The 72089-nt window shown below is 45.8% G+C and overlaps 13 non-coding genes across 13 annotated transcripts; 3 read left to right on the top strand and 10 right to left on the bottom strand.

Annotated features, from left to right (window-relative positions):
* Positions 1–13616: 13616 nt before the first annotated feature.
* Positions 13617–13809, top strand: LOC139750480 (U2 spliceosomal RNA). Its single transcript, XR_011713170.1, has one exon. It is a non-coding gene; the product is annotated as a U2 spliceosomal RNA (small nuclear RNA).
* Positions 13810–16702: 2893 nt separating this feature from the next.
* Positions 16703–16895, top strand: LOC139750481 (U2 spliceosomal RNA). The gene has a single exon (XR_011713171.1). It is a non-coding gene; the product is annotated as a U2 spliceosomal RNA (small nuclear RNA).
* A 1884-nt stretch (positions 16896–18779) lies between these two features.
* On the bottom strand, positions 18780–18941 carry LOC139750465 (U1 spliceosomal RNA). Its single transcript, XR_011713156.1, has one exon. It is a non-coding gene; the product is annotated as a U1 spliceosomal RNA (small nuclear RNA).
* Positions 18942–20529: 1588 nt separating this feature from the next.
* LOC139750460 (U1 spliceosomal RNA) lies at positions 20530–20691 on the top strand. Its single transcript, XR_011713151.1, has one exon. It is a non-coding gene; the product is annotated as a U1 spliceosomal RNA (small nuclear RNA).
* Positions 20692–22177: 1486 nt separating this feature from the next.
* On the bottom strand, positions 22178–22370 carry LOC139750482 (U2 spliceosomal RNA). The gene has a single exon (XR_011713172.1). It is a non-coding gene; the product is annotated as a U2 spliceosomal RNA (small nuclear RNA).
* A 2660-nt stretch (positions 22371–25030) lies between these two features.
* Positions 25031–25223, bottom strand: LOC139750483 (U2 spliceosomal RNA). The gene has a single exon (XR_011713173.1). It is a non-coding gene; the product is annotated as a U2 spliceosomal RNA (small nuclear RNA).
* A 1715-nt stretch (positions 25224–26938) lies between these two features.
* On the bottom strand, positions 26939–27131 carry LOC139750489 (U2 spliceosomal RNA). Its single transcript, XR_011713179.1, has one exon. It is a non-coding gene; the product is annotated as a U2 spliceosomal RNA (small nuclear RNA).
* Positions 27132–28485: 1354 nt separating this feature from the next.
* On the bottom strand, positions 28486–28678 carry LOC139750484 (U2 spliceosomal RNA). Its single transcript, XR_011713174.1, has one exon. It is a non-coding gene; the product is annotated as a U2 spliceosomal RNA (small nuclear RNA).
* Positions 28679–35769: 7091 nt separating this feature from the next.
* LOC139750485 (U2 spliceosomal RNA) lies at positions 35770–35962 on the bottom strand. The gene has a single exon (XR_011713175.1). It is a non-coding gene; the product is annotated as a U2 spliceosomal RNA (small nuclear RNA).
* Positions 35963–37648: 1686 nt separating this feature from the next.
* On the bottom strand, positions 37649–37841 carry LOC139750486 (U2 spliceosomal RNA). Its single transcript, XR_011713176.1, has one exon. It is a non-coding gene; the product is annotated as a U2 spliceosomal RNA (small nuclear RNA).
* A 4198-nt stretch (positions 37842–42039) lies between these two features.
* LOC139750498 (U1 spliceosomal RNA) lies at positions 42040–42202 on the bottom strand. Its single transcript, XR_011713187.1, has one exon. It is a non-coding gene; the product is annotated as a U1 spliceosomal RNA (small nuclear RNA).
* A 12140-nt stretch (positions 42203–54342) lies between these two features.
* On the bottom strand, positions 54343–54505 carry LOC139750452 (U1 spliceosomal RNA). Its single transcript, XR_011713143.1, has one exon. It is a non-coding gene; the product is annotated as a U1 spliceosomal RNA (small nuclear RNA).
* A 15995-nt stretch (positions 54506–70500) lies between these two features.
* On the bottom strand, positions 70501–70662 carry LOC139750459 (U1 spliceosomal RNA). The gene has a single exon (XR_011713150.1). It is a non-coding gene; the product is annotated as a U1 spliceosomal RNA (small nuclear RNA).
* Between the last annotated feature and the right edge of the window lie 1427 nt (positions 70663–72089).

Consider the following 72089-nt stretch of genomic DNA (forward strand, 5'->3'; position numbering starts at 1 on the left):
TTAAAGGGAAAATAAACATGTACAATCCTTTGGTGATGGCATTAATATGATGAACAAAATTGATATCTTTGTCTAGGAAACCGAAATAATCAAAGATATAAGACGGTTCGTAGGTTCGACTCTGTGACGGGTCTGACTTAAGGGTGTGGCTGCTTCGGGCTGGTTGTTTAGTGGGCGGATGTATATCCTTATCATGCTGCTGGCCTGGGGCAAGGGATGGTTTTTGTTTGGAGTTTCTGATGTGTCGAGTTGACGGATTGCCGATGTTACTATTTCATAACTTGGGCCTTCACCTTGGCAGGCAGTACATACATGTCTCTAATCTGTCGTATCTTTTCGCAGTCCTCCTGACAGCTACACCAGTGGATGCTGTGCCAACTGGGTGGCGTTTGCTGCCACACGTTGACACAATACCCACTTACCAACTTTTTATAACTATCTATATTTTGTCACCTGTTATCTAGATTATTTTTCCCTATAGGTTTAGATGGTATTTATAGGATCATTATGTATGGACTTTATAGTCAAAAATAAAAAAGGGTTGCAGGCCTAATGACCTTCCTCATAGGTCGCTGGCCGTTAAACCCAACAAGCGTTGTTTTGGGGATAAATATATAACATAAAATTTCAGCATATAACATTCTTGGTTGCATGATGGACAATGTATGTCAGTGACTTTTAAAAGAAACTTCCAACAATATTTGTAACCTAATCTAAGTCTAGTTATTACAGTATCTACTTTAGATGTTGCTGGTCCTTATAGCCCCCTACACAGCCTGGCTGGTCTGGGACACTTTGTATGTGCTTCTGCAGGTCACCCTTAAAACTAACTTTCTGTGCATCCCATGGTCTTTGTGATGGTAATCATCCTCAGAATATTTCCCGACTGCAAGACCTCTTGTGCTATCTGAATTTGCTGGCAGCTTAGAACGCTGATAACCTCTTATAATGCCACATTGTCAGTACTGTTGTTAAATACATGGTAATGTATGATGTTTAGGTTGGTATCTTGTACATATAACCGATGGCAACAGTGAAAGTTGTGTATGCTTATTCTTAAGGTCTTCTACATTTCCACCGATGGATGACGAATGCGTTGGTTTGAAAGTTGTTTAAGCGGCCAGCTTCATGAGCCGCCCCCCCCCCCCCTTTTTTTTTTTTTTGGACTCTAGTGCCTAGGAGAACATGATCGGTCCCTGGAAGTGGCGTCTTCCTTAACGTCCATCGACTTCAAACGATTCCGCTGAAGTGGACTTGCTTGCTTTACTCCTCACCGGAACTTAATTTGATAAGGTTTATTCGAATTTTTCCACTTTGTTGTGTAGAGGATATGGCTATGGAGTAGGACACTGACACTCCTTCAGCTGTAGAGTGGCATTAGACGCCATGTATGTTCAGGCTGCTCCTCTCACCCTTTCGTAAAGGTGAAGGCCTGTTGACACGACCGACCTGCTAATCATGGCCAAGAGGCTGGCTGTCATCTGCTGGTCCCTCACTGCAAGGGGGCGACAGCGCCATCTCCATCTGTTACAGATCCTTGTGCACGTGGATGCCCCAGGCATGGTTCTGAGTGCATTGTTTTGGATGACCGCCAACCCGGTCATCTGCTCGTCTGTAAGACCAATGACAGTTGGTGCGCAGTAACCCACCAGCGATCTGACGACAGCTGTGCAGAAAGAAAGTCCCAAGGGAGTGAGTGTTGGCACCCATACTGGTATTGGTGAGCGACCTCAAAATGTTCAGTCTGCTTTTGGCCCACTGTCGAACGTGCTCGATCTGTGGCTTGAATGTCAACTTCTGGTCGAGCTACACTCCAAGATAGTGAGGAGTGTAGACCCAGGTGACCGGCGAGTTTTGAGTGGATAGCATCAGCCTCATCCTGGGGAGAACATTCAAAACCCAGCTTGAGCTCATGGACGTGCAGTCGTGGTCGACAGTTCGCCGGTGGCTGCACCTGCCTGCCGATGTGCCCAAGACATTCTTCCGTGCTAGCATGGGCGATGGTAGGCTGGGAATTCCGGATCTTGTTTCAACCGTCCTGCTACAAAAACAAAAATTGCTCGGTTCGCCCGACCCAGTGGGTCGAGCGGCAGCCCACGAGCCTGTTAAGGCAAGAACTTCAACGCTGGTCTGGCCCCATACGGATTGGCGGGTGCCAGGTGAGCAATCGGTGCGAGCGTCAACGTGCCTTGGAAGTCTAACTTGGTCAGTACGTGTGATGGCGCGGTACTGAATCCCTTTAGCGTTGTGGCTCAGGCTCGCCGCTGGATCAAGAGTTGAACTTGCGTCATCTCGGATACCACCATTGGGTCCCGTTCCCTAAAGGCTTGCTGGACTCTTACCATCTGAGCGGCCTGGCCTGGTTAGGTAGCCATACAGCTGTTGTTTGTCATTGGTGTAATTGTAACTCCCAAACCACGCACACCCTTCCTACAGACACTTGCCTTTATTATCCTCAATTTTCTTCCATTTCGGGTTCGTTTTCGCCTTCACGTGGTCACTACCTGTGATAGCATTAGTTAAAATCAACTAAAACCGCCGCGGAGGGTATCCGCGAGATTTTTGTCATTGGTTTGCTTCTCTAACACTAAAATAATCCCTTAAAGAAGCACACGTCAATTTTTCAAACACAATGAGGAATACGAACGGAAATGTAAGGACAAATAGTCTGCGTGGCAAAGTGGTCACTCTTCACGGTTGGGTGCACCTACTGAAGGCCCCGGCAAGCCAGAGAGGAGGGTAAAATCCAGCCTTCCTCCCCCTATGTGGGAGGGATCATCATTGTTCAGTGAGGCAACTTCTGGCGTGTCCTGTTCTGTTAGTTAATGTGTCGCCCGTCTTCGTTGATGGGGTTAATAGAGTTTAGGAAGAAATGATGGGCGTTAAAATTCCCTCCTGTTAGGGTGCAGTATTCTTCGGCCGAGACATGCAAAATCGTCACATCTAGTGAAACTCTTGGTGTCTTGTGTATGACAAAGAGACGGTCAACCAGAATAATTCTAATGGCCCGTGTGTCCGTCTTTCATGATCTTGTGCATGGAGTATGACTAGAATCGTGCATCCTATAATTGATGGCTGGTGGAAGAAGACAGAACTGTGCCTCGCCAAGGCAACAAAATATGCCCAAATGAGCCAGCTGCGGAAGAAGACACCAAGCATGGAATCCGGGCTGCACACAGGGTGAACACCACCAAGTTTGCGCACCCTCCAAAGCAGTTGCCACCGTATGTCAGCCGACGTCTCAAAGCATCTTCGTTTGGGACCAGTAAAAGAAGCAGCAATCCCCGGCCCCACGGGATATAAACCGGTTCCCAAAGCTCTCTAAGACCTCTCCCAACGCCTTACAGAAGCCACAGAAGACATTGGCGAAGAAAGAGCAGCTGATCCCTAGTGGCATCATCCACGTGTCGGACCTAAGCAAGGTCCTGACCGCCTTCGGAAGGTCTAGCAGCCCTGCTGGGCCACAGGATCCAAGTGACACTGCTCTCCACTCTGTTGGGAAGCATACTCGCTCAAGTGGCCACCGCCCCCGTTCTAGTCAACGACCCAACACCCGTGCTGGAACAAATAGAAGTCACGGCCGAGGTCCACTCCACCCCCCCCAAGAAAACCCACGAGAGAACAGCAGCTGCTGCCACACCTGCAGAGAAGAAAAGAAAGCCCCGAGGTCCCCCAAAAGGGAAGCTCACCTCCCTGTACTCCTCCGTCGAGAAGACCAGCGAGAAATCTCGACAGGAAATAGGTGATGGACCTCATTGAACTGGTCACTGAACCAGGTCCTCCTACCAAGGAAGTTCAATAAGGTCCAGTTCAGTAATGGAGAGCAGCGCCACCCTGAAGGTTCCGCCATGCATGGAACATTCAAAGAATCAGGATCAAAGCACACCTCCAACATGCAGCACCACTCTTCGAGGGCATCGACATCATATTACCACAAGACACTCCTCCAGGAACACCACAGCTTCCACTTCACTAAATACAACGTGTACAGGAAGCACTTTGGTCAGTCACCGACTAGACCCTGCATGATCCTGGTCGGGTCGCACATCCCCAGCACCTGATGCCTTGTGGCCAGGACATCGAGACGCAAGCCATCAGAGTCGCACAACAAGACCGTGACATCGATATGCACAACACAGGGCCATAGAGGCTCTTTAGATAATACAGAATGATTCACGTTGGCAGCACTAGGTATCATGCTGTCAGGGGTAGATTTTAATGTCCACCATCCCTTCCTCAACTGATCGAGCACCGCAAATGAGGATGGGCTACAGTGCACCACACACTGCTTGACACGCCAGAAATTGCCCTCAACAACCGAGAACAAACATTTTTAAGGAGAGGGAGAGACTCTCTCCCCCTCCTTTCCCACAGTCTACAAGACAGCCCGCTGGCAGCTACACCCCTCTTTCGCCAGTGACCACTTTGCCAGCTCTGTCCGCCTCCACCACTGAGATGGAGTTACAAGACCTGAAAAGCAAACTGGGAGCTCTTCATAAGATAAAGAAAAATATGGCAAGATGAGGGGCAGCAGCAGCGGCCCGCCACATACTCAGACAAGGGTCGCTGACACAAGGAACTGGTTCGAGCCCTTCAAGAAGCGGCAGATCAGGCCATCCTCAACATCAAGCCCTCCGATCTGCATGGACCTTAACGTGGTCGTGGGGTTTGTGTGGAGCAGTGATGGCTTGAGCTGTGGCTATTTTCTCTACTATATTTTTCGTTCTTCCCTTCTTGGTCTATTAACTGATAGTGGCCATTTATTTGAATTAACGGATTCTATGATGGAACATTCTAAACTATTAAGAGCGCTAAATAGACTTGAATGCTCCAGTGCTTGGCTAACATGCCTAAATTTTATAATCCAATCTCAACACTTAAGCCCTCAGCCAGACACCTAGACCATTGGTATTACTGTAGCAGAGTGGAGCTCAACAACAGGGTTAACAGGGCTATAAAAAAAAAAAAAAACTAGACCTCCCACCGATGCAAACATATCTTCTGCAGGACACAATCCGGCACACCAGAGACAAGACAAGAAGAATCAGGAGAGCAAGCTGGCTCAAATGGTGCTCTGAGGTGAACGAGCACCCACCTCCCACGGGAGGATGAGGCCAGATCAAGAGCATCTGGCATGACTTTACCACCGGCTCACCCTAGTCCCAGGGAGGAGGCAGACAGGCTTGCGTGTCTCTTCTCCGATCGAGCACCCACGAACATCCTACCAACACGGCCAGAAGAAACAAAAAAGACTCTTGACAGGGTATGACACAGCGTATTAGAAGCGAACAGCATGCAAGACGCAAGGGACTCGGCCTTCACCAAACAAGAACTTCGCAAAACAATGAAACTAAGTAGGGACACGGCATCAGGGGCCGACAGAAAGTATTCTGTAGGCCCCTGGTGCTGTGTCCCAGCTCAGTGTCATTTTGTGTAGTTCTTGCTTGGTGAAGGCAGAGTCCCTTGTGTCTCGCCTGCTACGCCACGTTGGAGAAGCTGGACCTGAGGCACTGCTGCAAGTCATCAACGCCTCGTGGACAGACACGTACTTCCACTGGATGCAAAAAGGCTGACATCCAGCCCATTTACAAGCCCAGAGAACCAGAAGAACCGATACCCATCTCCCTCCTCAGTTGCATTGCCAAGACGGCAGAGAGGATGGTTCTCGACAGGATTAAGTCGAAAGTCGCCTCCCCCCCCACTCCTCGCACCCCCACATCTTCGCCAACACGGAAAACACCGGCTCGGCAAACAACATAGCGGAGGTACTGAGCTCCATCGACAACAATCCGGCTATAGTGGTCTCCCTGGAAAAAGCCTTCGAGCTAGCCAGTCCGTTGGCGATATTAGACTTTACCTGAAAAAGGTGTTCAGTGATGGCTGATCGGATGGCTCCAGGACTAGCTAACGCACTGACAAAGAGTACGATTCCAAGGAGTCGTCTCGTCTTGCAAGCCCCCACAAGGAGGCATCCTCAGCGTAACACTCTTCAACGTCCTAATGGATAAGTTAGTGAAGCTTCCCTTTAGGCCAACGACTAAGAAGCCCTGCTACGCCTACGATCAGCTGATATTGCAAGGGCCCATGACTTTCGCCAACGCCCAACATGCACTCAAGCTGCTTGAGAAAGAGCGCAGCAGACTGGGTCTCAAGATCGACCATACCAAGATAAGGGCGATGGCCCTGTGCTCCAGAGAGGATGCTGTCGATTGAGGGAACGCCGGAAACCTGGGTCGACAGCCACCAGTGTCTTGGTGTAGTTTGACCGAAACCTCAGCATCAGGACGCAGCTTCAGTATCTCCGCCAGAGCACAAAAATCAGAGGAAACATCATGAGGTCGCTGAACAGCCTTACCGCTGGGGAAGTACTCTAGAGGGTACAACAACACCGATATCAGATCGCTGGTAGACTATTGTACTACAGCACTCATTGCCCTGAAGGATGACAAAGTGACCAACATAGTCATTCAAAATGCACTCAGGACCATGCTGGGAGCTCCCATGTGGACCTGGATCTGCAGATAGAAACTGGGCTGCCACCCCTAGCAGCAAGATTCAAGCACACGAAACCTGCGTCTCTAACCAAGATTTGCAGGTCGGACAAGCCCTCAACCAGGAAGGCCAGAGTCCTTGCCGCCCTTCAGTTAGACCATAGGGTACGAGTCCTGGACACATGAGGCGGCCAGCGCCACACAAGGTTTTCAAGCGGCTGCGTCCATACTAAAGACGGACACGTGTCAGTGTACCACCTCTATGGGACCTCCACCCGCCGCCTTCGCTGTCGCATCTTCGGGAGACGAGAAATCCAGCCTTCAGCAGGAAGACTTAAGAAGACTGGCTTTGAGTACTATGGCCACTGAAACGCCCAAGGTCATACTCTCCTCTGGAGGATGGCAGATGGTTGCTCTACACTATAGAATGAGGAGGTAGCCGTATCCAAAGCCCTTGAACACGCAGCTACCACGGATTCCAAGTCATCGGTGCAAGCGCTGAAACACAGCCTTTTATCACCTCGATCCTCGCTCAACTTCAAGAGCTGCTGCGAAAAGGCCATCGTTGCCATACACTTAATCCCCAGCCACGTGGGGAACGAGAGAGCAGACGAGGAAGCTAAAACAGCCACACGCTTTAGCAATATCCGGGGTTAGTGAGCCTCCAACATTGTCAGCCAAGTGGTACATAGTGGCTACGAAAATAGTCACCATAGAACGACAGATACATAGAAGACGAACCCTAGTCGATCTTCACCGTCTACGATTAGGGGTACCAATGTAGCTGGCAAATAGTTGACGGCGCCATCAGAGACTGCGTCTACTGTCAGAAGCCATCAGCGCGCCCACTGGAACTCCCCATTCTGGACTGCGAAGTGACACGAACTCTTACGGAAGTATTCCCAGACTAGATTGAGAAAAATCATATAACACAAGCGGCCTCACTGATTTCCAAAGCTCAAAAGCTTCAGTTGGAACACCTGCTCCGGACCGTAACTCCATACCCTCCACCCAGATGAAAACAGCGCCCTCAGCACCAGTGTGCGACCCCCCAGTTCACTTGCTACTCTCATAGTACACAGATACTGATTCTCCTCTTCTCTACCTAGGTAGCACGCAGCCCAGCTCGTCTGCGCGCTCTGACCACGTGGTCGACGGAAGAGTGATTCTGGCAGCCAGGATCTATACAGGCCACCCGTCGTCATCTCGGCAGGAGATTACGTCGCCAATGGATTACGAGCATGAGGATCAACCAGAGTGCAAGTTATAGTGTAGCGGATTTTAACAGTGACCAGTGTAGTGTTCAGACTGCGAGTGTGGACTGCAGCAGTGATCGAGTGTAGTGAAGGAGCAAGTGATCGAGACCAAATTTTTGTTTAACTAGAACCCACAGCCCCAGCTGGTCGGGCGCATCACCCGACTGACCGATATGGAGAGCTCACGCTCACCAAACAAGGAACCCCGCCTAGGACGTCAGGAGTATAGAGGGAACCGGGATCCCCGCAACGAGGCTCCGCGGGCGAGCGCCGGCGCCTCCTCTGTGAACGCCGCTGACGCCGCGACCATCGACTCTTGTCTTCGACCACCCCACCGTCACTGATACTGCCGACCAACAGGGATGGATCCCTGTAGTGAACGGAGAACGAGAGATGAAACGCCGCCGTAACTCGGGAAACGACGCTTAACAGGACGCCCCAAGTGCCCCAACCGCCACACCGACGACCAACACCACCGCCTCCACGACGACCAATCCGGAGCTTCCCAGGATCCGGATCGCGACCACAGAAGCCACAACGGACCATTTCCAGCCTGGAAAAGCTGCCTCCAAATGCCAGGTTCTGTCAGGCCCAACCTCAAGGGGGAGATGATTCTCCTCCCAAAGACGCCTCCTCAGCCAACGCCCTGGATGTCCTCCTAAAGGATTCCGCCGCTGCTACCAAATTAGATCCGGCCATGAAGGAAACGAAATCGCTGGTACTCTAGTACCCCAAAGACTTGCCTATGAATCCCTTAGAAAACCACCCGAGGGTTCTGAAGGCGAAGCGCTGCACTCCGCTCACAGACAAGGCCGTAGAGACTTTGCAGGTTATGATAACCCATTATGGCCCAACACCGAGCCACATTGATTTTAAAAATCTGGGGCAGATACGAGTTGCGGCCTTACGTTCCGGAACCCCTTAAATGCTAACGCTGCCAGAGGTTCGGGCACCACCAGTCAAAGTGCTCCAACAAGGACGTATGCGCCATACGTGCAATGAGGCACAACACGGAACTGTGCCTCACCAAGCTGAAGCAGGACGAAAAGGTATCGCCCAAATGCGCCAACTGCCAGGGGAAACACCATACGTGGAACCCGGGTTGCCTCGAGGGAACCTAGAGGGTGAACGCCACCAAGCCTGCGCCCCCTCCACATACCGAACGGACCGCCACCGCATTTAACCCCCACCCCCCAGGCACCCTCGTTTGGGGCCAGCAGCAGCCCACGGAATGCAAAACACTTCCCTGCTCTCTCCAAGTCGTCCCCCCAGTGCCTCACAGGAGAGACTGCCTACGCTACCCAAGACATCGGCGAAGAACGAGCGGCCAATCCCACGGGACATGATCCACGTGTCAAACCTAAGCAAGGTCCTGAGCGACTTCGCGGAAGGTCTGGCAACACTGCTGGGCCACAAGATCCAGGCAACCCAGCTCTCCGCCCTGATGGGGAGCGTACCTAGGCAAGTGGCCACAGTCCCCGCTTCAGTCAACAACCCCACAGCCTCCACTCCAGTCAGCCAACCCAGAGCCCCCTACCAACCAACGACCCCATACCCTCGCCGGAGCAGATACAGGTTACGGCCGAGGTGCACTTCACCCCAAGAGAGAACAACGGCAGCAGCAAGCAAGGGAAAACCCAGAGGCCCACGTAAGTCCACCTGACCACACCCCTCCGCCAAGAGAAGGTGAACGAGAAACCCCGACAAGAAGTCGAGGAGATGGACGTCATAAAGCTGGTCACAGAGCTGGAACCCCCGACCATGAAAACCCAACAAGGTCCAGCTCGCAATTAGACAGCAGCACCTCCCTTAGGATCTTCTCCTGGAACATCCAGGGAATAAGGAATAGAACAGCTCCTCCATGCAGAGCGAAGTGAAGGCCTAGACATCATACTCTGAGACACTCCTCCCAAAACACCACAGCTTCCGCTTCAGAGGGTACAAGGTGTACAGAAAACACTTCGATCAGGTACAGACCAGAGGCTGCATGATCCTAGTCGGGTCACATTCCAAGCATACAGGTCGAGCACCTGATGTCTTATGGCTTGCACTTCAACATCCTGGCCACAAGAGTCACCCCTGCAAGACAATGACATCATCTATAACATCTCCAAGAGCCATAGGGGCTCTCTGGATGTCCCGGAATAATTTGTTGGCAGCCATCTCCAAAGCCCTGGAACACGCAGCCACCTCGCACTCGAAGCCCGTGATAATACACACGGACTCTAAGTCATGAGTGTAAGCGCTACAACACAGCCGCCCAAAGGACATCAAACTCGTCACCTCAATCCTCGCTCAACTCCAAGAGCTTCAGCGACAGGGACGTCCATCACCATACACTGGATCCCAAGTCACGTGGGGATCGAGAGAAACGAGACAGCAGACGAGGCAGCTAAAGCAGCTACACGCTTCAGTAACATCGAAGTGCACGTTCCAGTGAGCCTGCAACAAATGAATCGCCAGCTACAAAAAGTAGCAAGGCTTTGGATCAAAAAGAACTTGGACGCATACAACGCCGGATCCATGTCAGTCAACCAATGAAGACGGGCTGCACCTCTACCCCACAATGCTTGACACGCCAGAGATTACCCTCCTCAGCAACGGCGACCCAACTCTCATAAGGAGAGGGAGACTCTATCTTACCTTCCTCTCCCGCTTCCTGAAAGACTCTGCTCGCTGGCAGCTGCACCCATCACACTCCAGTGACCATTTTGCCACGCTGACCACACTGTCAACAAGCTCCCTCCGCCTCCAACCACCGAGATGGAGGTACAACACTCAAAAAGCCAACTGGGAGCATTTCAGAAACATATCCAAGGCTGGCAAGAGGAGCAACAACAGCAGATGGGCATCACTTTCACGGACGTAAATCGCCTGCACGAGGCACTAGCTTGAGCCCTTTAAGAGGCTGCAGATAGGGCCATCCCCAAGACCAACAAGCCCTCAGCCAGACGACACCAAGACCATTGGTACTATTGCAGCAGAGTGAAGAAGCTCAACGACAGGGTAAACAGAGCTAGAAATAACTACAGAAAACATCCCACCGATGCAAATACACCTCCTACAAGATACGATCCGGCGCACCAGAGAAGAGACCAGAAGCATCAAGAAAGCAAGCGGGCTCAAATGGTGCTCCAAGCTGAACCCGCACACCTCCCACGGCACGACGTGGGCCCAGATCGAGAGCATCTGGCACGACGGGACAGCCACCACCTTCCCACCCAAGTCGCAGAGAGGTTCGCGGATCTCTTCTCCGAGCGAGGAGCCACAAACAGCCTACCCACACAGGCAGAAGATACACAGAAAAGACTTAAACGGGAGGACAGCATGCAAAAGGGAAGCAAGCAGCAGGCAAAACACAACAGAAAGAGTCTTCACTAAACAAGAGGCGATTAAACGGAGCAGGGACACTGCCTCAGAGGCCGACAGAATAACCTAATCCATGCTGCGCCACGCCGGCGAAGCTGGACACGAGGCACTTCTGCAGGTCATCAACGCCTCGTGGACGGCACACATACTTCCAGTGGAATGGAAAAAAGCAGACATCCAGCCCATTCCCAAGCCCAGAGAACCTGAGAAACCACGACCCATCTCTCTTAGCTGCATCGCCAGGACGGCAGACAATGGTTCTCAACAGGCTCAGGTGGAAAGTCGGCCCCCTAACATAGCCATATCTTCGCCTATACAGAGAACACCGGGGCAGTTACCAACATAGTGGAGATACTAAGCACTATCGACAGCAAACCGGCTATAGTCGTCTTCCTGAATCTACAAAATTGCCTTAGAGCTCGCCAGTCCGCTGGCGATACTAGACACTGTAGCTGAGAAGGAAGTCTAGGGCAGGCTCATCATTCAGGGAACGCCGGTAACCTGGGCCGACACCCACCAGTGTCTTGGAGTGTGGTTTGACCAAAAACACTGCTTCAGGACGCAGCTTCAGTATCTCCGACAGAAAAGCAGAGAAAACCTAATGGTCGCTGACTAGCCCAGCCGCTGGGGCAAACATGGAGGTGCTCAAGATAAGCGACGACCCTAGCCAAGATCTGCAGGTCGAGCAAGCCCTCCGCCACGAAAGTCAAAATCCGGGTCGCCCTTCACCGAGACCAAAGGACGCGAGGAACCTTCTGGACGCACGTGGTGGCCAATATCATCCACGCCTACCGAGCGAAAACTTACATACTGCAGACGGAAGACGCACCACACCATCGGCCTAGATTACCACCTACATGGGACCCGCCACCTTCGCAGTCACGGCATGAGGAGACAAAAAGTCTAGCCTCCAGCAAAAAGACACTAGAAGACCGAGTCTAAGAGCCATTGCCACTGAGACATCTGCTGGAGCTGTGGCATACTTCACAGACGGATCAGTGGACCACACAGATGAGGGAAGGTCGGGAGCGGCCTCCCACGCACAAGGTCATACTCGCCTCTGGAGGATGCCAAATGTCTGCTCCACACTACAAACGGAGCTGGCAACTATCTCCAAAGCCCTGGAACACGCAGCCACCTCGCACTCGAAGCCCGTGATAATACACACGGACTCCCAAGTCATCACTGTAAGCACTGCAACACAGCCGCCCAAAGGACATCAAACTCGTCACCTCAATCCTCGCTCAACTCCAAGAGCTGCAGCGACAGGGACGTCCATCACCATACACTGGATCCTGAGTCACAGCTACACGCTTCAGTAACATCCAAGTGCACGTTCCAGTGAGCCTGCAACAAATGAATCACCAGCTACAAAAAGTAGCAAGGCTCTGGATCAAAAAGAACCTGGACGCCTACAACGCCGGATCAATGTCAATCAAGTGGTACATGGTGGCCACGTCATTGGAGGCACCATATAACGACAGACATGAGCAGAAATACCCTAGTCAAACTACACCGTCTGCGACTGGGTTACCAGTGCAGCTGGCGAAGAACTGACGGCGTTATCAAGGACTAAGTCTACTGTCAGGAGGACTACGTCTACTGTTGGACCAACAGCGGCCCTACTATCTAACAAAGAAACATTATCACGCTACCTTTGTGGGCTCGAGTAAGGAGGGAGACGAAAAGCGTACCAAGTGGTATGTGCGTTGCCTCCACTGCTGTTTAACTCCAGCAGATTTTAGAGTGCAATTACGAGATACTCGTATAAAATGCAGTTGAAGGTGCCAATGTCTAATTTTCATGGAGAAGATGCTGGAATAAATATCGTTATCTAAAGGTGCTTCATTATTGTCCGGAGTATATCTTGATAACCCCCGCCCCCCACGTATATCGAAGTATTGAATAATGTATTGCCAGAACTTGTACAGTTTCAATATGTGTAGCTCGGAGACATAAGAAATATGGGGGAGTTTGCCCCCCACACCAGATACCCTATGAACGACGTTTTCTTTCCTAAGCTAGTGTTGACGGGTATAACTTTATATTCTGGTGTAAATGTCCGACACAATTGTGATCATTTCACATTGAGAACAAACGCACGGCTTTTGTCATTGTTTCTTGATAGTTAATAGCTAATACCTTCGCTCCCTGATATATATATAATATATATATATATATATATATATATATATATATATATATATATATATATATATATATAATGTGTGTGTTTAAAATGTTAAGCTTTTTTTTTTTTTGTTTGGTGAAGTTATTTTCATGAATGCACTCATTTAGAAATTTTAAACATGGTTTTCTGATTAGATTTAGATACAAACCATTCCCATCCTTAGATCTAATTAGTATTTGTATGCCTGGTTATATAGTATATATCATGTACTAAAAATATATAACCATTATGCCTTTGTAGACTTTAACTTGAGATAGCATGAAGTCATCAGTAGTCATGAGGTGGGTCAAGAAAGTGGTTTGGTTAAGTATCGCTTCTCGGCCTTTTGGCTAAGATCAAAGTGTAGTATCTGTTCTTATCAGCTTAATATCTGATACGATCCCCATGTGGGATCCACGATATTAAACTGATTTTTGGATCATGGCGAAGTGCTAGGGGCTTGCTCCACCTTTGCCGCGGATCGGCCCGGTATTGCAGTACCTCCGGGATTGGTCCACTCCCTCCGGGGAGACGAAAACTTTCATCTATTCAGAATTAAATGTATCTAATTAAAGTTTTATACGTCACCGGATTAATGTTTACTGTTAAGTATGAGTATCCGTGCATAGAGTCGCAACCAGACATTTTCTGACAAAAATTCTGGCATCATTGTGCGACGCCCGAGATGCGGCGGAAATAATCCACCAGAAAAAGCCTCGCCACCGGCACCGTAATGCGGCGGTGACGATGTTAGACCAGCACTGAAGGTGGTAAGATGGTGATGTCGGAGAAAACTAGGAAGCTGGTATTACTTTTGCTGTACATCAGGACACGAGAACACAGGCATACAATTACGTAAACACGGTGCATCCCAGTGAATGGAGAATATCATCACCACCTGCTCCATCAAGTAGGAAGTGTTGGGAGTACGAGCGAATGAAGAAGCCCCAGACTCTTCAGCATCTGTTTGTGCGGCAAACACCTACACAAGAACATTGACTACAGGGAAGCAGTTTCTGCAGAAGAACGACTGGTCATTAGCCTTAAGGTAAGATGATTAATTAAGCATGAAATGTGAAACATTATGTAATTTGTGGCATGGATGATGGTTATAATTGCTGGTACTCTTGCTTAGGGGAATGAATTCACAAGACGTCAACTCAGTCAGGATCAACATTTGAGATTCCATTGATACCCAGCCTTTCACCGCCAAGAACGTGATGTGTGGGTACTGGGGATATGTTGTGTAGGTTTATCTGTGGGGACTGAGGGTATGCCGGTATGTTGTGTAGGTTACCTTTCATGGCCAAGTGTGTACGTGATCTATGGGTACTGAGGGTATGTTGTGTAGGTGTATCATCGGGAAGGTGTAACAGGATTTTGTACTTCACTCCTACACTTTAGCTTTTTCACTACTTCCAGTTGCCGAAGCACGGGTTTTAGACTTCTGAGGAAATGATCATCAAAGTCATCATTTCCCGTTTGTGCTGCTAGAACTGTACCGTCAAACTTCGTTACTTGCCTACAAGTTGGACCCTCGGCCTTTAGTCGTTTTTTTTTTTTTTTTTTTATTTTGCGACTTCTCTGTTCATATGACTGGAGTGAATGATCATATCTTGTACATGTTCCCTGGTACGTACTGGATCCTGTTATACAATTGTCTTTATTCACCACACAGTTTTCATCCCTGGATGTATCGGTCATTTCCTACAGACACGACGGTCGTGTGACGAGACTGCTGCTGATGAAGACTTCACGTTCGTCAACCTGTGGCAACATAAATAGCAAGATGCCACACAGGGGACACTTCCGCTTTTTAGTTGCTGCTTGTCCAGACGTCCAGGCCTTCACAAGTATGTATTGCTTCATGATATAGTCCCGTAGATATCCTCACCTCTTACCTTACCCGTTCTACTGCAAATAGAAGTAAATGGAATATTACATTGGGCACATACACATGTTGAGAGACTAATAAATTGCGTTTGGTTAAACTATTCAGCTGGAGGTAGTTTGAAATATATTACATGCTCTCGTCACACGCATGCTAAGTTGAAGTGTATATATTATACATGGAACAAATACACGTGCATGTGATATTGTAAACTGTACCCTAATGATACATCTCTATTGGGCAGGTTCATTGCGGCAGGCGTCTTATTGAAGACATTAGCTTACGACTTTCGGCTTGGACAATCAGCTGTGTACAGCATCGTGAAAGAAACTTGCACAATCATCTGGAGGACCCTGCAGCCTGAAGAGCTCCCTTTCCCGGATGCCAAGATTTGGAAAAGGAATGCAGACAACTTCTTCAATCGCTGGGATTTCCCTCGTTGTACAGGAGCCACAGATGGGAAGCACGTACTGTTGACCCAACCATATATCACCGAAAAATTTTACACTAGTATGTCAAACATGTCTTAAGAAATCTAACACTCGACTATGCAATAAATATATGGTTAAGAAAATTGTGTATTATTTGAAGGGAAAATAAACTTTCATTTTGGGGACCATTGCAGTTCACCGAGCATTGATGGTTCATTGTTGAAAATATTCCTCCTCAGTTGGGCCACCAAGATTTGAACGGAATTTATGCTGACCATATTCTGAAGAAATGCATGTAGTATTATCCAACTTTTGTGCTAGTTTTTGAATGATTTTTTCCTTTAACTCTTCTTCCTCTATTTCTCGCATTATCATACCTGGGTAAGTCTCGCAATGAGAAAAGGTTTTACCTTTACTTGTTCAATAATGTTTGCCCAGAAGTTCTGGAGTTTAGCGTATCAACAGAAAGGTATAGGAGTTTCCCCCCGTGCACTAGATATACTGTGGTCAAAGTTTTCTTTCATACACTTGACAAGTTACTTCATATTTCAGGTCATTTGTTACACACAAATGCAATCTGTTCAAAGGAATAACAAAAGAACGGCTTTTATGGTTTGTACTTCATTTAACCAAATTAGTTCCCCAACGCTGTTCATTACTTATGATTATGGTGTATACATTGGTTGTGTGTGTATGAAAGGGGTCAGACTAAAGAAAATAATCCATCGTTATCAATCAATAATATGGTGAATACACTTCGTTCTCGATTCAAATTTCGTTAGAGTATAGCAGAACCGCATTATATAACTCATAAAAAAAAGATATATTCCTTATTGGATATTAATTTCTATGCTATGAACATTCGCCCTGAACTAGGTTTGGATAGCTCTTATATACTTATTATACTTGACCTAGCTTAATATAGGATGTAATAGTTTTCAACATTCTTGACTGCATATGTTCTTGTGCCGTAGAAGTGTAGTTATATGCGTTTATTGACGAAGTAAAAGCATATGCCTTTCTTGACCTAAAGTCAAAGCTGCTTTAAGTCATCAGTAGTCATGAGCTGGGTCCCGCGAATGGTTTGGTTGAGTATCGCTTCTCGGCCTTTTGGCTAAGATCAAAGTGTAGTATCTGTTCTTATCAGCTTAATATCTGATACGATCCCCATGTGGGATCCACGATATTAAACTGATTTTTGGATCATGGCGAAGTGCTAGGGGCTTGCTCCACCTTTGCCGCGGATCGGCCCGGTATTGCAGTACCTCCGGGATTGGTCCACTCCCTCCGGGGAGACTTAAGATTTTCATGTGTCTAAGAAATGAAATGGTTGCAGGTGTAGTACTCATGTCCAAAACATAAAATAAAGGTTAAGACCAACTGGTTCCCTGTGAGGAAAAGGAACGCGACGGAGAGAGGTGCACCAGCGATTTCGTAAGGTCATTATTTTAGATCACAGATGGCTTCAACATGGATGAATGTGCGGGTACAAGTGTGTGGTCGAACGAATGTTCTCTACATGTTTTCTGTGCGGAATTATTTGCCATTGGTTTTATAATAAATTCCGTTTATATGAAATCTGTAATTTTTACAGATTCGTTATCGGCTCTTAAGTTGTAGACTGGGATTATACTGAGTCGGATGAAACTTTAAGGCATCCAATCTGGCCTATCTTTTGGCAGTTCCTTCTGGCAACTGCACCAGTGGATGTTGTGCCGACCGGGTGGTGTTTGCTGCCACGTTGACACAATATCCACTTATTTTATTCCAATATCTATATTTTGTATCATTTACTGTTCATATTTGTTACTTTTTCTTTATACATAGGGAAATTTACGTACTTTTTATTCCAATATCTATATTTTGTATCATTTACTGTTCATATTTGTTACTTTTTACCTTATACATAGGGATTTGTAATTATAGGATCATTATGTAGGGACTTTATACAGTCAAAAATCAAAAAGGGTTGTAGGCCTAAGGATCTTCCTCATAGGTCGGTGGCCGTTAAACCCAACAAATGAATCAATGAGTCAACATTACTAGCATAGTTAGCGAGCGGGTGAGTTTATTTCGGTAAAATACATTGTGAATATAAATAATTAACCTTGGATAGCATGTATATACAAGCACTTATTGGTCGAGGCTGTGGGTCCCCTCACCTGCTGGGTGTAAGCGTCTTCAAGTTGATAAATCTTGCTAAAACTGCTAGTTTACTACTAGTTCCTCCAACCATAAGTGGTCTAATTACAGCCCTAGTCAGAAGGGCATCACCGTGTCACGTTTAGTCAAATAATTGAAAAAAGAAAAAATGTAAGACTAACGTGAGGTCTTCACTTCCTCCACCACCATCCGTATAGAAAGAATTCAACCATTCCCTATGGTGAACGTTGAGATCCCCGTGGTAGAGGATCTAGGCTTGCGAATAAGAGGATGCCATAGTTTCATGACAGGAGGTTCGGTATTTGAAGATATAAAATTTGTAGAATTCTGAGAGCAGCAGGCGAAACAAGACAAGTGTGGTAGTTGGTAGACTGACCTTGAGCCACATATCAAAGTTTGAGGACTTGGGGGTCCTTGAGGCGTGCAACGGTTTTGTTGACGTTGGAATAAGCACAAACACCACCTTTTGAGCCGGGATCGTGAGTTGAATATGAAAAGTGGGAGTAGTGAGAACATCATTAGACAACTGTCTCGGAGATTAGTAAGATATTGGGAGAGGTGTTCAACAGATGAGAGAATTTGTAAGGCTATTATCAAAATTGTCAAATCTAAACGTGTCAATCTAATGATAACAGGTATGTATAACAATGGCTCCTGCTGATAATCTAAACATGATAAATACTCTTAACATCCATGGCAATGCCTTAGGACGTTCGCATGGTCTGGTGTCGATGACATCTTTGTTCCAAGAAATATCAGAATTTAAACTTCGATAACTAATGATCTTGTGTTGAGCAGAGATGTAGTGACTCGAGGACTCGTGTGCTAAAGTCAATTACTGCTTATGAACCTCATGAAGCAAGTAATTTCTTTATTAACAGCAGTTATGGATGGCTGTTAATATAAGATTTTTGAGATTTCGGTTACATTTTCTTTCACCACTGTTTCTGAAATGTAACGCATGTTCATCAAGAACAATTATCCCATTCCCAACCATGATATTTTATGTAGGGGATAGCGCGAACGCAGTCCCCAACTGTAAAAATTACACACTCGAGTTAACCACTTTTGGGTTAATCGCAAGGGTCAGCACCACCTTAGTGCAATGGTGAGCCTCGCCCTGGGAGAACCACCTTCGTGATCATGGTATCTCCTGTGCCAGGTAAGTATGCTCTACCATTCCACATTTCGACCCACACCAAACTTTACTGATAACCTTCAGCTATATTCTGTACTTTTATGTTGTTGCAAGTAAATGTGATACTAAATGAATTTTGTTTTCAATCATTCTTTTAGATGTTTTCTTTTTTATTTTTAAGTTAATGTAGTAAAAAGTTACCATACGTAGAATTATAATGATCCTAAACATAAGTAAGAACTTGTTGCATACCGAAGCTATACCCGAAACATGCTAAAGAAAATTTCGCATTCCTTATGAGAATGATCTTCATACTTTGTTAATATTATAGATTTGCGGATGATTTGTTTCAAAAACTAGTCGAAATAGTCCATTAATAACTTGGAAATAATAATAATCGGTAAGCTTCACAGTACCATAGCATTTTCGACATCAATAGCGAAATTAGTGAGTGAGTTTATTCAGGTAAATTTAGACATTGAACATATTGAAATGATTCACCAATGATATTGCATAAATCATAAGACACCGACATACCATATATAAAAACCAGGGGACGGGCCGCATACAGGCAAAGGCCCTTGTTGGACCTGGCAAACAAACTAGAAAAAAAAAGTCTTGTAGCTAGAAGAGGTAGGAAGAAACAGGTTTCAGCCTATGAGAGAACTTGATATAGCTCTAAAGACGTCTTATAAATGTCTCGCATAGAAATAAACTGTGCGATGTGTGATTGTTGTTTACAGAAATTTGAGTGTGTGCAAAGAATCGCCGAAGACCAAACTTTCCACGGGCTCTTCTTAGTGACGACCCTTTTCTCGTGTGCCATTACTGGCACAGGTTCGATGCGTGTTTCTTTTTTTTAGTGTGCCATTACTGAATCGGGTCAGGTGTATGTGCTCGAGATACCATTACTGGCACAACTTGGGTGTACACTTGGGGTACCATTACTGGCAAAGGTTGGGTGTGTGTGTGTGCGTGCTCGAGGCACCATTACTGGTATAGATTGGTTGTATGTGCTCGACACACTCAGGATGCTTATTAAATATCATAACCGTTATATTCTTGTATACGTGGCAATGTATTCTACTGTGTACAGCAGTGACTTGTAGGGAGCACTTCATCAGTACAGTATTCCAAATCATTCCACCATGAAATACTTACTGTAATGTAATGCTAACATGATTACATTGATTTACATTCTGCTAAGAACACAATACAGCAGCATTGAGGAATAACTCGAATCAAGACAGCAATATGGCACAAAATGTCTAGTCAGCTCTTTAAAATTTTTGACTAGTTTTTGACGCGTAAAATATATCCAAATGAATAAAATAACATATGGGAATACTAGTGTGAAGACAATTCTTGAAAGAATGTGAAATTTTCTTAACGTTTAGGCTATAACTCGAGTATGACAGGTTCTTTCTTTAGGGTCACCATCATAATCATATGCACAAAAACCCTTATTTATTGTATATTTTGAAAAGAAAAGTAAAGAACAATTATTGAATAGAGAAGTCATTTGGATATCGTAGTTTCATGCAACAACATAAAGATATAGGACATGATTAAAGGTTATCAGTATGTTTTGGTGTGGGTGGCAATGTGTAGTTAGAAAGCATACTTACCTGGCACAGGAGATACCATGATCACGAAGGTGGTTCTCCCAGGGCGAGGCTCACCATTGCACTAAGGTGGTGCTGACCCTTGCGATTAACCCAAAAGTGGTTAACTCGAGTGTGTAATTTTTACAGTAGGGGACTGCGTTCGCGCTATCCCCTTAATAAGAACATGATAAAGGTGGTGGAAATAACTAAAAACCAATACTTATTGTATAACATCCTTGCATAATTGCCTGTTTAATTGATTTATACGTATTAGCTAAATTTAGTTGACAATCACAAGATATCCAGTAACTTTATCCCAGCTGAGAACATGGTCGTTCGTTATTAACGTTTAAACTTTGATATTTTTGGAATAAAATTAAGTGATGTAAGCCACAAAAGCAATGTGAACCCCTTGACATGGCATGGATTTTACAGTATTCATCATGATTGGGTCACAACCATTGGATTCACTAACTGTCCTGTGGCTTTGTCAGAGCTGTGTAACAATGGTTTCTGATGTTTATGCCATCACTGACCTATGTGTGAACTAGCTTTATTATGTTAATCAGATGATGAGAGTGACATAGTGGCAATGCATTTAACAGGGGATCAGGATGGGAAGCTACTGTCCTTTATGACGTATGAGAATATTATTTTAAAGGTAGATGCAAGCATCAGGGATCATCTATGTTGAAAGAAAAAAAAAAGGGGGGGCAAAATAATTAAAAACCCCAAAGAAATTGGAAGGAATATACAGAATACAGCAGCTATGGAGGGGAGTTGATGAAGGCTGTATAAACCCAGCTAACATGTACTCTGGTGGGCTGGGGAACCTTACATATTCCAAACGAGTTTAACTCGCTGGAATTATCCACAGAAGTACAAGTCTGACAAAACTTATCGCTACAATTCATTTTGAAAAGAATTGATGTGTACATTGAGCGACTCGAGAGAGAGAGAGAGGGATTTCCATAAACAGGATGAACAATGCCTTAATTTCCAAGCCAGCAATGAATGAATGTGTTCCAATATTACATGGCATTTATTAGTAATCTACGACGAGTTCTAGACTGAACAAGACGATCATCATATCAAATGCTATATTACTTTTTATCGTATTTAGCCGTTTTCCTCGCTCAAAAAGTGGTCTTGAGAAATTTTATTAAAATCGGCAACACCTTTATTTGTCAAAATTTCTCTCAACCGCATCCTGTGATTGTGTGTGTGTAAAAAAAAAAAAAAAAAAAAATCGCTAAGGCTGAACCTGGAACGGGCCCATTCTCTGAAATGCCATCACTGGCACAGGGCGGCCCGTGTGCAACTGTAGTGTAGCTAGCTCTCATGTGGGTGTGTGTATTGTATAAAATGTGATGAACTGTTCACACCAAATTATATTAACTCATGTAATTTGTGAAATTAAATGAATTACTGAATTTGTATACAGTTGAAGTTTAAGATTATCTTTAATTTTACAGAATCATTTTTAGTGATCTAGTTGGGCGCTTTGATAATCTTTCATTTCATTTCCTAACATAACTTCTTGAAAATCTTCGAGTGGAAACAAATATTCTGAACTTAATCTTCGAACAGTATCTTCGAAATATGTATTCCCAACCAATGATATTTTAGTTTATAAGATGAATGAGTTTTCGTCTCCCCGGAGGGAGTGGACCAATCCCGGAGGTACTGCAATACCGGGCCGATCCGCGGCAAAGGTGGAGCAAGCCCCTAGCACTTCGCCATGATCCAAAAATCAGTTTAATATCGTGGATCCCACATGGGGATCGTATCAGATATTAAGCTGATAAGAACAGATACTACACTTTGATCTTAGCCAAAAGGCCGAGAAGCGATACCGAATTATACCATTTTCTGGATCCAACTCATGACTACTGATGACTTCATGCTGTCTCGAGTTCAAGTCTACAAAGGCATGATGGAGAGAACTTTAAGGGATGGTGGAGAGAACTTTTTTTTTTTTTTTAAATGATAATATATCATATAACAAGATACAAATAATACTAATATTAAACCATGGCTGAGAATGGTATTTTATAAGTTTTTACATAGTTTTATATATAAACCGTTTGATATTGTAGAGAATGCTGCTACAAAAATTTTCATTCTAAAGTAAATGTTTTGATTATGACCAGTTTCTATATTGGTGTTGAACTCTTGTGAATTTACTGCGAAATTTTGTCCCCGGAAATATCTTGAAGATGATCACTATACTTAAAACATCAACAGTTAAAGGTATGCAATATTGGTATAGTCTGCCCTCTTTGATACGTACAAAAATAAAGAACAGAGTGCACTAAACTGGTCGTCAGGTCTGGTGGGAAACAAACTATGGAAAAATTTAAATATTACTATCATGAGCTGATGATCACATTTCTGTCGGACATTTACACCAGATTAGGAGAAAGAAAAAAAAAACGGCTGCCAACACAAGCGGCCGCAACAAGAAAACGTCAACTACTGTCTATCTGGTATGTGACGGGGAACTATACCTTCTGATACATCTGTGTTTTGCATTCGGTAAAATCTAGATAAAACGCACACCCACTTAAGAGCCCAATACAATATGGGCCGCCCTGTGCCAGTAATGGGTCTTTGCCTGTTGGCGGCCCATTCCCTGGTTTTAATGCATGGTATGTAGGTGTCTTGGTGTGTGCGCTCGAGGTCTTCCGAGATGAGGCAACTTATTATGGAGATGGTGTTGGGCGCTATATTTTAATCTGTGAGGTGGGGGTATTCACCTATTGTCCGGAGCAAGGTGTTCATATTGGTTCTTTTGGGTCATGTGAAGTAGTGAGGCCGCTAGCGGCGGTACATGGTCCTCCTCACTGAAGTCTGGGACTCTTGCGCGGAGACTGTCACTTCGCAGTTCAGTATGTAGTGTTTCACTGGGCGCGTTGATGGCTCCTGACAGTAGACGCAGTCTGTCATTCTCGGCTTTTCGCCCAGGTACATACTCCTGTTCTCTCCCCAGGTAGCACGCAGCCCAGCTCATCTGCTGAGCCACCATATAACGACAGAGACGAGCATAAATACTTTAGTCAACCTACACCGTCAACGACTGGGGTAAAGGTGCAGCTGGCAAAGAACTGACGGCGTCATCAGAGACTGCGTCTACTGCCAGGAGCCGTCAACGCGCCCAATGGAGCATTACATGCTGGACTGCCAAATGACACATTTTTCCATGAAAGAGTCCCTGATTTCACTGCTTTAGAGGATTCAAAGAAACCATATGGGGCACCTGCTACGGTATATATGTGGGTCGCGGTTGGGAGAGCGTGAACCCCCCATGCCGAGAAATAACCGTACTTCGGAGGATTTAGGAAGATCCTCCCCTAACAGCCTTAACTTCCTACGACCCTCAAAGCGTGGGTGATTCTGCACGATCACAGAATCCCTCGGCGATTCGGTAAGCTGCTGTTGACCCTTGGTTCGCACACGAAACCAGTCTAAAAAGTGAGGCGTACGTCACTCCGGGCATTTCGGAGCGAATACAGACCCTACTTCCACCGTAGAATCCGGTAGGCTCCTAGATGAAAGAAAAAGAGAGAGAGAGAGAGGGGTCTGAATCAAATTCCACAGGACCAGACTTGAATGCCAGACCCCTCAGCAGCAGAAGGAGTTCCAACGGGAGGTCCCAATGCCGTAGCAGAGTTTGTATAACAACCCTACCCTTGTTTCTCGCTGCGGTGGTTGTATGTCGACTGGTGTTAGAAGCTAGAGAGGAGAGAACTCGATCTGGTGGTCGAGTCTAGAATGACGATGGAGAAAGATAACGAGACGGTATGATAAGAGACGTACAAGTTATATTTTGTTCTAAATGTAATGATTCATTGAAAGCTTGGTCTGTAAAGGTCTAAAGTTTCGAATCGAATGCTCAGGGGAGTTTCCACAGTTGGGGAACAAAAAACTCTTCAAGGAGATCCAAATATCAAGGGAGTTGTAAAGTGTAGCTGGGAATCTTCCGTAGAAAAGTGCAGCTGTGACTAAGTGAAAGATACTAATGTCTTATCATAACCAAAAGGCAACACAGTCAGTATCAGTTGATCTTAATTATCCTTGTAAATGATGTTACTTTTCTCGGTAAGATTCATTAGTTACAAAATTACTTCAGATACACAATTTATCATAGCCAATGACCTTCTTGATAACGGATGACAATGTTTCAGGAAATAGTGGAAGATGGCCCATTCAGACTTCAGGTAATGGGAAAATATACTATAGGTAAGAAGTGAATACAGTTGTTAGGGTATAATCCCCCAAAGAATTACAAAAATCCAGAACAAATATACTGTGAATAAAGTGAAGAACCAATATGCTGAGATGGCATATGGAGCAGTATAACATACTTCTCAGAAATGAAGTACACAAAACACAAAGGCTCTTCAGAATCTCATGCGAGACTGAACTTCCCACCACGCAACGGCCAAATACAAGCTGCTGAAACGTGTGGGGGTAATTATCATAGTTAAAGATGAAAGTTTTAGTCTCCCCGGAGGGAGTGGACCAATCCCGGAGGTACTGCAATACCGGGCCGATCCGCGGCAAAGGTGGAGCAAGCCCCTAGCACTTCGCCATGATCCAAAAATCAGTTTAATATCGTGGATCCCACATGGGGATCGTATCAGATATTAAGCTGATAAGAACAGATACTACACTTTGATCTTAGCCAAAAGGCCGAGAAGCGATACTCAACCATACCATTTTCGGGACCGAACTTATGACTACTGATGACTTAAAGCGGGTTCAGCTCAGAATCGAGAAAGGCATATGTATTTGCTTCAACAAATGCATATAATAATACTTTTAAGGTATAACATATGCAGTTAAGAATACCGAAACCTATTATGTATAATTATTTTTATAATATTTACAAGGCTTGGTCTAGTATTATAAGGATATAAGAGCTATCTAAACCTGGTTTTTTGGCGAATGTTCATATAAAAGTAAAGGAGATATATTCCTCATTAGATATTAATTTTTATTACCATTTAATTTAATCTAGCTCTGCTGTAATCTAATTAACGAAATTTGGCTTAAGAACGAAGATGGGTGTTCATCACATTGATCAAGACGGAGGATTTTTATTTAGCCTGCCCCCTTACACACACACACACACACACACACACACACTTATGTATACACCATAATCAAGCAATGAACAGCGTGGAAGAACTCATGATTAGGTTAGATAAAGCACAAACCCTAACAAAAGCCGTTCGTTTATTACTTTGATTACATTTGTCTAACAATAGCCTGAAATATGAAGTAATTGTTATCAGCACAGCGTAGGAAAGAAAACGTTGACCACAGTGTATCTAGTGCGTGGGGGTAATTCCTTCATCTTTCTCATGTCCGAGTTTCACTAATTGACAATAAACTCTCAGGACTTCTGGCCACACGTTATTGAACACCTAGATATATTACAAAGATACGAAACTTTTTTTCATTCGGGGATTGATCCAGGTTTATGATGTTCAAGTGATGTAAAAGGACAGTTAAAAGGGAAAAATTAGTTCAAGAATCGCAGTATCCCGCGTCACCCATTTAAAAACTTCAATAATATCCCCTCTCTCTCTCATCCTCTTATGTCTTTTTAACTTTTCTTTACAAGTGAGGTTTCTAATTTCAAGGATCATTTTTGTCATTCGCCTTTGTAATGTCTAAACAATCTATATCAGCTGCATATTATAGAGCCCAAAACTCTGCCGCATAACCCAAATGTGGTCTCGCTAACGCAAGATAAAGTTGCACTAATGCTCTGAGAGTTTTATTGCCGACAGTCCTATTAATGAAACCTAACATTCGATTAGCCTTATTACACTAATACATTGTTACTGCAGCTTAAGATCCTTGCTCACCAGTACCCTTAAATCTCATTCGCATTCTATTTTACCAATAGTAATACTGTCCAGTTTGTAGTTAAGTGTTCCTGTCTTTACCCACATTGTGTTGTGCCTTTGTGTGTTGAGTTCCATGTACCCGCCCATTCCGATATAATTTATGAAGTTCCTCTGCAAATTCGCTGAATTTTCATTAGTCAATTACGGCTGCGGTCCTTTTCAATTCATGTAACCCGCTCTTAGTTTTGCTTAGTTTGACATACATATTTACCTTTTATCTTGCTATGTGAAGGGATTCTTTCTAGTCATTCACTTTTCAGTATTTTCTATTCTTATTTTATACATTTCCACATTGCTCTTTCAATGTTTTACGTCCAGAGAAAGATCAGAAAAACTGAATTCATTTTTTTTTTCAACGTAAAATTCAACTGTACTGTTAATTTGAAGGGTAATAATTCTCTTTTTAGTATACCAATTCGACTCTCAAAAAATTTAGATTAAACGGTCTATGGCCTTCATTCCCAGTTCATTTACTCGACACATGAAAGTTCGTCTCCCCGAAGGGAGTGGACCAATCCCGGAGGTACTGCAATACCGGGCCGATCCGCGGCAAAGGTGGAGCAAGACCCTAGCACTTCGCCATGATCCAAAATTCAGTTTAATATCGTGGATCCCACATGGGGATCGTATCAGATATTAAGCTGATAAGAACAGATACTACACTTTGATCTTAGCCAAAAGGTCGAGAAGCGATCCTCAACCACAACATTTTCGGGACCTAACTCATGACTATAGACAACTTGAAGTAGCTTCAAGTAATAAAGGCATACGTTATATTTGTTACAGTAATATATGTAGTCAAGAGTATGCACATACACCCAGAGAAAAAGAAAGAATTTTTGGAGGCAGTGAAAGCTTATGTTTCAAAAAGCGCCAGGTCATAGTAACTGGGAAAGACACGATAGGTAGTGCGTTTCAAAGCTTCGATGTCTAGGTGAAATAAAGTTATCAATACTGAGCATCCTTGTGCCAGCAACGTTTATAGTAATCATATGGCGAAACTGCTCGAGTTAAGCTGTTGCGTCTCATGTCTGATCTAGCTAATGTTAGGGGGCAGGCAAGCAGCCAGCTCTCAGAGGCAAAAACCAGAAATACTAATCTATAGTAGAGGAAAAGTGAGCCTACATTGCGGTGTAGGGCAAGTGAATCAAGTTTTGAAGCTAGTCAGACTGCTTTTGACTTCACATCAAACAGGACTCCAGGTTTCATAGATTGGCTTAGCTGTTTCGTGATGTGAAGTTTCCAAGACAGTGCAGATGTCTCTGTAATACCAAGCATGTATGTTCATTAAGAGGAATTCCAGATCCGTCAAAGGAAAGTTATTAATTTTCGAAAGGGATATGGGCAGAAACTGGGAAGCATTGAACTTAAAAACAGATTTCATCTACCCAATGGTAATTACTGTTCAAGTCCGAGCGTATTGAGGAAGTGGTGTCGAGACGAGATGCAATTGGAAAGAGAAGGAACAGATTTAAAGAGTGCGGAGGAATGCCTATCAGAGACCTAAAAGTTTATATTATGTTTCTCAGTTTTTAATTTCATAATTTTAATTCTAATATTTGGAACATAACCAGGATTGTACTCTGCAACAGCTCCAGGAGCTCCGAGTTTATCTCTACATTGACGACTTAGTTTTAGCACACCAGCTCCTGTACATGGGACCGAGACAGGCATTTTTAAAGGACAAAGTCACCACTTGCAGTACATGGGATTGAGATACTAAGTTGGAGACAGTCAGTTGGTTTTCGATCAATTTTCAGTTTAGATGACCCGCTTCTACCGTTACCAATTCCTCTGTGTCAGACTTTGGTTTCATCTACAGAAATGAAACCAAAGCATTCACAGACTGTGGGGATTATATGAAGCCTATAACTAGTTTACTTAGGCCGTTTTTAATATTAACATATTAGACTTCACATCACAAGAGACCTAAAATAGGGACATTCATTAACAATCTGTGCACCGCTGTACATTCTTTGCAAATAATGTTAATGTGTATTGTCTCCTACTTTCAATTCCTAACATCTAGAAGTTTTTCGTCTCCCCGGAGGGAGTGGACCAATCCCGGAGGTACTGCAATACCGGGCCGATCCGCGGCAAAGGTGGAGCAAGCCCCTAGCACTTCGCCATGATCCAAAAATCAGTTTAATATCGTGGATCCCACATGGGGATCGTATCAGATATTAAGCTGATAAGAACAGATACTACACTTTGATCTTAGCCAAAAGGCCGAGAAGCGATACTCAACCCAACCATTCACAGGACCCTGCTCATGACTACTGATGACTTAAAGCAACTTTGACTTCAGGTCAAGAAAGGCATATGCTTTTACTTCGTCAATAAACGCATATAACTATACTTGTAAGGTACAAGAACATATGCAATCAAGAATGGCGAAAACTATTACATCCTATACTAAGCTAGGTCTAGTATAATAAGTATATAAGAGCTATCCAAATCTGGTTTAGGGCGAATGTTCATAGAATAGAAAATATCAATAAGGAATATATCTTTGACTTTATGTAATCCGGCTCTGTTATAGTCTATCGAAATTTGAAGAATCGAGAACGAAGTGTATTCACGATGTTATTGATTGATAAAGATGGATTATTTTCTTTAGTCTGACCCCTTTCACACACGCACACCTATGTATACACCATAATCATAAGTAATGAACAGCGTTGGGGGAACTAATTTGGTTAAATGATGTACAAACCATAAAAGCCGTTCTTTTGTTATTCCTTTGAACAGATTGCATTTGTGTGTAACAAATGACCTGAAATATGAAGTAACTTGTCAAGTGTATGAAAGAAAACGTTGACCACAGTATATCTAGTGCACGGGGGAAACTCCTATACCTTTCTGTTGATACGCTAAACTCCAGAACTTCTGGGCAAACATTATTGAACAAGTAAAGGTAAAACCTTTTCTCATTCCGAGACTTACCCAGGTATGATAATGCGAGAAAGAGAGGAAGAAGAGTTAAAGGAAAAAGTCATTCAAAAACTAGCACCAAAGTTGGATAATACTACATGCATTTTTTCAGAGTATGGTCAGCATAAACTCCGTTCAAATCTTGGTGGCCCAACTGAGGAGGAATATTTTCAACGATGAACCATCAATGCTCCGTGAACTGCAATGGTCCCGAAAATGAAAGTTTATTTTCCCTTCAAATAATACACAATTTTCTTAACCATATATTTATTGCATAGTCGAGTGTTAGATTTCTTAAGACATGTTTGACATACTAGTGTAAATTTTTTCGGTGATATATGGTTGGGTCAACAGTACGTGCTTCCCATCGGTGGCTCCTGTACTACGAGGGAAATCCCAGCGATTGAAGAAGTCGTCTGCATTCCTTTTCCAAATCTTGGCATCCAGGAAAGGGAGCTCTTCAGGCTGCAGGGTCCTCCAGCTGATTGTCCAAGCCGAAAGTCGTAAGCTAATGTCTTAATAAGACGCCTGCCGCAATGAACCTGCCCAATAGAGATGAATCATTAGGGTACAGTTTACAATATCACATGCACGTGTATTTGTTCCATGTATAATATATACACTTCAACTTAGCATGTGTGTGACGAGAGCATGTAATACATTTCAAATCACCTCCAGCTGAATAGTTTACCAAATGCAGTTTATTAATCTCTCAACATGTGTATGTGCCCAATGTAATATTCCATTTATTTCTATTTGCAGTAGAACGGGTAAGGTAAGAGGTGGGGATATCTACGGGACTATATCATCAAGCAATACATACTTGGGAAGGCCTGGACGTCTGGACAAGCAGCAACAAAAAAGCGGAAGTGTCCCCTGTGTGGCATCTTGCTATTTATGTTGCCACAGGTTGACGAACGTGAAGTCTTCATCAGCAGCAGTCTCTTCACACGAACACAGTGTGTGTGTGTGCAGGACCGTCGTGTCTGTAGGAAATAACCGATACATCCAGGGATGAAAACTCTGTGGGGAATAAAGACAATTGTACAACAGGAACCAGTACGTATCAGGGAACATGTACAAGATATGATCATTCACTCCAGTCATATGAACAGAGAGGTCGCAAAAAAAAAAAAAAAAAAAAAAAAAAAAAAAAAAAAAACTGCTGACTCGACTCAAGGCCGAGGGTCCAAGAGGCAGGCAAGCAAGGAAGTGTCCCCATTTGACAATACAGTTCTAGCAGCACAAACGGGAAATGATGACTTTGATGATCATTTCCTCAGAAGCCTAAAACCCGTGCTTCGGCAACTGGAAGTAGTGAAAAAGCTAAAGTTTAGGAGTGAAGTACAAAATCCTCTATTACACCTTCCCGATGATACACCTACACAACATACCCTCAGTACCCATAGATTACGTACACACTTGGCCATGAAAGATAACCTACACAACATACCGGCATACCCTCAGTCCCCACAGATAAACCTACACAACATATCCCCAGTACCCACACATCACGATCTTGGCGGTGAAAGGCTGGGTATCAATGAAATCTCAAATGTTAATCCTGACTGAGGTGCACGTCTTGTGAATTCATTCCCTTAAGCAAAAATGTATGCACGAATAAAGAGTACCAGCAATTATAATCATCATCCATGCCACAAATTACATAATGTTTGACATTTAATGCTTAATTAATCATCTTACCTTAAGGCTGATGACCAGTCGTTCTTCTGCAGAAACTGCTTCCCTGTAGTCAATGTTCTTGTGTAGGTGTTTGCCGCACAAACAGATGCTGAAAAGTCTGGGGCTTCTTCATTCGCTCGTACTCCCAACCCTTTCTACTTGATGGAGCAGGTGGTGATTATATTCTCCATTCCATGGGATGCACCGTGTTTACGTAATTGTATGCCTGTGTTCTCGTGTCCTGATGTACAGCAAAAGTAATACCACCTTCTTAGTTTTCTCCGACATCACCATCTTACCACCTTCACTGCTGGTCTAACATCGTCACCGTCGCATTACGGTGTGCGGTGACGAGGCTTTTTCTGGTGTTTTATTTCGGCCGCATCTCGGGCGTCGCACATTGACGCCAGAATTTCTTTGTCAGAAAATGTCTGTTTGCGACTTTGGTGTGACTGTTCCCTTAAGGAACCATAGGACGTCTAATGCTCTCGTGGTACACGTGGATGAGAAGGTACATCTACTACCTAAGTGAGACGGAGCATTGGTGATGTATCGTGTGCTACAGAGGAGGGCAAGGAAGGCTCTGGAAGCGGCACATAGATAAGTGGAAGTTTCCACGAAGACGAGGTCGGGCTTTGTCAGCAGGGCGGAAGTTCCAGACCATGTTCTAATACGTGAATGGTCAGGCGAGGAAAGATCGGGACCAGTAGACCTGTCCAACCAATGTGGGAACTAGAAGCAAACGGAAATGATGACCAAAGCGTGTTATATGACCTTGTGTATTCTTCTACATGAAGACCTTGTGTCGAGAAGTCTAGAATAAAGACTCGTCTCAAACCTGGTGTTTCTCCGTAATCTCCATATCTTGCAATTTTAACAGTTGGCAAAAAAAAAAAAAATGGTTAATAGACATACATTATTATATATTTGATGACAGTATTTATACAGTGGCATTATAGGTGGTTGGTATGAATATATATCCATTACAATTAACCTCAAGAGGTTATCAGAGTTCGAGTTGCCAGCAAATTCACGTGGCACCAGAGGTCGTGTAGTTAGGGAATATTCTGAAGAGGAGGATTACCATGGGATACACATGGAGAAGTTGAACCTGCCTTAGTACCTATAGTGTACCGGACCCGTCAGTCTAAAGGAGGAAGGTTGAGGGGGGGTGATATGTCGACCAGCCTATGGCAGAGTATCTACTTTAAATAATGAGGTTCTGATTAAGTTACAAGAACTGCTGGAAGTTTGTTTTAAATAATGGCATACCTTGTAAACCATGCAATATTATATATATATATATATATATATATATATATATATATATATATATATATATATATATATATATATTTGTCCCAAAACAAAAGTTTGTTGATTTAACGGCTAGCGATCTAAGAGGAAGATCATTAGGCCTGCATCCCTTTTTGATTTTCGACTGTATAAAGTTCCAATATCATCTCGCAAGTACTATCTTAACCTACTGGGAAAAATAATACCATCTAAACCTATTGGGAAAAATAAAATATAGATGATACAACAGGAGACAAAATATAGACACGAATAAAAAGTTGGCAAGTGCGTTCTGTGCCAATGTGGCAGCAAACTTCACCCAAGCACAGTAGCCACTGGCGCAGCTGCCAGATGGCCCTTCACCATGACAATTAGTACACACACAAGTTATATAATATTAACATTGCAATTCGTCAGCTGGACACCATAACAGAACCAGCTCCAAACAAAAACCACCCCACATCCAGGCCTTTTTTTCCTCTACTTGGTCCGACACGGGCCTTTGCTTGTTCGGAGGCCCCTTCCCTGGTTTTATGGATGGTATGTCGGCGTCTTGTGTCTCTCCTCAAGGTCTTCCGAGACGCATGGAACCTCTTCTAGAGATAGTGTTGGGCGCACGAAGTCTAAGAGTGACCTGCAGAAGTACCTAGAAAGTGTACCATACCAGACAGGTTGTAGGAGATATGTGGACCCAGAAACATCTAAAGTAGATACTGTAATAAGAATCAGATTAGGTTACAAATATTGCTGGAAGTTTCTTGCAAGAGTCACTGGCATACCTTGTAAATTATGCAACTAAGAAAATTATTACACACTGACTATGTATTTACCTCAGAAACAACGTTTGTTGGATTTAACAGCCAGCGACCTATGAGGAAGATCCTTAGGCTTGCAATCCTTTTTGATTTTTGACTATCAAGTCCCTACATAATGACCCTACAAGTACCATCTAAAACCTATTGGGAAAAATAATATAGACGATAGAATAGATGACAAAATATATACACTGGAATAATGAGTTGGTAGGTGGGTACCGTGTTAACGTGGCAGCAGACACCTTCCAGTCGGCACAACATCCACTGGTGCAGCTGCCAGATGATCTGCGAAAAGATAAGCCTTCACCTCGGCTTATCTTCACATCGGCAATCCGTCAGCTCGACACAACAGAACCAGCACCATACCAAACCACCCCTGCCCCAGGCCAGCAGCATAATGGGTAAATATATCCGCTGACCAAATAACCTGCTCAAAGCAAGTAGCCACACCCCTGAAGTCAGCCCCGGCACAGACTTGAACCGACGAACCACCTTACTTAAGTTTCCTTGTGAAAAGGTAATTTGTTAATTACACCGATATCACCAAGGGATTGAACGATTTCTATTTCCCCTTAAAATAATGCACTACACTTTTCCTTTCTTATATATGTTGCATTGGAGGAGTACGTGGTCTTTTGTTACACTTCTAAGACATGTTTGACATCCTGGTGTTTTATGATTACAGTTGGGTGCCCTATGTACAGTTGTGACGGACGGTCGAGCAGGACTTCCTCCCCTCTATTCCATCTTTACGAGGTCGTCCAGTTCCGCTACTTCCGGCTCGTATTTTTTTTTTGCGATGGTCAGGCTGGTCCATCGACTTGAGCCACAGAAGAAATATCGATTTCTTTCCCAAGGCAGGACTCCCTCAGCTCCCGAGGAAATACCTGGGTGCCTGGTCATTGCAACATTACGGCAATGAACAGCCAGACTGGCTGGCTGAAATCAAGATGATATCTTTGTTACACGAGTTTAATGTATTGATGTTGGCCTGAACTTCATTTGACAGTGTATCCAGAGTATCTATAGCTTTAGGAGCTTATAACTACCAGGTAAATTTACTTGTTTAATAAAAGTATATAATATATGGCTTTAGCAATGGAAAATAAATCCGCACAGGAAACAGATGTAGGGGTCTGGCAACCTGTACCTAAGAAAACATTCGTTCGACCCCCACACATTCACCCGTCTTGGTGGAATCTGTGCACCAGTGGACACATGATAAGTGACCTTAGGAAATCGCTGGTGTACCTCACTATGGCGCGTTCCTTTCTCACCGAGAGCCAGTTGGGTCTTAAATCCTTTTTATTCTGGACATCTCCCAAGGAAGTATTCTAACAAGGGTTCAGCTCTTGCATTTTCAGATCAGAATTCTCTCTCGGGAAGTGTATTCCGAAAGCCAGGAGCCTGACGCTTCTGTCGACCAACTGTTCGTATTAATGCGAGACGACAGGCAGTAGGGTTTCTTCTGGCCATCGGAATACCACACTAGCGTTAATTCATCACGACGTTGCTGGAACGGAGGTAAATTTCCCTCAACTTCCAATCGCAGGAACTCGGGTACATGACAGAGCTCCAAGACATTCTCACGCATTTATTCTGCAACACATCCTTCTCAATCACCTGGGAGCCATAGTCTAGTTTACTTCTAATAAGGACCTTGCACAACATTAAGATTTCTTCTGTTCCCGAAAATGAACCCCCAAAAGGTTACTTAATATTTTTTAATACATTTCATCAAATAAAATGCCTTTTCCAATTTAATTTGTCAAAGTCTAATCCAACCCGACTGCAAAAAGGAATCGGGTTGTCTAATTTTAGCTGCAAAGATTTGGGAGTGTATTCTTTTCGGGGGGAAAAAACCGTGACACATTTATCTGGTGAAAACTTAAACCCCCACTGTACCATCTCAGACCATGCATCAAAACCAGGGAACGGGCCAAGCAGAAGTCCAACCATCTTAAAAACTAGCGCCCAAAACAAAAGAATTTGGAAATCATTTTTTAAATGTTGCCGAGCAGGTGTGTTTTCCTATAAATAGCGTGATATCTAAATAAGAAAATTTTACTGTATGATTGGAATGTAAATAGTCATTTAGAATACTATTACGGGGTCTTTTTCTCTACAGATGTGTGTGGATGTATCCGTTTGATACTTTATATCATATGAATCAGTCCTCACACCCTCACATGCATTAAGCCTTGCACCAGTATTCGATATATTGTCACCAATTTCTTCAGTGATGATGGTCAGGGAACACCTCTATTCGTTATATAACCACGTCTTCCCTTCCGTTTCTTTTACAAAAGCTTATCGTAAAATTCCATATTCTCATGTTTCACCGCTTTCCTTCCTTGGTAGTTTCAGTCTCATTCATGCTAAATATATTCACACCCTAAAGAGGTTTTACGAAACACATGAAACATTAGGAAAATTGCCTTTAGATGACATATTCGACTTCATATTACAAGGGATAGCTAAAGAGGGGCTTAGATTACACTGTCTATGCACGGATACACATAATTAACAGTAAACATTAATCCGGTGACGTACAAACATTTAGAAACATTTCATTTTCTCAGATGGAAGTTTTCGTCTCCCCGGAGGGAGTGGACCAATCCCGGAGGTACTGCAATACCGGGCCGATCCGCGGCAAAGGTGGAGCAAGCCCCTAGCACTTCGCCATGATCCAAAAATCAGTTTAATATCGTGGATCCCACATGGGGATCGTATCAGATATTAAGCTGATAAGAACAGATACTACACTTTGATCTTAGCCAAAAGGCCGAGAAGCGATACCAGAACATACCATTTCCGGGACCGAACTCATGACTACTGATGACTTCAAGCTGTCTCAAGTTCAAGTAAATAAAGGCATACCAGGATATTTACGAATGTGCATACCAGAATAAATTGCATCACATCGAGCTGGATTTAGTGAGGATATACAAGCTAAAAACTTTTTAGTGTTACTCTTCGTAACAAAAAATTAGTACCTAACGAGTCTAAAATTTAGATCATTAATTCTGATTAGGAAATCTTTCAAAATTTCTAAATGGTGAATACAGTTACTAAAAACGTCAAAATAATTCAACATAATCTAAAAAAAAAAATCAAAATGACAATTCAACATACTGACAAAGGCATATTCAAACACTCGCACAGAGGATTACATACACACACAACCAAACGTCATGATCAGAGAGGGATGGTATACGTTGTTAGGTCTATTAAGGAACAAACCATGACAAAATCCGAACGTGTTTTTAATGTGAAATTATCACAATTGGGTCATAAAAACCACGGAACCGGCCGCCAACTGGCGAAGTCCGTGTTGGACCAAGTCCGACGATCTTTTAAAATAAAGAGTCAGATATTCTTGTGTAAATATATTCAAAAGTTATACCTGACAACACGAACGTAGAAAGGAAAACGTTGACCACAGCAAAGCTTGCGTGTGGGGAAAACTATCTTTATATGTCTCACTTTCACATATTGAAACTTTACACAAGTTCTTGAAAATTATTTAATACTTCGTTTTATATATATAAACGCCATGATTCACCAATGTTTATGTTCATACAAGAGAAAGAACGGTTGAGTTTCAGCGCTGTCGGTGCTGGTCATAACGTTTAGTTAGCTTAGTTCACCAGCTGCAACTCTAATATTGGTGCTATTTTTTTTTTTTAAGTTTGTGAAGTTATCAGTAAATCTAATAATTCCATACGACAGTTTACCCAGGGTTGTTGGTCTCACCGAGAGGTGACCGCAAGAAAACCCAACCCGTCCCGGGTGCCCAGCCTTAGACACACCTTACTGGCAAAGTTGTTTGTCTCTACCATGTTTTGAGAGACATTCTGTCCCACCCCATCGTCTGGGGTAGTGCGCCACCAGAGATTATGTGCCATAATCCCAACAGGATAGATATCCTTAAGCCATTCACCTAGGGGATATCCAACAGTGGTCGCGACTGAAACGTGTGTATGTATTAAAAATAGGAATACGCTATTTGTACAGATCCATGCGTCTAGATCGACGACTTCGGCCTCACACAATCCGTTCCTGATCAGCAAAGTTACTGATGGTCGGGCGGGAGCGGTTGAGATAGCCATGTACTTGGGTTAACCAGTTTATGCACAGATACAGACTTCAAAAGACGAAAGAACCATATGCAACTCCTGGTCCGGACCATAAGTGAATACCCACCCCCCAGATGAATACAGCACGCTCAGCACCATATCCAAAGGAAGTTGCCTACATCTCAGAAGACCTTGAACACACACACGACACCAACATACCATGCATAAAAACCAGGGAACGGGTTGCCAGCAGGCAAAGAAAGGCCCGTGCCGGTCCAAGCAAACGTCCGACAATCTCAAAGAAAAAGAGACATTGAACTTTTATTTGGTGGACGTACACTTCATTTCTACACTTCATTTCCCATTTCATTTTCTCAATACATGAAAATCTTAAGTCTCCCCGGAGGGAGTGGACCAATCCCGGAGGTACTGCAATACCGGGCCGATCCGCGGCAAAGGTGGAGCAAGCCCCTAGCACTTCGCCATGATCCAAAAATCAGTTTAATATCGTGGATCCCACATGGGGATCGTATCAGATATTAAGCTGATAAGAACAGATACTACACTTTGATCTTAGCCAAAAGGCCGAGAAGCGATACTCAACCAAACCATTTTCAGGACCGAACTCATGACTACTGATGACTAAGCAGCTTCAAATTAGTAAAGGTATACTAGTACATTTATATGCAAGTTATACGCATCAGAGAATAACAAAAACTGTATCCTAAATTGGGATGGGTTTATTTTAGTAAGGATGTATTAGCTTTTTCAAAACGTCTTTAAGGCGACTGTTCATATGAAAAAAAAAAATTTTTTTAGGACTTTCTATAATCTCTATTTTCAGTAAGGAAAGTATTCAAAAATGTGTTAATGATGAGTGTATACACCTAGATATTTTCACTGAAAATAGACATTAGTGTTAAATCTGACCCTTCACACACATTTTCACTGAAAATAGAAATGATTATTGTTTAGTCTGACCCTTCACACACGTACACTGTTTAGTCTGACCCTTCACACACGTACACAAGCATATATATACGTATATACTCAATCACAAGAATGACCAGAGTGAGGGGAGGGGGATATTCGTTATTAAGTCAATTTTGGAACAAACTACAACAAAAGCCGTACGTTTGTTATTGATGTGAAATGAGCACATTTGTGCGAAATATATACACCAAATATACCTGTCAACACAAGCGTAAGAAGGAAAACGTCGACCACATACCTTGGGCGAGGGGGATACTCTTACATCTTTCTGGCTGTATTGTGTCTTTTCACTGTTTGGCAGACGAGACAGGGCGACCTGCTTGGCACGGTACAAGGTCATAGTAACTATGAACGACCCGTCGTCATGGATCTCTTCAAGTTGTGAAGCTGACATGGTCAACACGTTTATAATGTTTGCAGCAGCACCATACACGACACTCGGATCCTGATTTTGGATTATTTTCCATCTTTTCGTTCTTACCGTTTCTCAAGCGTGGCAAAGACTGGAGCACAATAATCAAGCAGGGAGCGGACTAGTTTGGATGTATTATAACCTGAGTAGAGGAAAGTCATCAAGTCTGTAGACTGGAGAGGGACCTCGTGACCCTAATCAGTGGTTCTGTTCCTTCCCTCGCATTACACAACGCATACGGGAAGCAAACAACAGGCAAGACAACGGAAACTGCCTTCGCCAAGCGAAGACCAACACAAAGCAATGACACGGAGCAGGGACACTGCCCCAGGGGCCGACAGAATAACTTACTCCATGCTACGCCGCGCTGGAGAAGCCAGACACGAGGCACTGCTGCAGGTCTTCTACGCTTCGGGCAGTGCAGAAACTTCCAGTGGAATGGAAAAGGGCAGACATCCAGCTTATTCTCAAGCACAGAGAAACCATGACCCATCTCCCTCCTCAGATGCATTGCCAAGACGGCAGAGAGGATAGTTCTCAACAGGCTCAACAGAAAACACCGGGACATGCGTCAATGTAAAAGAGAGAATGAACACCATCGACAGCAATAGTGGTCTTCCTGGACCTGGAAAACCTAAACCAACAGTCAAGAACGAGTACGATTCCAAGGAGTCATCTCGTCGTACAAGCCCCTTTGAAAATGGCACCCCACAAGGAGAAATCCAAGCCCAACACTTCAACATCCTGATGGAGAACTTAGTGAAGATCCCCTTCAGGTCTTCGGTTAAGCTCCTCTGCTACGCCGATGATCTTCAGCTGATAGTGCGAGGGCGCACGAGAGTTGACAATGCCCAACACGCACTCAAGCTGGTTGAAAGAGTGCAACAGACGGACTCGAGATCAACTACCAAAACAAGGGCGATGGCCCTCTGCTCCACGGGACCAGACATGATGTTCTCCATCCAAGGAACGCCAGTAACCTGGGTCGACACCCACCAGTGTCTTGGAGTGTGGTTTAACCGAAACCTTTGCTTCAGGAACAAAAAACGAGCCCAGCCGCTGGGGCTAACATGGAGGTGCTTAAGACTACACCGCCGCCATCAGATCGCTAGTAGACTACTAAGCTCCTGCACTCGGTGGCTAACATTGAAGTCAACCAAAATGATGCACTCAGGACCATGCTGGGAGCTCCCATGTGGACCAGGATCTGCAACCTGCAGATAGAGACTGGGCTGCCGCCCATACAAGCAAGTCAAGCAGGCGACAGCGGCGATCCGAGCTAATGCCATCGCGTATGGATCCGCACCGTCGACGGTGCGGGTCTCGCTCCATCTACTACCGTGCTTCAGGTTAGTGGATGGGTTAATAGTAGGAACCGCTTCCTGTCCGGGTCTGATTATGTGAAGGCCGTCCAAGTGAGGATTGGCGCTTTACGTACCCCCGCCAGGGCTTCCAGAGTCCGGCCCGAGATCAACGGCCTCTGACATGTCATAAGCACGGTACGCTTAGGCATATCGCTCAGATGTGCCGAAGTACCCTTGGTGGGAGGGTAAAGAGGCACGATATCATCAGTGCCTATTTTGCCGGACGATTGAGACGGGTTACGAAGTGTCCTGTGAGCCCCGCACTCCGATTGTGGGATTCTTTAGGAAGCCGGACACCGTGGCTTCCAAAGGTACAGAGACTTGTCATCGACGCAAGTCTTTGGTGCCCTTTTCGCGCTTCCAGCTGCACATCAGTAAAAGTGCAGCTATTATGGCACCCCGGAATAACACCTTTAGAAAACGCAAACACATGCTAAAGAGTGATTACCTAGATTCATAATTCAGTACAGAGGAAAAACACATTGGAGTGTTTTGTTTCTTCCATTTTGACCCGGACAAGTTTTCTTTAGCGATTTAATAATGACATCTTGAACTCGACCATATCAGCTGGCTATTTCACAGATACTTGGAAAGGCTCATTAATACGCCGAATACCACCAAAACATGGATAAAATCCTCATGTAGCAACTGACTTTCGGCCAATATCCTTTCTCGAAGTCCCAGGCAAACTTCTTGAAAGATTAAGAGAAGACTGCGCAACCATTTGGAGAGCAACAACCTGCATAATGATAATTCAGGTATGAAAGGGGTATATACAACAGGCAATAACACTCGACAGCCATTGCACAAAAATGCAAACTTGGGGACGGTGACAAATAATTTTGAGAGGTCATGAAAGCTTTCGATAAAGTCTGGCACTTAAGTTTGAAATATAAAATCCTTCACCTTAACTTACCAATAACCACAGAAAAACTTGAAGTGATTTCCTCGACGACAAGGGAGGCAAAGATTACAAAACTGGCAATTATATTGGCACACCTATTGACTTCCAATCCGGAATATATGTTGTGTGTGCTATTGTCTGTTGTGTTCCCCCTTAATATCCGAATCCCAACTGATCATCATTATGCAGGTTATTCCATTCCAAATGGTCACGCAGTCTTCTCTTAACTTTCAAAAGGTTTGTCTGGGACTTCGAGAAGGGATATTGGCCGAAAAATAGATGCTACGCGAGGATTTTTCCCGTGTTTTGCTATTAGGTTTTTTTTTTTACAAGTATCTGGGAAGTAGCCAGCTGATAGGGTTGAGTCAAAGATGCTGGCGAGTCTGGTAACTGCAGAACGTGATAAGTTTTGGCGTTTTATTTATCCCACTGACCCGGGCAAGTTTTCTTTAATGAGCTGATAACGAGTACTTCCTCTGTGCTGAATTCTGAATCAAGATAATCACCGTTTAACCTGTGTATGTCTGCATTATCATAAGGTGTTATTCTGTGTTGTTCAAAAAATCCTTTACTGTTGTTGTGGTGGGAGGGCCAATCATCATCTTGACAGACCTTCTGCTAGATATTTCTATGTATACTTTCTTTTTTCTCTCATTAATGTATATCTCTTCCGTTTTCGTCTAGAAGGTAACGTTTTGGCCTGTTAATGTTTTCGATTTTCTGTTTTCCAGATGTGCCTGCCTCTACTAAAGGTATCGACGGCTACCTGTGCCCTACCGTGAAACCCCCTACCAACCCTGCCTCTACTGATGGGGTAAACGTTTTGGTTCATTTGGTCGCAGTTTCTTGCGTAGCGAGGAAGCGGAAATAACAGGAACAAATGTCCTTATTTGGTCACATTCTCTAGCTACCACGGCTAAAGCCGAAACAAGAGCCTCTTATCCACAGCAAAGCCTCCCCACACCTTCCTGTGGTTTCCCCTGACGCCTTAATAAATTATGGTGCAGCCCACTGACAGTAAATCGTCCCGTGTACAACTTCCTCCTGCACGACTTCCATCTCCCAAGTATTGTCAGCGAGGAGGTTACCTGACCATTTCTAGTATATCATCACTACCTTTTAAGGGGGATAGCGCGAACGCAGTCCCCCACTTGTAAAAATTACGCACTCGAGTTAACCACTTTTGGGTTAATCGCAAGGGTCAGCGCCACCTTAGTGCAATGGTGAGCCTCGCCCTGGGAGAACCACCTTCGTGATCATGGTATCTCCTGTGCCAGGTAAGTATGCTTTTCCAACAAACACCAGCACCCACACCAAACCCTACTGATTACCTTCCATTATATTCTGCACTTTTATGTAACTGCAAAAAAGATTAAGTAGAAAAAAAAAGAACATTTTTAAAATGTTATTAGCTTATTTTAAACGATTTCATACATAAAATATTAATAACCCTAAGGTCAATGCAATTTTGAAACGAAGAAAATATTAAATTCGCACCAAGTTACATAATCATACTATAAACAAACATCCATCACATGTAGCCAGCTACACTCAGTCTAGGGCTCCTATAAACGAGATGTAATTTTTTCCAGACAAGTGCTCAGATTTCCCTACACAGTGAAAATTTTCCGATGACAAGTTCAACTTATTTTCAAGTATGCGTATAAAGGTTCATGGAAATGCAGAATATTCCCATCCTCCCTCCCTCAGAATTACAAGCCTAGCACGGGGGACTGGCTTAAACTAGTAAATTCAAAATTATTTTTTTTTTTAAGTGGTTTTTAGAGCATTCGCCTTTTTTGTATCCTTGTACCTTCCAGCTAAACAATACATACGAGCATTGTTTAATGACACTTTACATACCAAATGAAAATGTTAAGCGTTTCAAACAGTATTCAATCAGAATAGCGCATATTTAGCAACTGTTCCGTGGATGTGTTGCCAGCTTGCATGATTCTGATGGAAAACATTACTATTCGAAGACAAACGTTAAGAAAAAAGTACTGATTAAATTAATTGTAATGTATTCGAGAAGTTGATTTGGGCAAATTATTGGTATAACTTTAGAAGTATGCCAATAACTCGTTCACTGATACACTGGGTTTCCCCAATTTACCATATTCTAGCTTAACTTAACTTTTAGCTTAGTGAAGCATTTACCCTACCCTTCCCTTTCCTCTAAATTGTGTTTATATTGTGTTAACAATCTCTTCGTTTTTTTTCAGGCAAGCGAGTTTTTATCGATGTTTCTGGATCACTGGTACGTCTGATGAAGGCAGAATACCATATGAGGCCAGGCTAGACAACCACCAAAGTCAAGCGTCTTCCCCAGGTCCAGTACTTTTTTTCCCTGTCATCAGGCTCGCCAAACATTTTTCTGGACCCATCTAGGCCGAGATATCGTAAACTCTCTAATCGACCGGAGATGCTTTTAGATACGTCTGAGGATGCGCTTCCATCAACGCCACTAGCAAAGCCACCGCCGGAAAAGATGGATGGACCACCGACGAAAGCAGAAAACGCCGCCGTAACTCAGGGGGGAAACTGCGCGACAACCGCAACCAACACCGCCGTAACTCAGGGGGGAAACTGCGCGACAACCGCAACCAACACCGCCGTAACTTAGGGGGGAAACTGCGCGACAACCGCAACCAACACCGCCGTAACTCAGGGGGGAAACTGCGCGACAACCACAACCAACACCGCCGCCACTACGAGCTCAACTCTGTCGCACCCCAAGTTCCGATCAGAGATATGTAATCGGCATATGCCATCATTACAGGCATAGAGGAGTAGTTACCAATGCCAATTTCACGGTCAAACCCAACCTCAAGGGGGTGACGACTCTCCAACCCAAAGATACCTCCGCCCACGCCCTGGATGTCCTTTTAGAGGACTCGAGCTCGGCCACCAAACTAGACCCGGCCGTGAAAGAAACCAAATACGTGGTACTGAAGTACCCTAAGGAACTGACCCTGGATCCCCTGGAAAAACCATCAAGGTTCTGAAGACGACCATTCCTCCCGCGGTTTTATCCGTCCCAGCCATTCCGCGGATCCCCCGACCCCAACAAATGATTGCTTCCTTTATGGCGGAGACTGTTGCCTACTTCGATTTGTTACTACTACTCGACCCCACAAAAACATCGTGGGGCGTGGACGTCCTAAATGTTGCCCTGGACCACTTGCGTCAGGGTGACAGCCTCGCCGCCGCCAGGGCCGCTGCAAAACACGCATCGCAGATGCTAAGTTCTTGCAGCCCGCCCCAAGACCGCCCGCATCGTGGTGAAGGTGGTTCAAGGCAGTCAGCGAACCAGGGCCGTGCACGCCAAGCGGAGGAGACACCTTTGCGCGGGAACCGGCTTAGAAGGGAGCAATACCGCAAAACACAGAGGCTCTATCGAGAAAATAGGTCTTTGGCTGCTGGACAGATCCTCAAAGGTGATTGGGAGGTACCGCCAACTTCGGTTGGGCCTGAACGCCTCATTCCCTTCTGGGGGGCTCTCTTCTCTCGACCATCTGAGCCGGACGAACGTGTCATTACTGACTACGACCAATATAGTGAACAAATGGCAAGAGTTATTACCATAGACGAGGTAGCACATCACCTCAAGGCGACTCGAACATCTGCCCCTGGACCTGATGGAATGACGACGCGGTTACTGAAGTCCATTCCTCCGAGGGTACTGGCCAAGATGTTCAACCTTTGGCTTGCTACGTCTGCACTGCCAGAGCCATTCAAGGCGAACAGAACGGTGCTGATACCAAAGGTCCCTAACCCTACCGAGCCCAAGGACTACCGCCCAATTACAATCTCATGCGCGGTAGTCCGACTGCTCCATAAGATACTGAGCAGCCGCATCTCAAGCCTCATCAAGATCGACGAGGCTCAAAAGGCATTTGTCCCAGTCGACGGATGCCTTGAGAACTTGACGATCTTAGATGCGATCGTCGGTCGTGCGCGAGCACACGCCCACGGTGTGCACCTGGCATTCCTAGACATGGCAAAAGCGTTCGATAGTGTTAACCATAGCACTATCGAACGTGCCATGTCGCGGAAGGGCATTCCTGCCCTAGTCAGGTCATATATTATGTCGACGTACGACCGAGCCTTCACCAAAATCGAAGGCAGCGATGGGATGTCTGAGAAAATCAATATGACTCGTGGGGTCAAGCAGGGCGACCCATTATCGCCGATGCTCTTCAACCTGGTGATTGACGAGGGAATCACTAGGGTGAAGGAGACCGGCGTAGGGGTAAAGTTAGGTGACAAGACCGTATCAGCATTGGCTTTCGCTGACGACTTGGTTCTGGTAGCGCAGACGCCCACTGGCTTGCAAAAGGCAATGGACGTCATGGCTGTGACCCTCGCGGGGGGGGCGGGCTTCAAGTAAACCCAGGGAAATGTCGTACCCTCAGCATGGAGGTTGGCGGCAAGCGAAAGACTTGGTACGTAAATAAAAATAGGACGTATCAGGTCTTGGGCAGCGCCGTCGGCTCCATGAGTGCTGAGGACGATTATAAGTACCTCGGAATTCTCGTCGGGGCCGGGGGTCGCCGGAAGTCTTATGGGGCCTTGCTAGAAGAGGGGCCGAGAAACATCACCAGAGCCCCTCTAAAACCCCAACAACGAATTGCGCTGCTGGTAGAACATCTGATCCCCAAGCTCATGCATCGACTTGTGTTGGGGGAAGTATATAAGACAGTTAGCACGCGTGGACAGGCAGGTGCGAGTGGCGGTTCGCCGCTGGCTTCGCCTAGCCCATGACGTGCCCTGCGCATTCTTCCACTCGACATCTGGAGATGGTGGGCTGGGCATACCAGACTTTGTGTCAACCGTCCGGCTAAACAAACAAGCGCGGTTCGAGAAACTTCTCACCTCGTCCGACCCAGTAATTCAGGCGGCTGTTCGGGAGCCTGCAGTCTTGAGCAAGCTGCAGTGCTGGTCCGGACCCGCATGCATTGCCGGTCGACAGGCGGGGAGTAAGACCGAACGTCAGCACGTATGGCTTGCTAATCTGATCAGCACTGTTGACGGTGCGGCTCTCGCTCCATCTACCACCGTGCCTCAAGTGAGTAGGTGGATGAACAGCGGGAACCATTTCCTGTCCGGTGCCGACTACGTGAAGGCCGTCCAAGTGCGGATAGGCGCCTTGCCCACCCCTGCCAGGGCGTCCAGAGGCCGGCCCGAAATAAACGGCCTCTGCGACACCTGTCAGAAACCGGGTACGTTGGGACACATCGCTCAGATGTGCCCGCGTACACACGGGGGTCTGGTCAAGAGACACGATAACATCTGCGCATTTTTGGCTGGGCGTCTGAGGCAAAGGGGTTTTCAGGTGTCCTGCGAGCCGCGCATTCCGATTGTGGGGTCCTTTAGGAAGCCGGACATCGTAGCTTCCAAAGGTACAGAGAACTTTATAATAGACACCCAGGTCTCTGGCGTTCACTTCCCGCTTTCAGCTGCACATGCATACAAGTGCAGCTACTACGGTACCCCGGAAGTCTTGCAAGGCGTACGCTAATACACCGGAAAAGACACTGTGCACGTGACTTCGGCCACCCTGAGTTGAGGAGGTGCATGGTGTCAAGAAAGCGCGAGTGCTCTCAGAGGGTTAGTGCCGACATACCGTGACCTCGAGGTGTGCAGCGTCAAAGCCCTAACCTGGACTCGCTCCCTTCACAGGATGTGGTCCAAGAGCACAGGTTAGAAGTCAGAGCCCACCGGTCAGGCGCAAGGTCATCTCCCCTTTGTCGGCTTGGGGTGTGCGGGATTTGGCTGTTCTCCCGTGGCCCCCACAGGCAGGTACCAGTTCCTGAGGGCGGGTTGTCAGGGCGGGATGGTGGACGCCTAGGCAGGGTTGCCCACTGCTCCCGCACGACGGCCGCACCGGAAGGTGAGCGGTGCTGGAAGGTCGCTGTGCCTAAGTCGGCAACCTAAGTCGAACGGGCCCAACAGAGTCCGAAACATCCTCTAACTGCCACCTCAAACTCATCTCGAACTTTGCTATCAGCATTCTGATCTACAATCTTCCTCTTATAGTATCCATACAGTTTTCTTAACTTCTTTCACTTTCAATACGTAGTGTTAGCCGACAATTTAAGACCTTTGCACAGTAGTTAGATCTTCCCCATCGCACCACTACTAATTGGCAAGTTAGAAAAAAAAAAAAGAATAAAACAAAGCGGCACAGAATCTGCAGGTGGTCATAACTTACTATGGGCCTACACAGTCACACAGACCTGAAAACCTGGGAAAAAACGAGGTGGGCCTTGTGTGTCGGAATCCCTCAGATGTTTTCGCTGTCAGGGGTTTGTTTGGGCACCACCAGTCAAAGCGCTCAAACCAAGAGATATGCGCCATGAAACATTAGAACTGCGCCACACCAAACTAGAGAAAGGAGAGAAAAAAAAACGCCCATATGTGCCAAAAACGGAAGAAAACATGCGTGGAACCTGGGCAACCCCTAGCGGCCAAAGATGGTGCAAATAAGTTTTGCGCCCCCTCCACCCACCAAACATACGGCCACCGTATGCCAGCCGGCCCCTCCAAGCACCTTCCTTTGAGGCCAGTAACAGCAGTAGCAATAGTCGCCAGCCCCATGGCACGGAAAACAGTTCCTCGAAGTACCTATGATATTCCCCATTGCCGCACAGGTGAAACCGCCTGCACCACCCAAGATATCGGTAAAAGAAAGAGCAGCGGATCCCGAGTGGCTTGATCCAGGAGTCAGACCTAAGCAAGGTCCTGACCAACTTTGCAGATGGTCTGGCAGCTCTGTTGGGCAACAATATCCAAGCGACGCAGCTCTGCCCTGACGGGGTGCGTATTTTGGTCATGTGGCCATAGCCCCACTTCCTGTCAAAGACCCCACACCCGTGCTGGAACAAATAGATGTCACGGCCGAAGTCCACTCCACCCCCAAGAAAACCCAACGAGAGAAAAGCCGCGGCTGCTACCACACTTGGAGAGGAGAAAAGAAAGCCCCGAGGTCCCCCAGAAAGGGAGTACTCCTCTATGTACATCTCCGTCGAGGAAAGACCAGCGAGAAATCTCAATAAAGAACAGAGGAAATGGACCTCACAGAACTGATCACAGAGCCGGAACCCACAACCAAGGAAGCTCAAGGTCTAGTTCAATAACGGACAGCAGCGCCACAATGAAGATTCTATCATGGAACAAAACCTCCCACCTCCATGCAGCAGTAGGGAAGGCCTCGTCATCATAGCTACAAGAAACACTCCTCCAGAAACACCGCAGCTTCCGCTTCAGTGTGTACAAGGCATACAGGAAGTACTTTGGTCAGGCACCGACCCGAGGCTGCATGATCCTGGTTAGGTCGCACATCCGAAACAGAGGTCGTGCACCTGATGCCTTGTGGCAAGGACGTCGAAGCACAAGCCATATTGGTCACACTACAAGATCGCGACATCTATAACATCTACAGGAGCCAGAGGGGCTCTCTAGAAATTACCGAATTATTTGCATCGGCGGCACACACCACCACGCTGGTATGGGAGAATTATAATGCTCAACATCCCTTTCTTAACGTGTGCCACCAACGAGGGTGGGTTACACCTCTACCACACAATGCTCGACACGCCAGACATCGGCCTCCTGCACGGCGAACCAACCCACATCAGGAGAGGGAGACGACCACACTTTCCTCTCCCGCTCCTTACAAGGCTCAGCCTACTGGCAGCTGCACCCTTCCCTCGCCAGCGACCACTTTGCCACGATGACCACTATCGGTCAACAAGCTCCCTCCACCAACAAGATGGATTTAAATTCCCAAAAAGAAAACGAAGCATTTAAGAAAAATAAAAACATGGCAAGCCGAGCACCAACAGCAGGCGAACATTACACTACCATAGACGAGGGTCGCCTATACAAGTGACAGGTTTTAGGTCTTCAAGAAGCAGCACATCTGGCCATCCCCAAGACCAAGCCCTCAGCCAGGAATAAACATTAATGATATCACTGCAGCAAAGTGAAGGGGCTCAACTACAGAGTAAACAAGGCAGGGAAAAAGATACCAGACACCCTACCCATGCAGACAGACACCTTCTGCCGCATACAATCCAGCACACCAGAGAAGAAATCAAAAGCATCAAGAAAGCAAGCCGACTCAAATGGTTCGAGCTGAAAGGGCACACCTCCCTCGGCAGGATGAGAGGCTCAGATCAAGAGGACATCTGGCACGATTGCACCGCCACCAACGGCTCACCCCAGTCCCAGGGAGGTGGTAGAGGCTTCCGGGTCTCCACCGACCGAACATCCACAAGTAACCTACCTACACAGGCAGAGAAAGAATTGTCACGAACAACCTACCCACACAGGCGGAAGAAACAGACGACTCAGACAAGGCAGGATACAACGCATACGGAAAGCAAACAGCAGGTAACGCAACGGACACGGCTTTCACCAAGCGAGGACCAACACAATGGCACGGAGCAGGGACACTTTTCGCCAACTCTCTTAGTTTCAAAAGGATTATAACTTGCATTTATAACGCACAAAAGCCGAGTAACTCAAGTGATTGCACACTTTAAGCCCTAGCTTCGTTGATTGGATATCCAGTATAGTCCAACCAACAGCCGAGAGTCGGAAGTTGTCCAGCTAAGTTTACTGGTACAGTAGGGCAACTACCAAAGGGCAATCCCCAGGACTGAAGCGCAGCGGCAGTGTCCATCTACTGACTGCAGTCCCCTGCTTCCTTCGGGCGGTAGTGCTGTGCGACTTGAGCCGGAGCGTCCACCCTTGTCACGGGTTTTCGCTTCGTGGTACCCGTCACACATAACCCATTCCTTAGAGATTAGCGTGCCATCCTCTGTTGGTATGTCGGGTACCAGCTACAGTCACGTGAGAACGGACGACGACCGTTCACCCACTTGCCCACATTGTGGGAAGACCTTTGCCAGCTTTCGGGGCCGTAGGGTCCATGAAAGGTCCACCAGGAGTTGGCGACCAGGCATGTCGTGTCCAAGGCTCGATGGTCTGACGAGGAGGTGGAGCTTCTCGCCAGGGCTGAGGCCGGGATGGCAGCTGGTCCCTCACTAGTTACCGGACAGGGCTTGAACCAGCGGTTGCGGGAGATAGTTCCTTCTAGGACGGTCGAAGCGATCAAAGGTCTCCGACGCAAAGCGTCGTATTAGACCAGGGTTCAGGAACTGACCTCAAACTTGAATCTCCTTCAGGAAGATGAAGGCGAGGAGATGGATGGGGTGCCGACTACGAGGCGTGTTCCACCCACAAGGTTAAGCAACACGCGGGGTGGCATAACGGAAGAAGCGCCGCGTACAGGGATGTACGTGAGGGCGGATTCCAGTGGCGAGATGAACATTCCTCCCACGGTTTTATCTGTCCCAGCCGTCCCGCGGGTCCCCCAATCCCAAACCATCGCTTCCTTTGTGGCGGAGACTCACGTACCTTGACACTTTAGGACCTGGCCCCACAAGTCCATCGTGGGGCGAGGACATCCTAAATGCTGCCCTCGACCATTTGCGTCAGGGTGACAGCCTTGCCGCGATCAGGGAAGCCTCAGAGCACGCCACATATGTGACAAGCTCCTGTTGCTCACCCGAAGACCGTCAAAATCGTGGAGGAGGTGGTTCGAGGCAGTCAGCGAATTCTGGCCGCGTACACCAAGCGGAGGAGGTTCCTTTGCGTGGAAACCGGCTTAGAAGGGAACAATACCGGAAGGTACAGAGGCTCTATCGTGAGAATAGGTCTTTGGCCGCTGGACTGGTCCTTAAAGGTGACTGGGAGGTACCGCCAACCTCGGTTGGGCCGGAACGCCTCAATCCCTTTTGGGGAGCTCTCTTCTCTCGGCCATCTGAGCCGGACACACGTGCCATTACCGATTGTGACCAAGAATTTGGAGAACTAGCAGAGGTTGTCACCGTAGGCGAGGTAGCACACCACCTCAAAGCCACTCTGACATCTGCCCCTGGACCTGACGGGATGTCGACGAGACTGCTGAAGTCCATTCCTTCGAGGATCCTGGCCAAAATGTTCAACCTGTGGTTGGCTACGTCCACTCTACCAGAGCCACTGAAGGCTAACCGTACGGTGCTGATACACAAGGTACCCAATCCAACAGAACCCAAAGACTATAGGCCAATCACCATCTCCTGTGCCATAGTCCGTCTGCTCCATAAGATCTTGAGCAGCCGCATCTCGAGCCTCGTCCAGATCGATGAAGCTCAAAAGGCATTCGTCCCAATAGACTGATGCCTTGAGAACCTCACGATCTTGGATGCGATCGTCGGTCGTGCGCGGGCACACGCCCACGGTGTGCACCTGGCATTCCTCGACGTGGCCAAAGCATTCGATAGTGTTAATCATAGCACTATCGAGCGGGCCATGTCGCAGAAGGGCATCCCAGCCCCCGTCAGGGCATATATTATGTCGTCGTACGACCGAGCCTTCACCCATATTGAAGGAAGCGGCGAGATGTCGGGAAAGGTGAATATGACACGTGGGGTCAAACAGGGTGACCCCTTATCGCCAATTTCTCTTCAACCTTGTGACTGACGAGGGAATCGCAAGGGTGAAAGAGACTAGTGTAGGGGTTAGATTGGGTGACCAAAGGGTGGCAGCATTGGTGTTTGCTGATTTGGTTCTGGTGGCGCAGACCCCCACTGGCCTTCAGCAGGCAATAAACGTGATGGCCAAGACCCTTGCGGGGGGTGGGCTTCATATAAATCCGGGAAAGTGTCGTACCCTCAGCATGGAGGTTGACGGCAAACGCAAGGGGCGGCGAAAGTCCTACGTTGCCCTGCTAGAAGAGGGGCTCCTTAATATCACCAGAGCCCCAAAACCTCAACAAAGGATTGCGATGCTCGTGGGACATCTGGTGCCCAAGTTCATGCATCGACTGGTACCGAGTGAGGTGTACAAGACGCTGTTAGCAGGCATGGACATTCAAGTGCGGGTGGCGGTTCGCCGCCGGCTACGCCTAGCCCATGACGTGCCTTGAGCATACTTCCACTCGGCAGCAGGAGATGGTGGGCTGGGTATACCAGACTTTGTCTCGACCGTCCGATTAAATAAACAGGCGCGGTTCGAGAAATTATTCACCGACCGATCCGGTGATTCATGCGGCTGTCCGGGAGCCTGCAGTGTTGAGAAAGCTGCAGCGCTGGGCCGAAGCCGCATGCATTGCTGGTCGGCAGGCGGGTAACAAGACCGAACGCCTGTACGCATGGAGGGCCAATCTGGTCAGTACCGTTGACGGAGCGGGTCTCGCTCCATCAGCTGCCGTGCCTCAGGTTAGCAGATGGGTTAATAGCGGGAACCGATTCCTGTCCGGTTCCGACTATGTGAAGGCCGTCCAAGTCAGGATTGGCGCGCTACCTACCCCAGCCAGGGCGTCCAGAGGCCGGCCCGAGATCAACGGCCTCTGTGACACCTGTCACAAACCTGGTACACTTGGGCATATCGCGTAGATGTGCCCTCGTACCCATGGGGGGCGGGTAAAACGACACGATAACATCAGTGCCTATTTGGCTGGACGATTGAGGCAGAGGGGTTACGAGGTGTTCTGCGAGCCGCGCATTCCAGTTGTGGGGTCCTTTAGGGAGCCGGACATCGTGGCTTCCAAGGTACAGAGGCCTGGGTAATAGATACACAGGTCTCTGGAATCCACTTCGCGCTTTCGGCTGCACATCAACATAAGTGCAGCTACTACGGCACCCCGGAAGTCCTACAGGGCGCACGGGATCTTACTGGAAAGGGCACCGTGCATGTAACATCTGCCACAGTAAATTGGCGTGGTGCATGGTGCCAAGAAAGCGCGAGTGCTCTCATTGGGCTAGGGCTGACATACCAGGACCTTGAGGTGTGCAGTGTCAAAGCCCTAACCTGGACCCATTCCCTTTACTATATATATATAGGGGATAGGGGAGAAAGAATACTTCCCACGTATTCCCTGCGTGTCGTAGAAGGCGACTAAAAGGGAAGGGAGCGGGGGGCTGGAAATCCTCCCCTCTCGTTTTTTTTTTTTTTTTTTTTTTTTTCCAAAAGAAGGAACAGAGAAGGGGGCCAGGTGAGGATATTCCCTCAAAGGCCCAGTCCTCTGTTCTTAACGCTACCTCGCTATCGCGGGAAATGGCGAATAGTATGAAAAAAAAAAAAAATTATATATATATATATATATATATATATATATATATATATATATATATATATATATATATATATATCCCTGGGGATAGGGGAGAAAGAATACTTCCTACGTATTCCCTGCGTGTCGTAGAAGGCGACTAAAAGGGGAGGGAGCGGGGGTCTGGAAATCCTCCCCTCTCATTTTTTTTTTTTTTAATTTTCTAAAAGAAGGAACAGAGAAGGGAGTCAGGTGAGGATATTCCCTCAAAGGCCCAGTTCTCTGTTCTTAACGCTACCTCGCTAACGCGGGAAATGGCAAATAGTTCGAAAGATATATATATATAATCAATATCGATCTAAAATTGGTCTAATTACTCATTTCCATTCTCAAGATATACGTGAAGTTATTGAACATAAAAAATCTAGCCCAGCAAATAATTTCTTTGCAAACTGATGAATCATGTGATGTTGCTCATTTTTCACAACTGCTCGTTCTTGTCCGGTATAAATGCGGAAAGGAAGTGAAGGATGAATTTCTTTTCCGAGTAACTCCAACAACCCACTAAGGCAGAACAGAAAATAGACGACTTCGAGAGGAACAATCTCACTTGTGACATAGTTGGCTTAATTTGTACTGATGGAGCCCCAGCCATGACGCGAGTTCCATCAGGCTTCACTGCACTTGTAATACAAAAGGCACCCCATGTGGTGATAACGCACTTTGCTCCACACAGACATGCATTACCCGCGGAAACCCTTCCTGAGAATGTGGAAGCGATTTTGCACAATGTTATTGAGGCTTTTAATTCCATTCGTGGCCCCAGCACTGAACCACCGCTCGTTCGAAGCTTCTTGTGATTAGCTGGGCTCTGAGCATTCAATTATGTTGATTCATACCGGGGTGAGGTTGCTCTCACGTGGACTTCAATTCTTAACAGAGAGCTACGTACTGAGGTAGAGATTTTATGACGGATATGCATTAATTTGCATGGGGGTAAGAGGGTAAAGGGGGCGAAATGCATCAAGCCGATGGGGGTAAAAATGACACGAAGAAGGTTTGAGAATCAATGCTCTTAGTGACATGGATAATGCCAAAACCAGAGGCTCTTATCCACATCCAAGCCCCTACCACACACCTCCCTTTGGTTTTCCCCTAACCGCTTCATAAGCTATGATGTAGCCCACTGACATTCATGTTACCCCCGTGTACAACATCCCCGCCAATTCACTTTTCTTGTGCACAGTTCATCCTCCTATGTTGTCGGCGAAAGGGATATTATCATTCTACCTCATCCATTCATCATTGATTTCTTATTAAGGGGGATAGCGCGAACGCAGTCCCCCCACTGTAAAAATTACACACTCGAGTTAACCACTTTTGGGTTAATCGCAAGGGTCAGCACCACCTTAGTGCAATGGTGAGCCTCGCCCTGGGAGAACCACCTTCGTGATCATGGTATCTCCTGTGCCAGGTAAGTATGCTTATCCAACAAACACCAGCACCCACACCAAACCCTACTGATTACCTTCCATTATATTCTACACTTTTATGTAACTGCAAGTAAATTTTAGCATCAAAAGTTACATTTAAATATTGGACGTTCCATATATTTCAAGTAATTAATATTTACAAAACGAACTACAATAATTTTGAAACTAAACCAAAATTTAACATGTAACCTGTTGAAAACTCTCACACAATTTTAAAAAGAGCCAGATACACGACAAAAGCAGACTTGTTCAAGTAATGGTAACTCGAGAAAACACAAAACTGATATGTGCCAGTAAAGCTAACCTGAAAGCACACACCTTTCTCGTGTCAGTAATGGCAATCGACAACACACAGACCACCTGTGACACCCTGGGACAGGGCTGTATTTAACAACAGCCCATGAAAGGCTTAGTCCAGGCTAGTCTTTACAAGCACAAATTGTATTTTCAAGTTTTCAAAAATATTTGCAATAATAACATGTTAAAAGAACATCCAAATAACCACTACATAATGCAATTCTATTTCAGGAATACATATTAACCATTTCAAGATCTGGGAAAACAAATTCAGCGGTGTGTGTTTTAGTGTGTGTGTGTGTGTGTGTGTGTGTGTGTGTGTGTGTGTAAAGATGGCCAGGTCAAAGCCTGTCTCGGGCCTATTCTCTGGCTGAGCATTAATTTTGCCTGGTGCGTCACTGCTGGCACAGAGTTTGTTCCAGCATTTTCAAGCAGTTCCTGGTGCTTGACTTTAATAACCATAATCGTGGAGGATTCTATTGTGGGAAAGCCCAGCCAGGTTCTTGTGTTAGTGGCATGGTAGTGGCTACTTTCTATACTGCTAGGTTTTAAGCGTCCTTCCAGGCCCTTGCGTGGCAGGAGGGCGGTTCACATTCATTATATTCGTGGGACTTCAGCAAGCCCATTGGGTCCTTCCGTACATGACTGGTAAGATGGTTACACCAAGTCTCGACTGTTGGGAGAGAGAGGACGCCCTGCCTGGCACGGAAAAATGGTTGTAGTGACGACCCGTCGTCAGAATCATTCATAGATCTCTTGTTGAAGTTGACCTGATCAACGTGGATGATGATTCAAAGCACTTGATGTTGCTCAATAGATGATCCAGCTCGTCTCTGCAGGACACCTTCATATCAGCAGCAGCATACGCTTCAACAGAGCCCCAAATAATGTTATACTGTATATTGTCTCTTAGTGCAGCCGTACATTCCAGGGCGTATTGCAAGAGGGAACGTGTTGGTACACAATGATAATTTCACGGTGTGAAAAATTCGCCAGGATTAAGCTGGGGTTGTTTATAACGATAGCCTGTTCTCGGGGGAGCCATTACTGGCATGGGTCGTAGGTATGTGCTCAGATTGCCATTACTGGCACTGGTCGTATGTGTGTGCTCAGGATAACATTACTGCTCCAGGTTGGGTCGGGGTACCATTACAGACACAGGTCTGCCTGTGTATAAGTGTAATGTACGTTCTTTTAAGTGAATGTATGTTGTGTAATATGTAAATAAGTACTCAAAAACAAAATCGTTAACTACATAGAAGCCGTCCCTGCTCTTCCAACCGCCAGGTGCAAACATATTCAAGCGAAGGTTGACTGGTACTGCCGTTGGTCTGGGAGTGGCTTGGGTGTACCAGGGCAACGACATTGACTCACTGGTGACACACTGCTGATGCAGGACTCGTCTCTTGTCACCAGACGTTGTACTGATGATGGCCTCAGTTTGGCCGAGGCTCTGGTGACACTGCTGATACAGGACTCGTCTCTCGTCACTAGACATTGTACTGATGATGGACTCAGTTTGGCCGAGGCTCTGGTGACACACTGCTGATGCAGGACTCGTCTCTCGTCACTAGACGTTGTACTGATGATGGCCTCCGTCTGGAGGAGGCTCTGGTGACACAATGCTGGTGCAGGACTTTTGTCTCGATTCAAAAATCTTGTCTTACGTTTGAAAACATATGACGGGTCACATTTACGAGAATACCCTCAAAGGCAGATCGTTTTCTATAATGATGTGGGAGGATGGTGAGCGTGGGGTGTGCAGGCTCTGCTGAATCCTGGCGGCGGCGGCAGGGATCCTCCTTATCTATGCAAGTTCAAGTTTCATGAGAGTATTTCCCAAGTGTCACTATATTCTACATAAACCTAAGCTCATTATACATTTTATGGCTTTATAAGCAGGAGTGATTTTCCTCATCCCACACACGTGTGTGTGGGAAGATTCGCCCAAACTATGCCTGGCGCGGGCTCTCGTCAATGATCGGCCGTCCTCGGATGTGTCATAACTGTTGCAGGTCTGGCGTGCGCGTGTGTGTTGTGCCATTACTGACAAAGGTTAGTTGTGTGGATGTTGTATGCTCTAAAATGTGATGAAATGCTTCATCGCCAATGATGTAAGCGACCAACTGCTTCCGTACCAATACGGATCAATCACATTATACGAAATCTAAATATCTTATTAAACTACTCTACATATTTGTATCAGAATTGATCGCAAGTGAACCAGTTCGCCACGCTTGATAAAACACACAACTTACTAGCACTCGAAGCATATACACCCGACCTGTGCCAGTTATGGCACATCCGAAAACGAGCTATGACACGACTAGAGCCCGTGCCAAGCCAATCTTTTATATACAAATTTAGAGAAAACGTTATTCATATGAATAACCGAAACAAATTCCTTTTCATAAAGAAAAGGAGAAAATCTTTTACTGTACAAGTCTGAATTACCTTCCTACAAATACATTGTTTTTACACTTTTTTGACGAATTAAGGGGTACTGTAAAGGTTTTATTTTTACAACAATGTTGTCAGGCTGCTACTGACATGTATGTACAAGATATGGAACAACAGCGAAGAATCATATGAACCGCGAAATATCAATCCATGATTGTGGTTTAGAGCCCCTCCAATGTAACACTATCTTGGCTTACCCTTAAATCAATGAAAGGGTGAATTCCTTCAAAATAATTCACACTTTGTACGAAATGTTGGTTTCCTTCAAAGTAAAAACGTTACATTCTTACCCTAATTACTTTTTTCGTGCAAAGGAAGATGTCCGATATCTTCTTCGGGCTGAGAACACCACACGTCTGTCTCCACAACATGGACCACTGTTAATGGCACCTGACCCTCCTCACAGTGAAGGTTGGTCATCCGCCACTATCCACCCGAGTCAATCTTGTGTGTACCATCCTCAACCTGGCTTGAACCACTTCCATTCGTCGGCTGGAGAGTACCACCCTTACACAGATGCCAAGGTCTGCTCTAATTCTTCGCAGTTTGTTGTCTGTCTCCATCTACTGCGAGGATCATCTTCGTATGTGGGGCTTCCTATGGATGTGTAGGGGAGGAAAACGAGCATCCCAGCAGGCAGCTACAGCCGTTGTTGCTTCTTGGTCTGTTCGGTGTCCCCCACAAATACGAGTAGGGACCGAGCGTAGATATCTTCTTGACTATCTTAGAGTTGCAACGGATTGTCACTTGCTTTTATAACGCCCTAAAGCAGAGTAATTCAAGCGATTGCATACTTTAAGCCTTAGCTTCGTTGATTGGATATCCAGTATAGTCCAACCAACTGCTGAGAGTCGGAAGTTGTCCAGTTACGTTTACTGGTACAGTAGGGCAACTACCAAAAGGCAATCCCCAGGACTGACGCGCAGCGGGAGTGTCCATCAACTGACTGCAGTCCTCTACTTCCTTCGGGCGGTAGTGCTGTGCGACTTGAGCCGGAGCGTCCACCCTTGTCATGGGTATTCGCTTCGTGGTACCTGTCACGCATAACCCATTCCTTAGAGAATAGCGTACCAGCCTCTGTTGGTATGTCGGGTACCAGCTACAGTCACGTGAGAACGGACGACGACCGTTCACCCACTTGCCCACATTGTGGGAAGACCTTTGCCAGCTTTCGGGGCCGTAGGGTCCATGAAAGGCAGGCACATGCTAGCTCCTTCCACCAGGAGTTGGCGACCAGGCATGTCGTGTCCAAGGCTCGATGGTCTGACGAGGAGGTGGAGCTTCTCGCCAGGGCTGAGGCCGAGATGGCAGCTGGTCCCTCTTTAGTTGCCGGACAGGGCTTGAACCAGCGGTTGCGGGAGACTGTTCCTTCTAGGACGGTCGAAGCGATCAAAGGTCTCTGACGCAAGGCGTCGTATAAGACCAGGGTTCAGGAACTGACCTCAAACTTAAATCTCCTTCAGGAGGATGACGAAGGCGAGGTGATGGATGGGGTGCCGACTACGAGGAGTGTCCCACCCACAAGGTCAAGCAAACAAGCGGGGCAACATAACGGAAGAAGCGCCGCGTACAGGGATGTACGTGAGGGCGGATTCCAGTGGCGAGATGAACATTCCTCCCACGGTTTTATCTGTCCCAGTTGTCCCGCGGGTCCCCCAATCCCAAACAATTGCTTCCTTTGTGGCGGAGACTCACGTACCACGACACTTTAGGACCTGGCCACACAAGTCCATCGTGGGGCGAGGACATCCTAAATGCAGCCCTCGACCATTTGCGTCAGGGTGACAGCCTTGCCGCGATCAGGGGAGCCTCAGAGCACGTCACATATGTGACAAGCTCCTGTTGCTCACCCGAAGACCGTCAAAATCGTGGAGGAGGTGGTTTGAGGCAGCGAGCGAATTCTGGCCGCGTACGCCAAGCGGAGGAGGTTCCTTTGCGTGGAAACCGGCTTAGAAGAGAACAATACCGGAAGGTACAGAGGCTCTATCGTGAGAATAGGTCTTTGGCCGCTGGACTGGTCCTTAAAGGTGACTGGGAGGTACCGCCAACCTCGGTTGGGCCGGACAGCCTCAATCCCTTTTGGGGGGCTCTCATCTCTCGGCCGTCTGAGCCGGACACACGTGCCATTACCGATTGTGACCAAGAATTTGGAGAACTAGCAGAGGTTGTCACCGTAGGCGAGGTAGCACACCACCTTAAAGCCACTCGGACATCTGCCCCTGGTCCTGACGGGATGTCGACGAGACTGCTGAAGTCCATTCCTCCGAGGATCCTGGCCAAAATGTTTAACCTGTGGTTGGCTACGTCCACTCTACCAGAACCACTGAAGGCCAATTGTACGGTGCTGATACCCAAGGTACCCAATCCTATAGAACCCAAAGACTATAGGCCGATCACCATATCTTGTGCCATAGTCCGTCTGCTCCATAAGATCTTGAGCAGCCGCATCTCGAGCCTCGTCCAGATCGATGATGCTCAAAAGGCATTCGTCCCAATAGACGGATATCTTGAGAACCTCACGATCTTGGATGCAATCGTCGGTCGTGCGCAGGCACACGCCCACGGTGTGCACCTGGCATTCCTCGACGTGGCCAAAGCATTCGATAATGTTAATCATAGCACTATCGAGCGGGCCATGTCGCGGAAGGGTCAGGGCATGTGTCATGTCGACGTACGACCGAGCCTTCACTCATATTGAAGGCAGCGGCGAGATGTCGGAGAAGGTGTACATGACTCGTGGGGTCAAACAGGGTGACCCCTTATCACCAATTTCTCTTTAACCTTGATTGACGAGGGAATCGCAAGGGTAAATCCGGTCTTGGTACGAAGGTAACCTGTTTTCATTCTGCTGTCTTCACGGTGGCTAATCCGGCACATAAACTTGCCGACTCAATGGCACCCATCTCTGCAACGTCTGATTAAGACGTTCCAGAGATCTGTCATGGAGTCAGTAAGCCAGAGATCTCTGTCATGGAGTCATTAAGTTTATTTGCAATATCTAACTCGTTAGTCCCGAGTGATCCATCAATCTTTGAAGCAGGACGGGAAACTTGGCGATGGTCTACATGCGACCTTGCGATCCTTGTCCCACACCAGTGATAAGGGCGTTCCCGAAGAACACGTACTGGATCCACAAAGTGCGTCTGGCTTCCTCGAGCACCCACCCTGTCTTGCTTGGTCACCGTTTCATTTCCTTTGATGCAGCTTCTCTTGTCCTATCAGTCTGTTGACACATAACCACCAAGGTACAGAGGGTTGACGGTATCTCCCTGACGAGTCTGCTGCCAAGTGAAGTCTGGCTGTCAGGCGGTCAACGGCTTCTTGGTTGTTTTAAGACTGTCGGACCTCTGCTTGGTTAGACACGGGTCTTTGCTTGTTGGCGGCCCGTTCCTTGGTTTCTATACATGGTATGTCGGAGAGTGTGTGTTCAAGGTCTTCCAAGATCCAGGCACTCTCTTTTGGAGATGGTGGTGGGCGCGCTTTTCTCATCTGGGAGGTGGGTATTTACCTGTGGTCCGGAGCAGGTGTCCCATATGGTTCTTGTGTCTTGTAAAGTAGTGAGGCCGCTGGTATGACAGGGTCTTCCTCAGTAAAGTCTGGAACTCTTGCACGGAGAGACTCTTCGCTGTCCAGCATGTAGTGTTCCAGTGGATGAGCCAAGTCGGTATGGTTTAGTCGCCAACGCCCTATACCACTTTCTGTAATACCATGCACCTTATCTAGAGGAATAGGAAAATGGTCTCTTCCATGCCATGCAATGTAAAGTACAGTTCAGCTTTAGTTGAACATAAGGACAAGTCAATGTTGGAGCAAGTCCCAGTATGGATGTGGAAACGTGTTGAACCTGTGACGAGTATAGCTCCTGTTCAACAATTATCACAAGACTTCCGCTGGCCATGATCGCAGTGGCCTCAAATGAGGCGTCTATTCAAATCGCCCAAGACTAGACAGCAACAGTTTCTCCAACACATTCATCACACTCGCACTGTTCAGGTAAGTTGAAGGAAAGTATTTGTATGCATCAGTGTATGGCCTGGTCAGGCCAATCCTCACTATCATAACCTGCATCGCCGACTGCAGGTGAACAGGCTAGTGAGGAATGTCCTGGCCTGCCATAACTGCAACCACTCCACGAGGTCAGTTAATACAGGTACAGGAATGGGTGGAGACTGAGGTTAGATGAGGTTCTTTGATGTCGCAATTCCTCCCATTTAGCGTACGTTACCATACACTTCCAGTGCGTCAGGGAGGTCCATTTCCTTAGGCTAATACAGACATAATGGGAAGCGTTTCACACTTCTACCTACTTTCTGGCTGGTGATACATCTGGGATAATTTCCCCTCTTCTCGAGTCCACCAGACGTCAATGGGAGATGGTGTCCATCTCCCTCTCCACCGACGACTGTTGTATAGTGGAAGCTCCAACTCAAAGTCTCTCTCTCTTTTCGGCACCTCGAGTGTGTGTATGGAGTCGGAGGGCTCTTAAGTAGAGCATCCAACGAGATCCATAATTGGAGGTAATGACTCTGTATATAACACAAACAGAGCCACTCGGTATTCTCAGGATATGCAATGCCGAAAGATTTTGGAATTCCGCGGTGGTGGTGGGAGTGTCTAAGAGAGAATTTCCCGTAGCCTCATTGCCATCGTCTGGACTGTGTGTGTGTGTGTGTGTGTGTGTGTGTGTGGGGGGGGGGGGGGGGGGGCTTCCTGACATGGAGGATTGGGCTCACAGGTTGGAACTGCCATAGTCCAAGTCTGGTCCTGAGTCAGTGCTCTTGGTGTCACAGTCATGCGCTTTCTAGGAGAGAGCAATGGCTTGTTGAAGTTAATCCTATGGAGACAAAGATCTATCAGTGTCTTCATCTTATCCCGTCATTTCTGCTAACAGAACCAGCACGACAATTTCCAGGGAACCAACCCATACCGTATCCAGTCCAAACACGCTGGGATATCTCCCCCTTGATTAACTGATTAAGGCTGGGCAGAACCGCCTGTTCGTACCAGAAGTAAAAATGCATTAGTCCTTCTGGTAATTATGGTTGAGGGCGAATCGGAGAGTTGGCCGGGGGCTGAATACCATTGGTTGCCACTTCGGGATCCACAGACAACGTCTAGCGATTCTTTTTAATTAACGATCCAATTCTCTTCAGGTGTCGCACCAACCACCACAGCCTACAACTGACAAGATCCAAAATCGTATATAGTTTCTTTATAACTAAACAATTTTGACAAATGAGGAAACATTGAAATTAAAAGTCCAATGGATGGCTTTTCATTCATGTACTGTACAAGAGAGACATAGGAGTCTCCAATGCACAATCCACAAAATATCACCAAACACCGCAACCACGTGGGGGTAACCTGCCTTACCAAGGCGAGATGCTGGTGCAGGACTTCTAACAGATGATGATGGCCTTAATCTGGCTAAGTCCCTGGTGGTGAACTCTTCCTGTCACCATACCTTGTCCTGATGATGGCCTCCATCGGGCAGAGGCTCTGGTAACACTACTGATGGAAGACGCTTCCCATCACACCTGAAGATAGACTCCATCTAGCCAAGGCTCTTGTCTAACACTGCTACTGCTGGAGGACTTTCCTCCTATCACCACACCCGATGGCCTCCATCTAGCCAAGGCTCTTGTCTAACACTGCTACTGCTCGAGGACTTTCCTCCTATCACCACACCCGATGGACTCCATCTGGTCGAGGATCACAGAAATCGCCACATCTGTAGTTGGTTTGGCTTCCTCGTTGGGTGCATCATTACCCAGATTCCCACACATGACTGGGTATCAAGCGAACGACGACTGGTCTACCTTGTATGTGGAGACTTTGTAACTTGGACAATATGGTGGTTATGAAGCCTATGTTGTACCCGGGACTGATGCACCGCAGTGGTCCAAGTGATGAACGCGTCGGCGTATCTGACCCAATAGTGGCACAGCAATGATGTCTGACAGAGCAAAAGCTAAAATTGGCTGAAATTTTCGCCTGAAGAGCAAAGGAGCCACAGTGTCTCCAACAGCCACCGTGACCCTTAGGCCTGATGCACACAACAGCTGTGCCCCAGGTCCGCTCACGGTTCGCTCTCGCTCCAGTTAAATATATTTACATGCATTTCAATGGGGTCATCCACACTATGCTCAAGGTTTGCTCTCGCACCGATCCCGCGCAAACAAGGTCATCCAAGACATTTTGAGTGGAGCGGACCGTGACCGGAGGGAGAGCAACAGTGTGGATTAACCCAACGGTCTCGCTCCAGTCTTGGCCAGGTCATCAGTGAGGTGGGAGGCAGGTTGACCTTATAATAGGGAAAGTATCTTACCCAACACATACTGCCAGCTTTAGTCTAGGCGTGATGGCTTCTCTGAAGCTTACGTTTGCCTTAGATATTTCCTCCTCAATACCTGACGGAATCGTTTCGAAGGTGCGGATGTTCGTTCGAAAGTACCGAGAAAATTCGCTTTCATCTTCAATCACATTAAGATAAAGGGTGCAAAATTCCCCCTCAATTTTCCTCTTCTCCAACACTGGACGTAGGCAGCCATGTTCTCCCTTTCCTATTTGGCTCGTTTCTTCTTCCTCTTCGTCCAGGTATATGGCGATCATAGTCAACTCAGGACGAAGACAAATCCATCTTCTCCACTGCCAGATGCACTGACACTAGACAGCCTGCGGAAACAGTGGACTGGCATGACCGTTGCTTGAGCGTGAGCGGAAAGTGAATTACCTATGATAGCGAGTGGAGCCAGAGCGTCCCGTGAGCGGAGCGGGAGCAGCATCAGGCCTTACAGTGTGTACTGCTGGGCCACATTTCCAAGCAACTTCTGCTTTCAGCACCCGAGAGTTGTGTTTGAAGGGTCTCCAAGTGCTGCAGAGGATCGGGCTCACAGGTCGGAACTGCCTTAGTCCAAGTCCGGTCCTGAGTCAGTGCTTTTGTTGTCAGTCATGCCCTTTCTAGGAGAGAGCAATGGCGTGTTGAAGTTAATCCTATGGAGAAAATCATCCATCAGTGTCCATCTTATCCCGTCACTTCTGCTAACAGAACCAGCACGACAATTTCCAGAGAATCAACTCATACTGTATCCAGTCCAAACACGCTGGAATATCTCTCCCTTAATTAACTGAGAAAGGCTGGGCAAAACCGCCTGTTCATACCAGAAGCAATAAAAATGTAAAGTCCTTCCGGTAATTATGGTTGAGAACGAACCGGAGAGTTGGCCGGGAGCTGAGAACAGTATACTAAAGGGACGTTTTAGTTTGGTGTCGTTGGTTCATTCCTCGACAATCTGCTTTGACAAATTCGTTTATACACACACATAGGGGCTTACACACCACTAAGGTGAAAAGGAAGAGTTACTCTCGACAGGCGTCGGTGGCTCAATCTCTGATACACAGCGGTAGCTTACTTCACACATTTCGACAAACTCAAAATTTCTATTCACTCTCCGACACCATTGGTTGCCACTTCGGGATCCACAGACCTCTAGCGATTCTTTTATTAAGAAATGATCCAATTCTCTTCAGGTGTCCCACCAACCACCACAGCCTACAACTGACGATATCCAAAATCGTATATTTCTTTATAACTAAACAATTTTGACAAATTAGTAATCATGATTGAAATTGAAAGTCCAATGGATGGCTTTTCATTCATGGACTGTACAAAGGAGACATAGAAGTCTCCAATGCACAATCCACAAAATATCAAACACCGCAACCAAGTAGGGGTAACCTGCCTTACGGGGATGGTCATGGTTTGGGAGAGTCTTAAAGGTCCTCTAGTATTTGGTCGGGAGGCCAGCCATCTTGTACATTTTGGAAATTGGTGGACTCACTGGGACCTTATGCAACAGGTGGGATGGCTGTATTATGGCTTGTTTACAGTTAGTGCTTGGTGGACCTTACTTATGGTCGTAGAGGACCTGTCGTCAATAAAACCAGTCCTCACAGATGTCTGTATATCAATCATGGTATGGTAGCTGAACATGACCTGGTCAACGTGAGAGAGAACAATGCTTGATGAAGCTTTGGAGAGCACTTCAGTAGGACATCTGTACAACATCCGCAGCAAAAGGTGAGGCTTCGCCAGGCCCCTCGTAATCTACTACTCTTATATTTCCTCTTTTCGCAAGTGTAGCTCCTGCACTCGAAGACAATGCAGCAGGGATGTGCTGGTAAACTGTCAAAATAATGACCTGAGCGCTTGTACCGGCTCATGAAGCTGCCAGCAGCACACATACCCAAGACGAAGTCGGTGAAAACTGACTCACTCACTCTATCCTGGATGGTTGGTAGTCAGTGGCTCGGCTGTACCAGGACATCTACAGTAACAAAGGTGTGATGGTGTAGGACTTTTATAAACAGATATGATGACCATCTGGCTAAGGCCCTGGTTATGGTGAATTCTTCGTCACCATACCTTGTCCTGATGATGGCCTCCATCTGGCAGAGGCTCTGGTAACACTGCTGGTGGAAGATTCCCTTCCTTTCACTACACCTGAAGATGGTCTCCATCTAGCCGAGGCTCTGGTGTAACACTGCTGCTGCTGGAGGACTTTCCTCCTATCACCACACCTGATGATGGCCTCCATGTGGCAGACGATCACAGAAATCGCCACATCTGTAGTTGGTTTGGCTTCCTCGTCTGGGTGCATCATTACCCCGATTCGCACACATGACTGGGTATCAAGCGAATGACGACTGGTCTACCTTGTATGTGGAGACTTTCTAACTTGGACAATATGGTGGTTATGAAGCAGATGTTGTACCCGGGACTGATTCACCGCAGTGGTCCAAGTTATGAACGAGTCTGCGTCTCTGACCCAATAGTGGCACAGCAATGATGTTTGACAGCAAAATCTCTAAAATTGGCTAAAGTTTTCGCCTGAAGAGCAAAGGAGCCACATACAGTCTCCAACAGCCAGCGTGACCCTTAGTCCTGATGCACACTACAGCTCTGTCCCAGGTCAGCTCACGGTTCGCTCTCGCTTTAGTTAAATAAAATTACATGTATTTCAATGGGGTCACCCACACTATGGCTCACGGTTTGCTCTCGCTCCGATCCCGGGCAAACAACGGTCATCCAAGACATTTTGAGTGGAGCGGACCGTGACCGGAGGGAGAGCAACAGTATGGATTAACCCAACGGTCTCGCTCCAGTCTTGGCCTGGTCATCAGTGAGGTGGGAGGCGGCTGACCTTATAATAAGGAACGTATCTTACCCGACACACACTGCCAGCTTTTGTCTAGGCGTGATGGCTTCTCTGAAGCTTACGTTTGCCTTAGATATTTCCTCCTCAATAGTTGACGGAATCGTTTCGAAGGTGCGGATGTTCGTTCGAAAGTACTGAGAAAATTTGCTTATCTTCAATCACATTAAGATAAAGGGTGCAAAATTCCCCCTCAATTTTCCTCTTCTCCAGCACTGGATGTAGGCAGCCATGTTCTCCCTTTCCTATTTTGTTCGTTTCTTCTTCCTCTTAGTCCAGGGATATGGCGATCATACTCAACTCACACGAAGACAAATCCATCTTCTCCCACTTCCAGATGCACTGACACTAGACAGCCTGCGAAAACGGTGGATGGGCATGACCGTTGCTTGAGCGTGAGCGGAAAGTGCATTACCCATGACCGAGTGGAGCGAGAGCGTCCCGTGAGCGGAGCGGGAGCAGCATCAGGCCTTACAGTGTGTACTGCTGGGCCACACTTCCAAGCAACTACTGCTTTCAGCACCCGAGAGTTGTGTTTGAAGGGTCTCCAAGTGCTGCAGAGAGCTATTTGTAATAGAGAAAAAAAAATGAAGATATTCACATCACAAAAATCAAGTAAGACTTGTCAGTTAGTAATTTTGAATACTATAGATGTAAACTTCAGGATCTTTTAAATGACACCGATACATATGTACGATTAACGTCCAATCCCTTTAAGAATAAAGTGAAGACCTTCAACTCTAGACTCAACCAATTGTTAGGTAAGCGCCAGGACATTATCAAGTCAGTAAGGATATGGCGAAACTCTTTCCTTGTATATATGGTCTCAAAACCTCAAAGATGGTTGTTCTCATACTAATCAAATACCCTAGTTACAGATAATGAAAAATGGTTATCAAAACACATTAGCAATGTACAAGGAAAAAAAATCTCATCCCATGTTATTAATAGTTTAAGATTTTATACTTATTAGAAACAATTTGCCTGATCATAAAGTGATTAGCTCAGATGTGAATTCCCTTTTCACTCAAGTCCCCAGTGATGAAATCATCACATGTTTAATGAAGAAATTGACTGATCTCAGTCTCGTAACCCCACCCCATAAAAACTTTCATCGACTTCGTGGAACTTTGGTTTTCGACAATGTTTTCACTGGGAAATCCACTCCAGTCTTATTCTCAGCACCTCATTTATGGAATATTTTGAGACAAATTCTAACTTCAACCAATACGCATCCGAAAGTCTGGTTCAAATACGTTGATAAGTGTGGTCACTGTGGCAGTCTTCCCAAGACTCCGCCGTTTTCCTTAATGAACTAAATAACATCCATCACGTCATCAGTCAAGATTGTACGGGAAACTAAGGCAAACTGCCCTACTTGTGTCTGTAACGAGAGAATTTGATCATTTGTCCTTTAAGATCAACAGGAATCTTACCAGCTCAGTTACCTTCATTATTTCCCAGTTCAGGATTCTTCTATGAACATGTCTAATTGTGACTCTTGAAGAATCTTACCATCTCAGTTATCTTCATTATTTCCCAGTACAGGATTCTTCTATGAACATGTCTAATTGGGACTGTTTTCAAGAGCACTACAAATGTGTGATCCCATAGGCTTGACAGACGAATCTTTACGCACTTATATTATCCTAACTGGTTTGAGAACAAAGTTTACTGGAAAGCTAGGGAGATGGTTTATGCTTCTAGCAACAAAAATGTGACTAAGTAAATTTTTCGTGTTGCCCTATTCTCCCAACTTAGCTTATCTAATACATGTTATATAAAAAAAAAAGGTGCTTGTAATGTTGCTTTCCAGTATAACAGCACCATCAGGAAAACCTTAGTAAATAGTAGGCCAAACCATGCAACAACTGGGAATGTTTACGGCGTCAAATGTAAGGCATGCAAGACCGGAAAAAATGTAACGGAGAGGTGTTTAATGGCACCGGTACGCAGTACGCGGGGATGACCACAAAAATGCGATCGCTAAACACTACCATAACGATTATCTCAAATCTTGAAAATCAAGTTATTCTACACCCCTCCGCTGATTAAGCCACGCGTAACGTCACTGAATCTATCATCTTAACTGCTAATACTAAGAACTTTAATGTTCCCAGGCAGTTCTAAAGCCCATCCTATACACAGTTTCACTCCCTTTTAACGGTCACTGTCGATCAAATCAGTCTGTTGTCTATCTTAGTCGACTCTGGACGGCGGAACTCCAGTCGTGATGTGATTTAATTAACTTTTAAAGACAAGCATCTGATGAGGTGGATTGTCTCCACGAAACACGTCGGGTCACATTCACAGAAAAATCATATGTCAAATTAAATCAAGTCCGGAAGTACGATTTCACCATCATATTGTTACGAACATGGTGTGTGTGCCCACATGTTCGTATGTGTATGGTGTGCCTTTGTGTAGGGTGGTGCTGCTCTCGGCTCGGACATCACTTCCCTGGCCAAGTTATTTGTCTTAGTAATCCTATTTTGAAGCAGATGTTTACCAGTCCTCCAGCACCCAAACCCTTATCAGTGGCGTCAGGTCAAGGCGTGGGGCCAGCTGCGGGGTATATCATCCCGTACACTCGCTGCTGTCGTGAACATGGTAACAAAAATGAGTTTGAAATCACGCAAAATGAGGGCCGGACTTTAGGATACCCCAACCAATCATAAATGCTCTTACTTCCCATAGCCAATCAAGGGTAGCGTTGTATCAGCAGGGCGGACGCTCGTCTTTATGTGTAATAAATGCCCCTGACACCCGCTGAAATTCGATTTCTCTCTCTCTAGCCCAGCGAGGTGAGTGGTGTCCCCCCCTGCTGTAAGCCCGTTATCAGAGTGCAGTGCGATACAGACCCTACATTGTTTTGTCTGTCATAATTATCATAGAATTATCACTTGTTTTAAAAGGGTCTAAGTGTAATGTTATCGGTCAAATTGTCAAAGGAAAAGTCTCCTGGTTTGAAATCTTACCTGGAATGTAGAATGTGGAATATGGAATGTCAAGTGTTAACGAAAGTGTTTGTACTCGATCAATTTGCTTGTCATCTTGCCTTCTTATTTCTTGTATTATATGTAGATTTAACCCTGGTGTTTGCTTTAATCCCATAACGTTCAGATAGTGTTATTCTGTGTTGTGATACAAACCTAACGTCCTTGCAAGACAAGGATAAGTAGTATTTGTAACATATATACGTTACTGGCGACCTTATCCGAATAAGTATCGAATTAGTAATATATATATATATATATATATATATATATATATATATATATATATATATATATATATATATGACTATTGCTATGATAGATTAACGAATGAACGCAGAAGGCTACAAATGACACAATTGTAATTTGGAATATATAAATAAAAACAGCGACTGGACTATGAATACAAATCCTTCTTTTGTGATAAACGCGTCTAATAAACAACTAGATAAGGATTCCTTGTGAGCATCAGGCTATGGTTTAAGTTTTGTGTGCTCTAACAGGGAAGCCAGCTGTGTTGATGTCAAAGTCTGTATAATTTAGAGAAATACAGTAATTTAAGTAATGAAATTAATATCTGTCAGGGTTTAGTGTATGCTAGTTTGTCAAAACCAGTGGAACCTAATTGCCCTAAAAGATTTATCAGAACTATTTATACACACACACACACATATATATATATATATATATATATATATATATATATATATATATATATATATATAAAATGTGTGTGTGCGCGTTTCCCCGGATACGAGGTAACGTCAAGAACAAAGGAAAAATGGGCTCTTATCCATTCTCTAGTTGCCATGCATAATGCCGGAACCACATTGCTTTGTTTACAGACCTTTCTGTGGTTTCCCCTGACCGCTTCATAATCTATGATGCATCCCAGTGACAGCACGTCTCCCAATGTGTACAAACATCCCTCAAATTCACTCTCCCGTACACGACTAACCTCGTGAATGTTTGTTTATAATGAAGTATGTTACTTCATAATTGATCGATACTGTTTAAGGGGGATAGCGCGAACGCAGTCCCCCACTGTAAAAATTACACACTCGAGTTAACCACTTTTGGGTTAATCGCAAGGGTCAGCACCACCTTAGTGCAATGGTGAGCCTCGCCCTGGGAGAACCACCTTCGTGATCATGGTATCTCCTGTGCCAGGTAAGTATGCTTCTTCAACAAACACTCGCACCCACACCAAACCCTACTGATTACCTTGAATTATATTCTATTTTTTTATGTAATTAAATCAAATTTTAAGAAAAATGTTCGCCATAACTTTCAAATATGTGTTGCTTATTTTTAAAGGTATTTTTGTGAAGACATTCATAATCTCAGGTCATTGCAATTTCGAAAATTTAAATTCAATAAAAGTCAAGTACTTTTACTTTAATAAAAGTCAAGCACTAGCACCCAATACACACATCCAACTAAAACAACCCGTCGTTACACTTCGTCCCACACAGGCAGACTAGTGTCATTAAAGACAGCCTGAAAACACATACACACACCCGACCTGAGCCAGTAATGGCATCCTGAGAAAGCACACCAGACCTGTGCCATTAATGGCACCCCGAGATTACAAATTACATTATCTATCCCTACCAACGGATTCTCTGGACATTTTGCACGAGATTACCATTGAATGGAGTAAAGAATACTCCATTTAATGTTGTAAGCTATACCCTTTTTTATGAAAAATTCTTAATCATTTGTGTGTTATGGGCATATCAGTTTTTGATCCCTCTTCCCAGTTTTTGTTCAAACTTGCATTTGTTTGGAAACGCATAATGCAAAACTTTGTCCCAAACTACTTTCAGCTGTGCACCGCTCAAATGGCCACCAAAATTACCTCCTGTCGTATACACAGGGGAAGTCATATGGAACATATACTCCAGTACTTCTTTCCAATCATGACCAGTATTTTAAGAGTCTTATCCGCAATGCGATCACCACCACCTGGGACAGCTCGCCGAGAGCCTCCAGCGTGTAAAATGTTCGGATCCAGTTCGAGGTCGTTGTGAAGTGGATGGCGACGATGCCGTCGAATGGGTGGACGCCAGTTCTCTTGCGACAGGTGCCGTGCCGGAGGTGAACGGCAACGTCGCTCAGGACGTCTGCTGGCTACGGCTGAACGACTGCTCGCACATTTATCCCGCCGAATTGGATGCCGCGCTTCAGGGAGCAAGCCTTGCGGTCGCTTGGATGAAACGGCAGTTGTTGACCGATTCGAAGACCGTGCACTACTGGGTGAGGGACGCGATGTCGGAGGTTGCGTCTGAAAGCGAAAGCTGCTAGCGAGATGCTTATCACCGACGCCTGACGACAATAAAAGCAGTTAATAGCAAATACGATTTGCAGCTTCGGTGAAATTCGTCAATTCCCTCCGAAAAAAAAGGTCTGACGCTCTGACCAGTGTCGCATAAGTGGTCTTCAGGCAGACCACCAATCGATTTGCGAGGCTGTCTCTGCCTTGCCCAAGATCACTAATATTCACGAAACCAGCGGGAATCCTGGCATCAAGTACACGCTGTATTTCTGTCCGTGGCTCTTCCCGTTGATCATACGACGGCAAGTGCACGAAGTCGTGCAAGGG

This window comes from Panulirus ornatus, chromosome 9 (assembly GCF_036320965.1).
Source record: "Panulirus ornatus isolate Po-2019 chromosome 9, ASM3632096v1, whole genome shotgun sequence".
In the NCBI taxonomy this organism is placed as follows: domain Eukaryota; kingdom Metazoa; phylum Arthropoda; class Malacostraca; order Decapoda; family Palinuridae; genus Panulirus; species Panulirus ornatus.